General features: G+C 35.6%; 4 protein-coding genes across 12 annotated transcripts; 2 read left to right on the top strand and 2 right to left on the bottom strand.

Annotated features, from left to right (window-relative positions):
* Nucleotides 1–1783: 1783 nt before the first annotated feature.
* On the bottom strand, nucleotides 1784–8636 carry LOC141592422 (uncharacterized). 5 transcript variants are annotated; one of them, XM_074413093.1, is made up of 8 exons: nucleotides 6914–8537; nucleotides 6545–6640; nucleotides 3530–3575; nucleotides 3398–3448; nucleotides 3222–3284; nucleotides 2650–2712; nucleotides 2481–2548; nucleotides 1784–2309 (listed from the first exon to the last, which is right to left on the bottom strand). In XM_074413093.1, exons 1-2 carry the CDS (start codon nucleotides 8400–8402, stop codon nucleotides 6618–6620), a joined length of 1512 nt encoding a protein of 503 aa, XP_074269194.1. In that variant the 5' UTR covers nucleotides 8403–8537; the 3' UTR covers nucleotides 1784–2309; nucleotides 2481–2548; nucleotides 2650–2712; nucleotides 3222–3284; nucleotides 3398–3448; nucleotides 3530–3575; nucleotides 6545–6617. The 5 variants fall into 5 exon arrangements, 4 of the variants coding, with proteins under 4 accessions (XP_074269194.1, XP_074269191.1, XP_074269192.1 ...); XR_012521153.1 differs by lacking the exon at nucleotides 6545–6640 and having other exon boundaries at nucleotides 2650–2773; nucleotides 8443–8543; XM_074413090.1 differs by having other exon boundaries at nucleotides 3222–3282; nucleotides 6545–8537.
* A 14486-nt stretch (nucleotides 8637–23122) lies between these two features.
* On the top strand, nucleotides 23123–43670 carry LOC141592420 (tRNA nucleotidyltransferase cca2-like). Of its 4 annotated transcripts, none has more exons than XM_074413087.1 (16): nucleotides 23123–23372; nucleotides 24113–24243; nucleotides 25067–25184; nucleotides 26220–26272; nucleotides 26381–26430; nucleotides 26573–26671; nucleotides 26836–26945; nucleotides 27034–27161; nucleotides 27913–27979; nucleotides 28579–28659; nucleotides 28968–29036; nucleotides 29151–29295; nucleotides 29601–29762; nucleotides 30011–30102; nucleotides 43268–43393; nucleotides 43489–43670. In XM_074413087.1, exons 1-16 carry the CDS (start codon nucleotides 23217–23219, stop codon nucleotides 43498–43500), a joined length of 1599 nt encoding a protein of 532 aa, XP_074269188.1. In that variant the 5' UTR covers nucleotides 23123–23216; the 3' UTR covers nucleotides 43501–43670. The 4 variants fall into 4 exon arrangements, with proteins under 4 accessions (XP_074269188.1, XP_074269187.1, XP_074269189.1 ...); XM_074413086.1 differs by lacking the exons at nucleotides 43268–43393; nucleotides 43489–43670 and adding exons at nucleotides 30599–30724; nucleotides 30853–31029 and having other exon boundaries at nucleotides 26836–26949; nucleotides 27038–27161; XM_074413088.1 differs by lacking the exons at nucleotides 43268–43393; nucleotides 43489–43670 and adding exons at nucleotides 30599–30724; nucleotides 30853–31029 and having other exon boundaries at nucleotides 23124–23372; nucleotides 28971–29036.
* An 887-nt stretch (nucleotides 43671–44557) lies between these two features.
* On the top strand, nucleotides 44558–52304 carry LOC141592419 (tRNA nucleotidyltransferase cca2). Of its 2 annotated transcripts, none has more exons than XM_074413082.1 (15): nucleotides 44558–44916; nucleotides 45594–45721; nucleotides 46371–46488; nucleotides 47388–47440; nucleotides 47545–47594; nucleotides 47733–47831; nucleotides 48017–48126; nucleotides 48215–48342; nucleotides 48987–49053; nucleotides 50165–50242; nucleotides 50567–50635; nucleotides 50749–50893; nucleotides 51089–51250; nucleotides 51460–51554; nucleotides 51776–52304. In XM_074413082.1, the coding sequence occupies exons 1-15, from the start codon at nucleotides 44587–44589 to the stop codon at nucleotides 51878–51880; spliced, it is 1737 nt and encodes a 578-aa protein (XP_074269183.1). In that variant the 5' UTR covers nucleotides 44558–44586; the 3' UTR covers nucleotides 51881–52304. The 2 variants fall into 2 exon arrangements, with proteins under 2 accessions (XP_074269183.1, XP_074269184.1); XM_074413083.1 differs by having other exon boundaries at nucleotides 44559–44916; nucleotides 50570–50635.
* Nucleotides 52305–52501: 197 nt separating this feature from the next.
* On the bottom strand, nucleotides 52502–57611 carry LOC141592421 (receptor homology region, transmembrane domain- and RING domain-containing protein 2-like). Its single transcript, XM_074413089.1, has 4 exons — nucleotides 57021–57611; nucleotides 56135–56365; nucleotides 55132–55530; nucleotides 52502–53437 (listed from the first exon to the last, which is right to left on the bottom strand). The coding sequence occupies exons 1-4, from the start codon at nucleotides 57154–57156 to the stop codon at nucleotides 52863–52865; spliced, it is 1341 nt and encodes a 446-aa protein (XP_074269190.1). The 5' UTR covers nucleotides 57157–57611; the 3' UTR covers nucleotides 52502–52862.
* Nucleotides 57612–72089: the final 14478 nt, after the last annotated feature.

Below are 72089 nucleotides of genomic sequence, written 5' to 3'. Positions count from 1 at the left end.
ACTTGTCCTGCTCCCTTTACCTCCTTACCCCCTTCCGCTTTTTCTCCCTCATTCCTCTCCTTTTCCCCTTCATTCGTATCGTTCCCTCTCTTTTTTTTTCTTTAATGTTGCCGCCTCTTCATCCTCCTTCCTCTTATCACCCTCCTTGCTCCCTTTCTTATTCGCCTCCCCTCTTCTATTTCCGTGTCTCCCCATCTCCTCTTGTACTACTCCTCTTATTTTTCCTCGTACTACTCCTCCATGTCTACCACAACCTTTCTCCTCTCCCTCCCTTCCTCTTTTCCTTTCATCTTATCGTTCACATCCTTACATTTCCCTCTCCCAACACTCTTTCTCTTGATCTCTTTCTCCACCTCCACCCATTTCTCCTTTCCCCAATCCGTATTCTCCTTCTTCCTCTTCTCCTCCTACTATCTGTCCTTCTTCCCGCTTCCTCCTTCTCTTCCCCCGTTCCTCACCCCCTTCCCCTCGGTCTCTTCTTCCCCCTCTTTTTTCTCTTTAACGTTGCCGTCTCCTCCTCCTCCTCCTCCTCCCTTTTCTCATCCTCATTGTCTCCTTTCCTATTCCTCTCCCCCCCTTCTATTTCCATGTCTCCATGCCTCCTCATCAGTCTCTCTATGCTTATTCTAAGAAAATGACATCGCGATTACAATTGTCTTTAGTAACTGATACACTAATGAAGAGAAAATTCGATCAGTTCAATAAATTCTTTTTTCTAAGTGAAGTTTTCTAATAATTTTTTTAGTTTTTCATTATAATCACTTCTCATTCCACTACTACTAGGTCTACTACTCCTCATCCTCCCTTTTCTCCTCTTACCCCCTCTCTCTCTCTCTCTCTCTATCTCTCTCTCTCTCTCTCCCTCTCTCCCTCTCTCGTCCTCCTCTTTTCTCTCTCCACTTTCTCTCCGATGTCCTCGCGTCCTCAACCACTTCTCCCCATCTCTCCCCTCCACTTCCTCCCATAATACTTCTCCTCCACTTTGTCCTCGAACTATTCATCCTTATCTTTCTCTTCCTCGTTCTCCCTCCCATCTCTTATTTCCCTTTCCTCTTATAACTCGGATCCTTTTTCTTGCACATACCTCCACCTCTTTCCCCTCATTCTCTTATTTCCCTTTCCTCTTATAACTCGGATCCTTTCTCTTGTACATACCTCCACCTCTTTCCCCTCATTCTCGTTCTCATGCTCCATATCTTTCCCTTTGGTAACGCATGGTGTGTTCAAACATTACCACACGTCAAAAATACTATCCTACAACTGGTTGTATAAGAGGTATGTACAACCGCGTCAAAGTTATCGAGCTCTCACACAAAATTGTTGAGTTATTTTACAAGTTATTGAGCTATTTTACGAAGTTATTGAGCTTAATAATTATTTTGTTAAGCTCAACAACTTTGTATCATAACTCGATAATTTTGTTAATAGAGCTCGACAACTTTGTAACAAAGTTCCACAATACTGAATAAGTTGTATATACAACCGGTTGTATAATACATTAACTCTCAATTTAACTGATATTTCTAAATCACAAAATCTCATTTGTGACCAACACTATCCGTCACTTTGGAGTGACGGATACCATTTTACCTCACAAAGTATCCACTTTTTCTCTCTCTGCAACACTGTTCATGTGGTCCTCTTTCTCCACTAACCCATATTGTTACCATTTTATCTCACAAAATATCCGCCACAAATGGTAACCCGTCACAAGGGAGACCAATTGTTTCTAAATATCAGAAGAAAGAAATACCATCTTACAATTCAAAATGTAACGTTCTTTTAAGAAAAATAGAAAAACCTTGTAAATTTGATTTTCTTACAACCTAATACAATAAGTCAAATGGCACTCCCTCAAAAAAATTACTACTTCGGAGTAATATATAGTTCAACACAAATTCTCACTTTAGACGGACACTATCCGTCTAAAGTTGTAGACACACTATTCGTCTCAACTTGTAGACGGGTCAAATCTCACACTACTTTCATAATAAGACAAACAACAAGTGGGATGTCATCACTTGGTCTTATTATGTAAGGAGTGACATATTTGACCCGTCTACACATTAGACGGATATACCGGTCTAAAGTGAGACTAATTCAAAGGCACCATATCCAAAACTTAACAATAGCATCTTTAAATCTATTTGATGCATTATAGTCAATTGGTCCACAACAGTTGGTCATCAAGTGACTCCATTTGGAGTAGGCAGTGGTATTGGCAGCTAGTATTGCGGATGATATGATTCAACTTCCTGACCCTCTCCCTCTAAAGCCGTATGCGCCTATGCGGGAATTACTTTTTTTCCCTGCATAATAAAATTTCCTCAAATATAAATATAAATGATAAATTCACACATCATCACAACATATACCAGCAAACGATCAAATATGAAACAAGATTTGAGATTCAGCTGACACCGGGGAAAAAAAAAGTAATCTGAATCGTTATACTACGGCTACTACATATGGAGCAATACCTTTTGTGGGCGCTTTCGTGCTTCTTATGAGCTACTCCCCAGCGATACGAGTTTTCAGCTTGTTCATCCTGCTTAAGATCAGAGCGACATAATGTTTAGTATGATGAGTGTCTATCAACAAATTTATGATACATATAAATGCTATTAGATATGCAGAATTTGAACTGACCTTTTGGGTCCAATTATTACGGCTACAACGATCTTGCTCTGCTTGATAACTCTCGTGCGTAGGCTAGTGACGTGAATGAACAATTAAACCAGGTAACATAGTATGGACGCAGCTATAAAGATCTCTGAAAATTCAAGTCAAAGAGACCACTCAAAGCTCTGAATTTGAAGAGTGAATGCACACATTACAGGAGCAACCCCAATATTACTGTTATACTGTATGTAATTTCTTGAGTGTCTGGTCATATATTAGGATGAAATCAATGTGAATTGTGGCCATGGGTGTCGAAACACACTATTAATCTGTAGATTCAAACTACTGGTTAACATGATCCAATCCTAAAATCCCCGGCCGTCATTAAAAATTGTTCACACATCCAGAACAAGATGAATATATCATCAGAGCACAAAGGTTACAGTTGTATTCACGAATCCCAAAGACATTCAATCTCCATGGCTCTCCATTTATAATTGACCAAAACTCGATGCCAATTCACAAACAAATCAGAACCTAATCTACACAAAAGCATTAAAACCTAATAAAAACTCAATAAAAATCTACACTTCTGTTACCTGTCGATAAGGAGGCCGAGATTCAGCAAATTCTAAACTCTCATTTCCTCCATACTTCCCTCTCTACATATAATCAAACAACAAACTTTATGAGTTAGACGAAATTAAACTCTCGTTATTTTCTGGTACTACTTATGATTTGAGCTTCGGAAATTGAATTGATGGCATGGAATTACATGGACTCCAGGTTGTACATTTGTTACACCTTTACTGCACTCGCCACGATCCTGCATAAAAGAGAGTCAGAATTCATTACAAACAGAAAGCAGTCGTCAACTGAAATGTGGAGCTTCATGTGATGTGCATACCCAGTAGCTTCATGAACAAGGATGCATGGGAAGAGACCTCAGGGTCCTGCGGGAACATAAACCAAGTTATGTCAGATTAATCAGTCTCCTAAGTGACTGATTCACATATAGGAATTGTGAAACATATTTTACATTTTTCTTAATGTACTCCGTATTAATTAGCACATAGTGGATAATAGAAGCGAGCTCACTAATAACACTATGAGTAACGGTCTGTTTCAAAAATGTGCAGTGTAGAGATGGCAGCAGAATATTTCCCACGCTAAAAACAAAATTGCTCTTAACCAATGACCCAAACACAATCCTACTCGACCTGCCGACCCCAACAAAAAAATGGTGCAAATCACAATTGATTCACCCTAAATAACTATTATAAAACTAAAAACCTTTAGAATAGTGACCCGAATAATGACCCAGTTCAACTTGTGATTTTCGACCAAAAAATAACTTGAACTGAACTTGAGCATAATGACCCTGCCATCTCTAGGCACAGCTTTTAAAAAAGTGGATGTCTCACTGAAGCAAATAGACTAAGTGACCTTCACTACATTCTGGGGGAAACCAAATTAGAGAAAGGAAAGAGGGATGAAGGAGAGATACAGATGCACAACCACTTCTTTACTTACTAATATAACTCACTAGAGATAGCCCCTATAAACGAATGCCTAACGGCATCATCTTAACTCATAGCATAATAATTACTCCCTCCCATCCAAACCAAAGGTTACATTTGACTTTTTGGTACTATTCATGATTGTAGAGAATCTTTGGTATTACTAGTAATGTACAAGAGAAAACATAGTCATGCGAGATCTTGTTTGATTCATCGTCATGAATGCTATAAGAATATCAAGTTTTTATAATTTTTAATAATGTGTAACTAAAGATATTCACGTTGCAAAACGCGCCTCGGCAAGCGTAATAAAGTCAAATGTAACCTTTGGTTTGGATGGGAGGAAGTATAAAGATAACATGAGTGAGGACAGTGAAATAACCAAGTTTGGATAAAATCTAAAGCTCTGCCAATATCTCATTGACGGAGCAAGAGATAGTCTTGAGTTGGAAGCACACGATTGTCAATGCCATGAGCCCATATAATTTAGTGATTTCTTATACAAAAATAACATCCAAGAATAAGCAACCAGGTCTAAGGCGGTTGTCCAGGAAACTAATGTTTGATGACAAGTGGCCTAATACAGATGCCTCACCACAAGCATCAAACAAGCAGTTAAGCAATTTTGCGGCCGATAAGGTACTACTACATAAACACAGGTTGTTTTCTTTAAGAACACAAATGCCATATACAACAAGAAGAAACACTCCGTCCAATAACAATTTTTAGCCAAAAGCAATGTAAATAATGTTTCAACGATTTTAAAAGTCACGGAGCTAGAATCACACGGCAGACATACACGATTGACTGACCCAATGTGAGGGGCTTGACATTATCCCAATCAACTGTAGTAAAGAAGTAAACTTGGGACCTCGTTAAGAAAACATGTTTTGTATGTCTAGTTATTTCTATACACCTCTTTGCTCATTTTGCCCTAGAGCTGGTCCGTAAATAAGGAAAAATATTAACTAAAGATATACAGGAAGGCGAGAACATAGTTTTTATGCGAACTTCAAAAAACAACATGCCATCTTTAACTAACCGCATCGGCTAGCATTTCAGCAGTAGTCATGGACTCATGGCAGTGAGCCAGAAATTTATTATATGTGTCAAATACTCAGCTGACCTTCCGTCTTCGCAATTTATTATGCCTAAGGGCTTGCCTGGAATCCATGGAATTATTAAGGGGGTAAGTTTTATTGGGCGATCATTACTGGAGAAATTAATTAGTGGGGTAATGAGTTCCTTGATGATATGTTTGGCATAAGAGTAATGATTACTGAGTAGATCTTTTACTCCCTTAATCATTACCCGGGGGGAGGGTGGGTAATGTATTACCCCTTCACAAGGGTAATAATTTCAGGAGGTGAATAATTACCTACATACCAAACATGGGAAATACACCTCACATATTACTCCCCTATTCATTCCCCTCCTATTACCCTCAATCCAAGCAAGCCCTAAGTAGTGAAGTGATAGGGGAACAAATGAGCATTACCATATCTTTATTTCAGAAAAGGATAATGTTTTACGAGAAAGTATATAAACACCTTACGCTTATAACGAAGCAACAATGTTCTAAATTACAATATAGAACATCCGAAATCCGATAAAATGCACGTTAAACAATGAATTAAAAAAACAAAGAGCTAAAACGTCTATTCACCTAATTATGTTTCAAAAATTGACATGCTTCTGAACCTTAGGCGGAAACCCCTAAATACCACAAAATCGTCGAAAGAAATAAAAACAGTAAAAAGAGCGACATACACTGATAGGGGAATCCTCAACTGCAATCGGATTTCAAAAAACTCGAAAACACTCTCATTATGTGTATTTTTATAATTATAAAGACCGAAAGAGAAGGAGAATGAAAGAGGAAGAGGTGAGCAGGAAAGAGAAGGAGAGTGAAAGATTAGGGTAGCAGTAGAGAAACGAAGAAGAACAAAGAATAAGTAAGAAATGAGGAGAGAGGGAGGTAAAGTTAAGAATACTGTTCATCACGCGAGGAGCACGGAAGTTACTAGCCTATTGTTCACATATAGAAGATTTCTCACATTTAAAGAGGTTTTAGATTTCCTTTCAGGACAATGACAGGCACAAGCAGCAAAGAAGTGAAAACAATCTCGACTATCATCCTTTTAAGTACAAATGGAAGTTAACTAAAATACGAGGGCAAGAAGAGAAACCTTTACACGACGACCAACACAGAACATCAATGGAACATATTAACACAGAAGAAGGAATTTCATATTAAGGACCCAAAAATGTATGCATGATGGCATGATGCAGTGAAGCATAATTTTTTTTTTGCATCTCAGGATTAAAACGATGATGTAGTAAGTATACTAAAAACCAACTCTCCTTATTGCATTTTACGAATATAGAAAAAAAATATTTACCCAGAGGACATTATTGCAGTTATGTAATATCCTGGCATCAAATTTCCAAATTAGTTATCTTCAAGTTGACAATTTAGCATCTTCTGGAGAAACTCTCTGGTTTATCATGCGATATATGGTTACGGAACAAAGAAAGAGTGTCAGCATCAGCCTGAAAGCCCTCGTTAACCATTGTATCACGGAAACATAATGCATTTCGCAAATCGTTGTTGAAAATGAATCCTCGGATAATTGTATTATAGGTGGTGCCATCAGGAGAGCATCCACTTTGCTTCATTTTGTTTAGGAGCCCTCTAGCTGTACTCAAAAGACCATTTTTACATAACCCCCTAATCATTGTATTATAAGTTATATGATCAAGTACCATACCCCTTGATAGGAGAACAGAGACAAGGTTTTCAGCATCTGTAACCCGACCAGCATCATACATGATGTCAATTAGGATAGTGTAGATGACTATATTAGGAGCAATTCCATTAGATTCCATCTCCTTAAGCAATGCTTCCGCTTCATCAAGTTGTGCCGTTTTACATAGCCCGTCAAATAAGGCACCGTAAGTGCAAACATTTGGTTTTATTCCATAAGTTTGCATGTCGTTGAACAACTGACGTGCCATTGGGATCCAATTAGATCTACACAATCCATCTATCACGGTGCTAAAGGCCACGACATCGGGGGCAATCCCTTGCTCAATCATTTCTTGCATCACATCAAGGGCTTTGTCAATTCTTTTCAGTTTAACATATCCATTGATCAGAGTACTATAAGTCACAACGTCAGGTTGGCAGTGAGTTTGTACCATTAAATCAAAAACCTCTCTTGCCTTGTCCATTTGGCCACACAAGCAATACCCAACCAATAAAGCATTATAAGTATGTACATTAGGAGCCACACCTTGATCAGTCATTATTTGCATAAGGGCTTGTGCTTCATCGACCATTGCGTCCTTACATTGGATGTGAATCAACATGTTATAAGTAAAAACATCAGGTGCAACGTTCCTCTCAATCATCCCAACCAACATTTCCTTAGCCTCCACCTTACGACCTAGATTGAACATTCCTCGAATCAATGTGTTATAGGTGAACACATTTGGGTAGATGCCCTCGGTTTTCATGGCTTCAAAGAGGTTCACGGCCTCGGTTATGAGTTTATCTTTGCAGAGACCATGGATAATGGTATTGTACATTATAAGGTCAGGCTTACAACCCGAGGGAGTAGAATTCATTCGGTGGAGGAAATGGAGAGCATGGGCAGTGTCCCCGTTCCCGCAAAGACCTTTCACAATGGTACAATAGGTAACTATATCTGGCTGAATGCCTAGCTTAACGACAGCTACGTCCAACAACTCAACAGCTTGTGGAAGTTGGTGATTGTGCACAAGGCCGTTAATTAAGGTGTTAAACAAAACTAAATCAGATTCAAAGGGATACCCAAGCTTAACGGACTTAGCAAGGAGAGAATACCCGAAATCAACACGGCCTAAGTGGCAGTAACAATTAGCAAGAATCCTAATAGAACACAAATCGGGTCGGGTACCAGATAAGTCAAGTTTCCTAAAGAGGGAAATGACAGTAGAGTGAGGATGCAGTCGTTTGAGTTTGAGCATTGCCGCTAGTAAACGATTAAAATCGATAATCGACGGTCGATGCACGGGAGATATCATTTGGTGAAATAGATTAATGGGGAATTCGAGATTAGTAAACCCTAATCGACATTGTTCTCTAACATAATCGAGAAACACTCGAGAATCATCAATGGCAGTAGCCTTAAAAGTCGCAGAATTGCAGAAATGACGAGAATTAAATTGAAAATGAAGTTGAAATGGAAACCCTAATTTAGAAAAAGGGGAAGACATATTTTGCAGAAAAGGAAGAAAGAGAAGAAGAATTGAATACCAGAAAAGTAGAAGCTCAGCAATTCGAAACCCTAATCGTAGAAATGGCGACGGATTTGCAGAATTGAAGTGAAAGTGATTGTGATTTGATTGTGATTGTATGACATATACAATCTGGGCAATGGAGTAATAAAGATTCACTCATTTTCGTCCCAAATTTTCATTTAAGACGGACATTATCGTTACAAGCTGAAACGGATACTGCTCATTTCCCTCACTTGTCTTATTGTGAAAGGGGCATTATCCGTAGGAGAGTTCACCGGTCCAAAACCGGACCGGATAACCACATATCCCAAGACCGCGGACCGGACCGGTTAGAAGGGGACCCGGACCGGAACCCTTTAGGTCCGATTTTTTCCGGGTTTGGATTGGACCGGTACTAATTTATAAGGCAAATTCAGTTTTATTTTTTAATGTGGACCGGACCGGACCGGAGACCGGTCACCATATTTTTTGGGACCCGGAGACCGGACCGGTATGTATCCGGTCCGGACCGGCCGGTTCGGGCCGGTCCGCTTTGCCAGTCCGGACCACTTTTTGTTCACCCCTAATTATCCGTCTTCAACTTGTGACGGATAGTCCCCGTCACAAACAAATTGCTCTGCTTTTCAATTACCCACAAAAAAATAAAACAATATTTTCTTATCTCGGTCATTTGATTATATTTGATTAAAAAATAAAACAAGATTTTTAACAATATATTTTCCGTATGTGTCATTTGTTTATCTTTGACTAACCAACTCATCACAAATATATAAGCCGTAACCAATTAAAACAAATAATTGAGACGGAGGAACTAATAAAGATTCGATCTTTTCTCACCCACCAAAAATAAAAATGGCGTAAACTAAGATTTGCAACATAGGAAGTACTTCCTTTGTCTCGGATTTGTCGGTAATTTCTTACCTTTGATAAAAAAAAAAAAAAATTAAAAAAAAAAAAAAAAACTCACAAAAAAATTATTTGTTATTAAACGTCATTTTTAACAAAAAATCGATTAACCACGTATGACGTATCATGCATGTATGGTAATATAACTGGTACATAGTTGATCGTACAATACAAAAAACAAACATTGATCATAGATTCGTAGGGATCACAACTTCATCTCAAACTAAAAAGTTGTATTATTAATCAATAAGTAATCTTAAGCTCATATTTTCAACGTAAGATTTGCAACATTGTTTAGCTCATATCTCTCCTAGAGTCATTGGTAGAACAGAATGGTCGGATGTACTACCGACGAATGCTCAAAATGCTGTACGTTTTGATATTTTAATGTTAGAGTAACATTTTCGGGTGTTTTCATCAAAAAAAAAAAAAAAAAAAAATAAGTAATCTTAAGCTAAGCAATTTGTTACATTTGTGTTCATTTCTCATCCTTTCATAGTTACATAACTTACATTGTTGCTATTATTCTGCATTACTAAGATCTTCCATTCTAAGACGACAAATTAAACACTTTCCACTATCTAACGAAACTGTTTAACTAAGCCGCGACCATGATTAAATCGGTCAATTATTTACCTTTTACCAACACGAAAAAACTTTGTTCCAATGATTTTGCGGCCTTATAATCTTCTCACCGTCTTAGACCTTAGCCATCCACCATCCATTATTTCGAGACCCGAGTTGTCCACGGCGACGCTATCGCCACCGAGGAGTAGCACATCTTTAAAACCCACTTCTCAAATTATCAAAAAAGTCCTATTTTTAGAAACACTATTTAAGTATCTTAATAGGTGATGACATTTTCAATGTTGTTGATGAAATTTGAAAGTTCCAAAGGGCAAGTTGCCATCCATGAATTCAACACCAAATCGTTACGAAAATATATTGCTACCGTTGTCGATTTCGATCCACTCTTTATTTATTTAGCTCATATGTTGTCAAACAGAAAATCATGCGTGCGATTTTCTTTTTTCGAGAATTTGTGATTTTCTTCTTACATGGTATCAGAGCGAGCAAGCTGAGACTGACGACAACAGTCTCAATATATTTTCGAAATGATTTGGTGCTGAATTCATGAATGATAACTTGGCCTTTACAATTTCCAAGCCTCACCATCAACATTGATAATTCCATCACCTAAAAAGATTATTTATTTTGTAGTATGGTCTAGTCGATCAAGTCATTTCTCTTAGACGACGAACTTAATATTCGTCGTCTTAGAGTGAAAGATCTTATTAACGTAGACTAATAGAAGAAATTGAAGAATTCGACATGCATGAACATATTATTGCTTAATATTTACTAGTTTTTTGAGTTTGAAATACTAAGTATAATAGGTGATGATTTATATAGGCAGCATATGCATAGCACAAATAATAGATTAAGGTTAAGAACGTCTTTTATTTATAATTGGACCGTTTTACAGTATGACATCGTCTTACGCATTAATGACTGTATGCATAGTGTGTCTGAGTGTCAAGTCTAATATTTATTGTTGACTTAGTAACTACTCATTGACTAATGCAAAAATGTGACAAAAAGGGTAGTTGCTTACATTTTGCTTCTGACTGATTAGCTGCATTGCAACTAATCTTATGCATTATTTTGCTATAATTACTGCTACAAAACAATGTTTGCGATGTAAAGTATGTGGTTAGCCTATCATGTAAGTGTGGCCTTACATGACACCCTAAGTATAAGTGAACCCTAACAAACCAATATAAATTTAAATTTGATTTAATTTGATTTGATTCATTTTTCAATTTGAATGTAGATGGGCTCTAGAATAAGCGGATTTCTATAAAGTACCGAACGGAGCTGTTATAACACCAACAAAATTGTTGATTTTATGGCTTAGGTTGGACATTCCGAGCTATATCAGAAAGTTTCTGAACTCAATTATTCAAGTAAAAAAAAAAAAAAAAAACTTTAAGAAAACTTAAAAAAAAAAAAAAAAAAAAAAAAAAACACACATATAAACTCAGTTACATTTATGTTGGTTGTATCATGCTAATATACAACTGGTTATAGGATAGTATTTGTGCCCATAGTACAAGTAGTGAACCCTAACAAATCAATAAGGTTCTAGTTTGAACTCTTTTTCAATTTGAATTTAGATGTGCTTTGGTATGAGTCGATTTAAATTAACGATATGGGCTTTTACGAGGCTAATAAAGTCGTTGATTTTATGGCCCATGTCGATCACACCCAACCTCGCTTTCTCAATAGGTGGTTTGAAAGTGGATGCTGTTAGATTCGTATACGGGTATGGGCCGCACCATTGAGGAGGAGATAATGAGTGGCCACTTCATAAGTCCAAAGAGGTTTCATCCCAAAATCAATTGTCAATGGGTGGAGTAATTCTTAACCTTATAAAGTGGATTACATTTATCTCTTTCTCCAATGTGGGACACCTAACATGTGATTATTTACACGCCCTCTCACATGTAAGGCGACCTCTTTTTCAATCGATCGACAGTAACGCCATATTTTTCGAACTTTTGTTTCGTCGGCTGGGATCGTTGTCGCTTTTTCGAACCCGCCAAATAGGGGCCCAGTTTCACCTTTCGTTGGATGGAAACGTCATCGCTTTTTCATCACCCGACTTCGCGTCACAGCCGAGGACTAAACCTTGGGCTCTACCACTCTCATGTCATATTATCAAATGAATCTTATATTATTCAAAATATTTAACTTTAAGCTACATGACTATGTTAAACAAATTAGGGTTGAATAAGCTTAGGTATGGGTCGGGAAAATTAAAAGGATCGAATGAGAGCATTTTGTCTGGACCAAACCCGAACCGGCCAAATTCTTTTAGATCCGCTCTATGGTCCTCCTTTTTTGAAATTTTGGACTTTATTTCGCTTCAAGACTAGTAAGTTTAGATCCGGGCCGAATGAAGCGGATTTAGTATTTTTATATTAATCATTAAAACTTTGTAAAAGAATCTAATATTTTAAGCTCAAATAATAAACTATGTTGGGTTTGTGCCTTGATTCTATTAGTTGCCGCTTCAAACGACTATGCCGGGTCATGCTTATCATACCGTCTCCTCACATATCAATAAAACTCTCTCCCTTCTACCCTATGGAGGTAGCTAACACACCGTTAGTCAACCACGTAAATCTGTGCGTTTGTCTTTTATTGTTCTTTATTTGTTCTTTCTTGCTTCTATTATACTTCAACAAACTCAATAACAACGATTAATAGTTAATTTTACTTCAAATAACTAGTTTATTTGATTTGATTGTATAAAGCAAAATTTAATCATCATATACGTACTAAAGAGCAACAAATTTTAGTTTTTGTTCATTTTGGCCTGAGACTAGACTCGACCGAAAAATCGGATTTGGTCTGGTTGAGGACCAAATGTCGTTTCAGGTCGAGTCCTTGGTCTACAATTTATTTATTTTGGTCTTAGCTTCAATAAGTCCTTGTCCACAGATTTATTTTTTTTGGTCTTAGCTTCAATCCGGCTTGATTTGGTCTGATATTTGACCTATACTCGATCCTACAACAAATAACATAAATCTTAATATATATACAATATCCCATAACCATTGTCCACTAAACTCGAACCGATTATTTTCATAATTGACTAGCGTCCAAATAACCAATAATTATACACTCGAGTCTAAAATGACTCGATCAAACGACCTAAATTGCATTTTTTTATAACGAAAGAAAACTAGGTCAATTGAAATTGAGCCAACATCCTCGCGGACGAGAGCGGTAAACGAAAATCAAAGATTCCAAATTACCTAAAGTAATATAAGAAAACAAGGGAAAACAGAGGCACAAAAAAGAGGACTCTCGAAGTCTCAAAGAGTTGTGCACTAGAAACCCAAACAACATGAAAACAAAAACTCGGTCACCAAGAAAGAAAGAAAAAAGGCTAAAAAAAATGCAATAAAGAAGATGGCCAAAGGAAATCAAAACACCATTTTAACACACATCTTTCCGATTCAAATGAATCAGATCTCCATTTTAAGCTAAAACCTAAAACGGACGAACACCTCACTGGTAAATAAGCCATTAATAGAGGAAGGTTTCTACCATGGCGGCAGAGCAAAGATAAAATTACAAAAATACCCCTGTCCAGCTACTGCCTCAAATAGCAAAACACCCAAAACTCTAGAAAACGACCTAAATCCCAAAAAAACGTCACTACCTGGATAATTGAATTTTGTTAAATTCTGAAAATAAACCTCGGAACAAGTTTTCTATTTAGATTCTTGTTTCTTTTAAACCTTCAAGACTAAAGATTAACGACTAAAAATAACTCTTCGGTGTTAAAATGAAGAGTTAAAATCAGTCAAATCTTAAATAAAGAAGTAAACCCTCGAGTGTACGTGATAACCTGCAAACCACGTATATGCCAAGTAAGACACCTGAGAGTGGCAGACTCGAAGTCTATTAGGCATGGACTCAGGCCAAGAATGCTTCACAAGATTTTGCTCTTGGGAAGGCTTGAACCTGGGTCTCTTGAGAATTTCACCCAAATTTTAACCACTAAACTACACCCTTGCGGGCTGTTTTTTTTTTTTTAATTTAAGAGAATTCTGTCTCTCTCTAAAAACTTTAGAGAGAGGAACCCCCTTTTTGTTAGTTGTTCTACCTAAATTGCATTCCGGCGCCACCGTGTGACGCTCAATTTTGGCGTCACCCTCTCACATGCATCCCTTATTATTGGGGTTTTCACTTATTTTATGGGATTTATCCATTATTTTGGGGGTTTACATTTATTGCTTGTGAGAGGGTGACGCCGAGATTAGGCGCCACCGGATGGCGCTAACTCATTTTCCGATTGCATATTTGTGTTCACCAAAAATAAAAATTATTTGCACACTCTATAATACAGCTTACTAGTATTGGTGCCTGGCTTTGCCCGGGCTAGCTATGCTTACCATTATTTTTTTTTCATTAAATAAAATTACTTAAAGTTGCATAACCCATAAATTTATCATTAATATATTTGTCTATAATATATCCTAAAATTATGATGAAATAAATGTTGAGACAAATTCATTACTCTCGCTATTAATATTTTATTCTTATTAATGAAACAATAGTAATAACATTTTACTACTTGCCCGTAATCATTGTTACTTTCATTACTCCCGCTGTAATTATTGTTACTTTCACTACTGCCGCATTAATATTGATTATTTCACTACTCCCTGATAAGGCTAAAGTCGTATCACCTTAATCAAAGTAAACCTAAACTACTACTAACAAAATAGCTAGCGGTAAGTCAGGGTCGAATCCACAGGGAGGCGGTGATTATCTAGTTTGTTTATATTTAATTCCGTCTTAAGGTAACCAATTTTGGGGGTTTGATTGTTTGTATGCTAATCGACTAATTGCAAGTAAATAAAAGATGAATAACAATAATATTAAAAGGTCTAGGGATCGGGTTCACTAGGTCGTCGTCAAAGGGTAGAATTTAATTCATTGATTGAGCAATGTGTATTGTTGAAAGTCATATGATCGGTCGATTCAATATTTCTTTTAGATCTAATTTAACATGCGGTCGCTATCATTAAATTATCTCTATTCAATTATCGTGGCCTATACTAGTCTTAACCCGGTCGGTGATAATCCTAGTTTATGCAAGACTAATTAATCAATTCTGATCAGTAATTAACTAATTGGAAGTAATACGACAATCAAACAACAATTAAGAGCAATTTAACAATCAATTCATAATAATCCCTTTTCTAACAACCTAGATCCCCTTTCACCCTAGATAAGAGATTTAGCTACGCATAATAGAAAGAAAAACAACAATAACATTAATAAGAAACATGATTGCAAGCATAAAAGATGAACAATGAAATAAATGACTAATAATAAAGGAAAGATTAAGAACAATACCGTAAATAGCTAGATCCGGAAGTAAGAACAATAAATAAACTAAACTAAATATTTTAGAGAGTTTTCTAAGGTAGCTATATTAAACCTACTGAAAATAAAGCATAAAATAACTTAGGGTACGAGTTTTGGTATTTATAGCAATACATAACCGACTTAAGGAAAGTTGCGGGAATTATAAAACTGGAAGGTTCCTCGATCGAGTCGAGAGTGACTCGATCGAGGCACCAAAGTTCAAGAACACCCAACTCTCGACATTGCGAAATTTAGTTGATTAGGTTGGTTCCTCGATCGAGTCGCGAGTGACTCGATCGAGCATGAAGTTCCTCGATCGAGCCAAGGTTGACTCGATCGAGGCACCAATTTCCTGCTTCGCGCACTGAACTTCAAACGGCCGCCATTTCTTCGTTACTTGTCAGAAACAAGCGATTTTCACGCCGTTGGAAAGCTAAGAGGATAAGCTTTCACCTCCAATTGGAATCACTTGAAAATACATTGTAGAACTCGAGATATGGCTCTTCAAAGTAGGCACTTATAATAAGAAGCTCTTTTCTTCGTGTTTTCTTCTTAAATTCTCTTCCTTCATTCTTATTGATTCTCGTGCCATGCTTCGTGTATCCCTTCATGCCCACTCCGCGATGCTCATTTCATTTCTTTGCTCCTCAAATGCATCATTCCTGCATTAAACATCAAAAGGCGGAAGTATCGACATTCTAACTTAAAAGGCATCTAAATGCTATAAACTAGCACGAAAACCGTATCAAAAGCAATTAAGGGGAGGCATAAATATGTATATAATTATGACTCATCAAACTCCCCCAAACCATCTTTTTGCTTGTCCTCAAGCAAAGCAACACACAATACAAAAGACAATCATACAAATGGCGAATAAACGACTCAGAGCTAATGTTTAATGCACATACAAATCCCAAGCTATCCATATTTGTAACAAAGCAATGACTAAAGTGTACCAATAAAACAAATTCAAAGGTACGGGAAATAGAAAACATAGCTCAAGTCTCAAGTCACCATACTATAGACAAATGCCAAATACCTTTCGATCTTGCAAGACAAATTAGTTGGATTCTCGCGGATGTCACTCATGCACTCATAAGTATATAGGGTGAGTTATATGTGAAGATAGAAAGAAGTAGAAACACTCACTCAACTTATGAAACATGCATGCAATCTAATGTGATAGAGATTTCCCCAACTAATATGCAATCATCATATGTAGACAAAAGTACATGTATCAAGGACAATAAGGGTGGCAAATGGGTTAAAGGGATAGAAATGGTTTGTGCCTAAGCACGTTATGGATATGTGGAGCTAAGACGGTAGTCGCAGCGCTAACCAAAACAAAAACCAAATCTTTGATAATAAATGAACCCAACTTAGAGAAATGATCTCAACTTTACAACATATGAGAGCTAATCAATTACTCTCCAACTATGCATTAGACTCTAACAACCATCTTTTTGATCCTTGACAAAACCAAATGAAGCAATCTCTTTTCTTTTCTTTTCTCTTTTTTTCTTTTTTTTTTTCTTTTTTTTTTTCCGCTTCATATTTTTCTTTTCCAACACAAGGATACAACACAATTGCTAAAAGTATTTTGCTATACCCACAGGACAACAATAAGTCCCAAGCCAACCATAATAGCAAAATAATTATGATAAACAAGCAACTGCGACTGTCCCGAAAAGGTAGGCAAATTCTGGATTGTAGCTCAAAAGATGTAATTAATATTGGCTACAAGGGTTCAAACGGGGCTAACAAAAGGTAATGTAAGGCTTATTTGAACGATAAGAATCGCCTATCCACATGTACTTAGTCAAATGAAAGCAATAAAAGTATCAAGAAATCAATGTCACACTTATGCAGTTTGATATTACACATTCCACAAGGAGAAACCACACTCAAGCCTAATTGACAATGAGACCAGTTTATTGATGTTCCTGGCCTAGGAAGCTCTATAGACCTCAGAATTTAAGTAGTTTACCAACGTAATTGTGTCAAATCTAATCAATATAAGGCATGTCAATACGATTAAGACTTGAATTATGAGCTTTGTTTTCATGGCTAACGAGTCAAAACAATGTACATGGACAACTATATGGGATTCTAATGCAAAAACAATGCAATTTAACATCATTGTTATTCAATTCACCAAGACTCGACTTAAAACAAAGGAAAAACATGTTTTTGTATTTAATAAAATTTTTAATTTTTATGGATTTTTATATAAATGCACACAACATAAATAAAAGACCCTCCCCCAAACCTAAATGTCACAGTGTCCTCATTGTGACGCCTACAGCATAGAAATCACACAAAAATCCAGCAACCTAAAGGACACAACTAACAAAAAGAATGGGAAATAACTAGATAATACAATAAAAGAAGGTACAAGGGAAGAGAATACCGGGTAAGAGCTTATGATTCCCCCAAACCAGCTGCAAAACAGGGGTAAATAATCATCCTCGCAAATCCTATCATCATGTGGCTACGTTATTGACCAAAAAGACGAGGTGACTCGATCGAGCCCCATGACACTCGATCGAGGAACCTTCCTGTCGAGCAGATTTCCTGCATTTAAAATAAATGCGCACACAAGTCATAATCAATACAAGTTAAAGCTCGTCACAGTAAATCAAAAAGTAGCGCATGTGCTACACACAAACATAAGTAGCACCAATAAATAGTCCAAGCAAAGAATAAAAACAATGAAAAATGTCCTGGCTCATCAAACTCGAAATCTAATGTAAAATAAGAGCAATGTTCATCGTTCTTCAGGTCATCTTCTTGAGGAAAGAGATAAGGCACTTCGTCATGTCAGAAGCTTCATCAAAAACTCTAATCGACTCCTTTTTAAAATCTCGGCTTCCAAAGCATCCAATTCAGCTTCTATTTCAACACTCTCAACTTGTTTGTAAACCATCTCGGGAAGAGGATCATCTCCATAAATCGCTTCTCTATCTCATCCACTTCCTTGCTCCATGGATATGACGCAGAAATAGGGGCGTCATATGGATTCCTATCAAAACATAAAGCAAGACAATCATCAAAAGTAGGATCAAGAGCATTAATCATATGACAAGAAGCTTTTAAATCAGGAGGACGTTTTAAAGTATTATCAAGAACAAATCTAATAGTGTCATCCCCAACTCTTAGTGTCAGACTACCATCCCTAACATCTATGAGTGCTCCTGCAGTGTGAAGGAATGGTCTACCAAGAATGATGGGTACTTGAGAGTCCTCAGCCATATCCATAACAATAAAGTCAACTGGAATGAAATACTTCCCTACTCTAACGGGCACATCCTCTAAGACACCCATAGGTTTCTTTAAAGATCTTTCGGCCATTTGTAAGGTCATATTAGTAATACGGAGTTGACCCATATTTAACTTTTTGCAAATTGAATACGGCATGACACTAACACTAGCCCCTAAATCACAAAGGGCTCTATCAATAGCTATACTACCAATATGACAAGGAATAGAAAAACTCCCTGGATCCTTAAGCTTTGGTGGTGAGGTAGCTTGTAATGCGGTCGCGCACTCCGAGTAAATGCTTGTCTCCACTTCATCAAAAGACCGCTTCTTTGATAAGATTTCTCTTAAAAATTTAGCATACGCCGACACTTGAGTTACCAATTCAAGTAAATGGCACTTTGTCACTTGAAGATTCTTTACTACCTCCATAAACCTTCCAAATGTTTATCCACTTGGATTTTTGTTGTCGATGAGGAAAAGGTAGTGCAATAGTTATGGGCTCGGCTGGCTTGACCTTAGAAACAACTTTTGAAACACCGCCATCTGTCGAAGAGGTGCCTCGATCGAGTCGAGAGGTGACTCGATCGAGCACGCTGGTTCCTCGATCGAGCCGGGGCTGACTCGATCGAGGAACCTCTGCAGGTTCAGCTCCTTCGTTTTTTTTGCTTTTCGTCAAATCTCGTGTTTCATCTTTGCAAGTTTCTTTTTCATCGTCACTTAGCTCCAAATTTCCCAACCCCTTAGGATGCATGTATGGAGCTTCATCATCTTTAATGGGCATGTCCGGACCGTTATAAGAAGTACCGCTCCTTAAAGAAATTGCATTAACTTGCTCATGAGCTTGTTTACCTTGAGGAGGAAGACCGGACTGTTTTGATGGATTTTGAGCCGCCATTTGAGCAACTTGAGTATCCAACATCTTATTATGAGCCATAAGTTCGGAGATTTGAGCCGTTTGCTTTTGCTGCATCATCAAAATTTGTCGCAATAGAGCTTTTAACTCCGATACTTCATTACTTGGAACTTGAGGAGGAGGTTGAAATTGTTGAAAACCTCCTTGATTTGGCCTTTGATAACCTCCTTGTGGCTGATTACCACGATTTGGAGGAATAATATAGGTACCTTGTTGAGGAGCTTGAAACAAATTAGAATATGGTGTACCTTGCTTGAAAGATTGGAAGGCCTGAACTTGCTCAATAGTACTCATACATTTGGCCGCAGTGTGGCCATCTATCCCACATCTCTCGCAGGACACTTCTTGTTGAACCATATGAACCATCTCTTGCTTACCCAAAGACTGAGTAGTCTTCAATTCAGCTATTTGAGCCAAGTATGGCTTCCAATCGTGCCGCAACCGCACTATCTGAGCCACTTCCTCTCTTACTTCCTCTGGGGTTACCATACTCAGCTTTGTGAGTAGCTATCTGATCAATCAACTTCCAAGCATTACCATCATTGGTGTTATCTTGGAATCTCCCATTGATAGCAGAATCAAGTAAAGCTCTATGATCATCATACAACCCGTTGTAAAACTGGTTGCAAAGGAACCAAATCTCAAAACCATGGTGAGGGACGGACCGCACTAGTCTTTTGAACCGTATCCATGCTTCATTAAAATCCTCAGTAGGACCTTGCTTAAAACTTGTAATCTGACTTCTCAATGCATTAGTTTTCTGTGGTGGAAAATACCTCTTGTAGAATGCAAGAGCTAGAGAAGTCCAGTTGGTAATTGCGTCGGTCTCCATGTCTAAGTCCCTTAACCACTCAGCTGCATCATCTCTCAAAGAGAAAGGGAAGAGAGTTTGCTTGACCTGATCTTGAGACACCCCAGCTGTCAAAGGAATAGAACAGCAATAAGTAACGAATTTCTCCATATGCTTTGCGGGGTCCTCTCCTGATTTTCCTCCAAATAAATTCCTTTCTATCAAGCTTATGTAAGAAGGCTTGATCTCAAAAGTTCCCTTATCAGCGGTAGGAAGCTTGAAGCCTTTAGGAATAGAATCAACCGTGGGTTCGGAGTGACTTGCTAATGTAGGCATCTTTGGTGTTGTAGAAGTCACACTACGAGAAATAAGTGTGTCCTCTTCTAAGGACGAGTCTTTCGAAAGTATACCGCTCGTAGTCAAGTGTACTCAAGTCTTCCACTTGACTTACTTCTCTTTGAAATTTTTGTCTGTAGCGAAAAGTCTTTCCGGCTCGGGATCAAACGGTAGGATCTCTAACTGTTAGACCTGGGCATACACGAAAACAACAAGAAAAGATAAAATCGTCTCAAGGAACAAGTTCCTGAAACAAAAGACAAAAATAAACGAGAAACAAACAGAACAATTGTTGCCTCCCGGCAACGCGCGCCAAATTTGATAAGGCTAAAGTCGTATCACCTTAATCAAAGTAAACCTAAACTACTACTAACAAAATAGCTAGCGGTAAGTCAGGGTCGAATCCACAGGGAGGCGGTGATTATCTAGTTTGTTTATATTTAATTCCGTCTTAAGGTAACCAATTTTGGGGGTTTGATTGTTTGTATGCTAATCGACTAATTGCAAGTAAATAAAAGATGAATAACAATAATATTAAAAGGTCTAGGGATCGGGTTCACTAGGTCGTCGTCAAAGGGTAGAATTTAATTCATTGATTGAGCAATGTGTATTGTTGAAAGTCATATGATCGGTCGATTCAATATTTCTTTTAGATCTAATTTAACATGCGGTCGCTATCATTAAATTATCTCTATTCAATTATCGTGGCCTATACTAGTCTTAACCCGGTCGGTGATAATCCTAGTTTATGCAAGACTAATTAATCAATTCTGATCAGTAATTAACTAATTGGAAGTAATACGACAATCAAACAACAATTAAGAGCAATTTAACAATCAATTCATAATAATCCCTTTTCTAACAACCTAGATCCCCTTTCACCCTAGATAAGAGATTTAGCTACGCATAATAGAAAGAAAAACAACAATAACATTAATAAGAAACATGATTGCAAGCATAAAAGATGAACAATGAAATAAATGACTAATAATAAAGGAAAGATTAAGAACAATACCGTAAATAGCTAGATCCGGAAGTAAGAACAATAAATAAACTAAACTAAATATTTTAGAGAGTTTTCTAAGGTAGCTATATTAAACCTACTGAAAATAAAGCATAAAATAACTTAGGGTACGAGTTTTGGTATTTATAGCAATACATAACCGACTTAAGGAAAGTTGCGGGAATTATAAAACTGGAAGGTTCCTCGATCGAGTCGAGAGTGACTCGATCGAGGCACCAAAGTTCAAGAACACCCAACTCTCGACATTGCGAAATTTAGTTGATTAGGTTGGTTCCTCGATCGAGTCGCGAGTGACTCGATCGAGCATGAAGTTCCTCGATCGAGCCAAGGTTGACTCGATCGAGGCACCAATTTCCTGCTTCGCGCACTGAACTTCAAACGGCCGCCATTTCTTCGTTTTGTCGAAACAAGCGATTTTCACGCCGTTGGAAAGCTAAGAGGATAAGCTTTCACCTCCAATTGGAATCACTTGAAAATACATTGTAGAACTCGAGATATGGCTCTTCAAAGTAGGCACTTATAATAAGAAGCTCTTTTCTTCGTGTTTTCTTCTTAAATTCTCTTCCTTCATTCTTATTGATTCTCGTGCCATGCTTCGTGTATCCCTTCATGCCCACTCCGCGATGCTCATTTCATTTCTTTGCTCCTCAAATGCATCATTCCTGCATTAAACATCAAAAGGCGGAAGTATCGACATTCTAACTTAAAAGGCATCTAAATGCTATAAACTAGCACGAAAACCGTATCAAAAGCAATTAAGGGGAGGCATAAATATGTATATAATTATGACTCATCACTCCCGTTGTTGTTTCTACCACTTTCACTAATCTCGCTGATAATATTATTTTTTTACTATTTAAATGAGTGATTACTATCATATAACTAAATCCAATGTTACTACAATTCTTTTCTTTGCTACGAAATTACTTTTACTATTTAGGCATGTAATTTTAAGAGATTTATATATTTATATAAATATATTATATATATTCATTAAATCAAATCAAAAGAATTATGCAATATTTTATATTGTGGAATCTAACTTGAATTATTTATAACTACTTATATTATATTTTTGTATGTTAAATAATTAACATCTCTATACACCTAATAAACTATAAAGTTTAATAAAATTGCATAGATTTTAAATTTAATATATAATTTTATGATGATAATAATTAATACCATAAGTGTGCATGTTTATACTAATTAATTATTTTATTTTAAGGAAATTGACAATCTTCTGGTCTTCTATAAATATTTAGGAAAATTACCAAACATCTTATTTCTTTTAGTCTTCTTGAAATTGACCATCTAAATTAATTATTTTATGTTAAGGAAATTGACCATCTTAATTAATTAATTTTTTTATTTTAAGGAAATTGACCATGTTTTAGTCTCTTCCATATATTTAGGAAAATTACTAAACTTCTATATAATTAATTTATATAACTTTCTTTAATTAAATTGGAGTTCCTTGATTTCTGGATCCACCCCCGCGCAAATCTGCCCCTGCTGAGTCCTACACTTCTAAAATCCCCAATTTCCCGCGTAAACCCTTCTGAAACCCTAATCAATTTCTATTCTTTTCACTGCAATTCAACCACCATGGAAACACCTGAACCCTTAATTATTCAAGCCAATGAACTATTTGAATTAACAGAGAACGAATCGTTTCTTTTTAATCTTCTTGAAGATGTTCTTCGTGATTCTAAGCTCAACGAGACCGAGCTTCGTGTTGCGGGTGGTTGGGTCCGAGATAAGGTAAAAGATTTCATCTTTTTCGTTTTTTTTTTTTTTTTCTGTGTAATTATGTTTTATCGGTGGATTATGGTTTATCAAATTGTAATTTTGATTAGGGTTTTTGTGATTGCATTGTGGTGAAATTGGGTGGTAGTTTAATTTTCAATTTTTGCAGTTGAATTGTGATTTACGAAGTCGGGTTTTGCTAGAATTTTGTAATGATGTTGTGTTTTCGGAATTTGTGTGTTTTGTACTCCATCTGTTACCGGTCAATTGTTGTCCTTTTGTTTTGGCACAAAGACCACAAAGACCAAGGAAAGAGGAGGAGGCTAATTATAAGATGACAAGTGGTTCAAATTGAGCGTGAATCATCAAATTGCTCATCAAATGCAATCCTAAAATAGAAAGGATAAAAATTGACAGACACCCAAAAATAGAATAGGATAACAAATGACCGGGGACGGAGGGAGTATTAATTTAGTGATGATGTGGTTATAGACTTATAGCATATGGTGATGCTATTGAAATTCATTAATTATGTTTATTTGGTTCGAATAATTTTCGATAGGACACTGTGATTGTGTAGAATTTGATTGGTAATGTATGATTGTATATGTCCATATTAAGTTTACCTTTTATTAATTCGATATACCGATAACAATAATTTGAGCTATATGCTATAACCACAATATCATGTAAGCACCATTTTTACGACAGTTTATACATGTACTGATATTCCATTTGCTTCACTTTCTATGCAGCTTTTAGGCGAAGATTGTAACGACATTGATATTGCAATAAACAACATGCTTGGTGAAGAATTCTGTGAAAAAATAAAGGAGTACCTGTTAAAGAAGGGTATAGACGTTAAGAAAGCTGTTGTCATTCCAAGGTATGTGGATGCGGATTACTAGCCTGTTCAACTTTTAGGATTGTTGTCGTCTTCTGGTGTATTTTAAGTTTTCGCAAGCTGACATTAGGTATATCAATGTTACTGGTTCTTACACCAGGGACTTTCCATGACCAAGGCATAATATTTTGATTCCTTGTCAAATGTTTCCTTGAATGGCATGCGATATTTTATGGGTTTGGGACTTGAAATGGATATTGTATTTGTCAATAATAACTGGCGCCAGCTTGTGGAGGCTTTTGTTAATGGTGCGTAACTCGTGCATCACCTGTGATTTCACTGGCGGCTATTGCGCAGTTGTGCTGTTCATCTGATTATGTGGTTACTGATACTTCCTCTCCATACTTTCTACTCATTGATTGTAAACAACATAATATGACTCTAATTCAAGCACATATATATTGTTTGGGTTTAAATACTATATTATTCTCGCATTTCGTAAAATTCTGTTTCTCTGAACACAAATCACTTGTATCAAGTTTTGGAAATCAACTAGTAAATGAATGAACCTTGATCATTTTTCATCTTCCAATAGAATGAGAATATTGTGGCTAAGGTTGAACAAATATCAATGATGCTTAAGATAGAAGCTTGTCCAATAAGCAATCGACTTTTATGTCCTAGAATCTTTTGCTTCATTATTCTCAGGTGTCTGGATAGACGTGTGTAGTGTGCAATTTTTTTGTTTAGTAGTCGCACAATCTAAAGACTTTTCTTTCTGTAGCTACCATCAAAAGAACACTGTGCCTTAATTTTTTATCAACTGTGTGTATCCTTATAACTATAATGTGTATTTTCTTTTCAGCAATTCCGCTAAATCGAAACACTTGGAAACTGCAAAGATGCGCCTGTTTGGCCAGTGGATTGATTTTGTGAATTTAAGGACTGAAGAGTACGGTACAGTAAACAGTATTCCTACCATGGTAACTCCATATTTCGTTTATTTGCAAACCTTGTTTTACCCCCTTGTTGACATACAAAGGATGATTTGTTAACATACTCTAAATAAAGCGTGTGACCTACCGTTGGAAAGCTAAGATCACAAGCTTTCACCTCCACTTGGCCTTGCGTCGATACAAGGTCTAGAACTCGAGATATATCCATTTGAAGTTGACCCTTGTGAAACCGAGTTTTCAATTCTTCATTTTGGCTCTTGTTTGTGCATGCCAAGGCTTCAATTCTTCCTTTTGCTTGCTTCTCTTGGCTTTGCACTTATTCCCTTGGCTTACCTTTTGTTGTCCTTCTTCGCCTTGGTTGACCGTGGCTCGGGTTTGACTTCTAATTCGGTTTCTACATAACGGTTTCTTCACCTCAACTTATCATCATGAAATACTTGAACTACCCTTGAGATGCAAATGCCAAAAACAAGTTCAATTGACCCAAATTACAACCAAAGTGAATTGGCCGGGAAATATAACGATTAGCACTCAAAACCGGCTTCACAACACATTTATTCAACTAAAATTATTTAATTAAGCCGACACTATTTGACTCTATCAGTAAGTGACAGTTGTATAGTTACCCTGGAAGTTTTTGTTTATAGGGGTAAATGTCACACTGACGGTGTGGCACTTTCTTAAAAGACTTACTGTTGGTCACCAGAACAAACCTTTGCACTTAACGGGAATGAATACGGAGTACTACGATTTCTTTTAAGATTCAAGGAATGTATATGGAATGGGGTAGTAATGGGAACTCGGTAAAGATCTTTAACCTTTGGCCTTTGCTGCTCCACCCACCTAGGATATTTGATAGACGACATCTGTCTTACTCACATTAATGACATTGTAATGATAGATTGTATGTGTAGATTATTTAGCTAATAATGGTAACTAAAAAGAATAAAACAAGAAATATCATATCTACTACTCCAAGTGGCGAATTTGGGGAATGCGTGATTTGTCTGGCCATGGCATCAATTGGAGATGCATCTCATTTGATTTTGGTTTGACTTACAGAGTTTTGGTTCTCCGGAAAAGGATGCTGAACGAAGGGATTTGACTATTAACAGGTGGCTTAAACTTTCTTGAATCTTTTCTCGAGCCAAGTAATAGCTGTCTCGGTAAAATAAAAGTTTTTTAGTAAAACAGTCATGTTTACGTTATTGTTCTTGTGACAGCATGTTCTACAATATTCACACCGGTTTTGTGGAAAATTTTACTCGAAGGGGTTAGTTTGAACTATTCTTCTGTAGTCTTACTCTCTGCCTCTCTGGATAGAACCAGAGGTTCATGATTTCTTTTATTTATTTTACTAACACTCTGTCTTTCTGTGATTAATTTTCTTTCTATTATATTGTATTTGGTGACAGGTATAACCGATTTAAAGTTAGGAAAGATAGTTACTCCTTTGCCTCCAAAACAGACTTTTTTGGATGATCCTTTGCGTGTTCTTCGAGCAATTCGTTTTGGTGAGTATCTGTGATTTGAATCATTTGATGGCTTTGTCCACCTGTTTATACTAAACTTGTGTCGCACTTTAAACACCTCTGGTTCAAGCTATTTGTTTTGGTGAATATTATCTGTTTATGCGTCTCTTCTGTCTCACTTTGAGCATCCTTCCTCCAATTTCTAGGTGCAAGGTTTGATTTCACTTTTGACGAGGACCTAAAGAAAGCTGCTGCTTCTGATGAAGTGAGAGATGCTATTGCGGAAAAAATAAGCAGAGAACGAATTGGTCTTGAAGTATGTTAAAATATATGATTCTTAACGCATGCATGTCTCTCTCAGAAAGTTACTTCGGTTTTTCATGTGTTTTTCATCTATTTTTCAGGTAGATCTCATGATTGCTGGAAATCAACCTGTTAAAGCAGTAACCTATATCTGTGATTTGCAATTATTTTGGACTGTTTTCACTCTTCCGTCTAATGTTGATCCTTCAACACCAGAGGCATGTGATAGGTTAATGCTCTCAGCCATTCCTAAACTGTGCAAGTTTGTGACATCTCCATCTGCTTAGGATTCCCTATCTTTTTTTTTTTTTTTTTTTTTTTTTTTTTTTTTTTGCGTGATTATTTTGTTTTCATATGGAGTATATTTTTATGGTCCTTCTCCAGTATCTTTGTTGTCAAACTAATTTTGGGATGCTTACCATAAGTTCGTTCCAAGGTCTGTGTCTGGTGCAATGCTTACTCATGCTTAATGTTATGGGTATTTATTGTAACCCAACTGGATGACTTTTTTTTTTTTTTTTTTTTTTTGGTATTTCTACTCCTCTTCTCTATGTCTAGTGTTCCTTGAGGCTGACTCGGTTCGAAGGGGAGGATATGGGTGCATATCCAAGTCCAAGTGTCGGACACGGTTATTTATGAAACATTGATAAGTCTTTCGTCTAAATTGAAGTGTCCGTGTGTCATACCAATGTCCACCTAATCACTACTAGTGAACTGGAATTCAATTGAACAGAGAATTATCGAAACTATATTCTTTAAATGAGATCTTGTGGAACAAACTTACATATGAAAATATTAGTTATTTCTGCTGTTGATCATAGCCATTGAGTCTACTCCCTATGAAATCTCATGCGATCATCTTCAGTATAGGTAGCAATGTAGCATAGGTCATGTTTCTGAAGTCCAACTGAGCTATGATAGTTTACTGCATGAAGTATTTTTGGTTTGAATGCTCATAGCCATCGTTTTCCCTTGCTCAGGTCATGTCTTACATTCATCGATGCTGCTTGGAGCCTTGTTCAGTCACTTGAATCTCTTACCTTAAGTGTGAGTACATGGTTTCTTTATCAGTAGTATCTTTATTTCTAAGATGCAAATTTGATTACACAAATGAATTTGCAGTAGTAGGACAAGTAGGTATATTATTTTTGTTATAAAAAGAAAAAACTTATGGTGTATAGCAAAAAATGTAAATTTCACTTGGGTGGCCTACTTAAACTTTAATCTTTCTTGGGATTGAGGTGGGGGAAAAGTTAGGTATCAGGTTACTCTCACCACTCTTAGCATGGCGAGCAGAATGTCGAGATTTTCACCACAATTTCACTTCACCTAGTTTCACGTCTACGACCAATACGATGGTCTGAAAATATGGTAATATCGTAATAGTTGGTTACGTATGAATGAGCGTCTCATATCCAAAAAGGATGAAATAGGTTGGTCCTATCCTAGAGGATCAATGTAGTTTTTACCCTATAAAAAAACCTATGAATGAGTGAACCAAACATGATGAAAATAAATATTAACCTAGTTTTTCCTGAATCCAAACATACAGTTAAACTCAGTTTCTGGTCTCTGCCTTGGCTCAACATTTTAAATCTTACTCTGTTTCTCCTCCAGTAGTGATGTTCATTTCTCTGCTGTTACAGGATGACCACAGGCGATTATGTTTATATTCAGCCATGTTTCTTCCTTTGCGGAGTACGACTTACAAAGATAAGAAGAAAAAGGTGATGTTTTAGCTTTTTGTTCTGTTTACGAGGTGGTGCCATGATGGCATGTTATTTCACCATAAAGAAAAACTGTCAACTAACTTCCAGATATTAATCATTTTTTGGTCAATGTTTTACTTATGCTTCATTCTGTATTTCTGTGCTATTAATTTGCTTAAAAGTGGGAAAATTGCAAAACGTGTTCGTGTAACACGTGCCATCTGAAATTCTGAATCTAACATTATTCGTACAAGTAATTGGTTGGATGAACACAAAGTACTTACTCATGAACGTGTCATCCTCATGTATGTTTTCTTGTGGTGTAGCAGCCTGTGCCTGTGGTGGATCATATTTTTCGAAATTCTCTCAAGCTTAAAGACAAGGATCCCGAGACAGTGAGTTTGAATCTTTTTCCCTTTGATTTTGCCATGATAGCATTTTATTGTTCTGCTTTCTTTGCCAGTTCAGTGAACATTTTCATTGTATGGTCCATGTTACTGCTCATGTAGATAATAAACGTGCACCGTGTCACGGAGAAGTTCATATCAATAATCTCTCTCCTTAGATCTCAAAAAGATATGCAGCATGCCGAAGCTACCTTTGAAACGACACTTATTAATGTTCCAGAGTCTTCAAAGCTACGGATATTGACAGGTCTTGTTCTTTTTTTTCTTTCACAAATTCTTGTATGAGACGATCTAAAGTGAACCCTTATATATTTTTGGGTAGACCATTTAATGTCAACAATGAACCTTTTAGGTAGAGTAGCCATTTTTCATATTGTTGTATCCATTTTATTGTTGACATTGATTCTCTTTATTTGGTGAATGTAATTTGTCATTACTAATCATTGTACGACTTTTAGTAACGCGTATACTTCAGTTTTGAGATGGTGGTTTTAATATTAGCTTTCTCGTCTAAGATCTGGTGTTGAAACTGCGGGTGTTTCTTCTTTTCAGGGTTGCTTCTGAGGGAAATTAAAGAATTTTGGCCAATTGCATTACTTATGTCCACTCTGGTATATCCTTATGGCGACTTGCAGGAATCATCAGCCGAAGGCATCAATCTGGAGAAGTGTAGGGAATTGTTCATGTTGGTGAACGACATGATCGCAAAACAAGGTATGGTTTTTGTATTTGGTTCTCTTAACATAAGTTTCTTGCTTTACATTGGTTGCTGTTTAATCAAATGAGGTTTTTCATGAAGAATTTTGCATTGCTAGGATTTGCTACTGTAGAACTTTTTTTTTTTTTTTTTTTTTTTTTTTTTTTTTTTTTTTTTTTTTTTAAAACAGCCTTAGTTTACTCGTGCCTGTTTCGCGTAAGCTATTACTGTCACAAACTATGGTATCTGAAATTTCACACTGCAGGTCTTGAAAACATTTGGGAGACAAAGCCAATAATCAACGGAAATGAGATTATGTCAATTTTGAACCCCGAAGGAAAAAAAGTAGGAAAATGGGTAAGACTCTCTTCCCATGACAGTACAGTAGTAACTCTATTTGTCGAGTACATATTGACGCCCGATATTTGACAACAAACTACACTACTATGTGTCATAACTCATAAACCATGCTTCATGGTTTATAATGAAACTAAGTTGTTGATGACGCTTTCTACATTACTATGCGAGAAGACTTATTTTATTTCATCTTATTTCAAATTCGAATAATGAAAAGTTTTATACCATTGAAAATGGACCCTCAAAGCATGCACTGACATGAATTGCGAGGTCCCGGGTTCAACTCCTTGCAGTATGCGGTTATTGCATGGGGACCTTCGGGGTCTGTTAAAAGAGAATGCCGGCTTACCGTGTTGTCGCGTATCTCTCAGGGTTTGGCCTCTCAAAGGTGTATCGCCCTAGGCTACTAATGAGAGATGTTCCTCGTTACCAAAAAAAAGAAAATGGAAACAACACGTGATGTCTAACCCTACGTAACCTTGTTTGTATTGTTCAGGTAGAAAAGGTTATGCAATGGCAACTATCCAATCCTGCAGGAACCGTTAATGAGTGCAAAGAGTGGCTGGAGAAAACAGGCAAACAGTTGCTGGAGGAAGAGGAAACAGGCGTGAAACGAGCAAGGGTGAGTTGAGCTGACGATATTAGGGCACTATTCATTGATTCTCAAATCTCAAGTGGGATACCTAGGATTCTTTTTGACATTACATCACACCAAAGTTTCGAAATGACAGAGATAACTTTCTTGTACAGTCGTTCTCTTGAGCTTCACTGGTTCTTGGATTTCCGGTTGAAAAGCTTGTTTATTGCTGATATGCTATGGTGACATCATCATTGAATACTCGAGTAGGAAGAGCCGAAGAGCTGATATTGATATTGTACGATCATTTTTGAACCTCAACAGCAATCTTAGATGATAAATTTTCGGTATTTCAAAAGAATTAGGCTCCATCCAGTTTCGATGTATTACAGGACCCATGAGGAAACCCGTGTTGGAAGTTGCATCCAACCACTCGTACAGTCGTACTTCACAATGCGAAAGCTTATAAACAGTTTAAGTGAGCCATTTTCGCATGTTCCATTCACAAAAGACGATGGAAATAACATAAATTCCCACATCCATTCCGATCTAAGTGTACGATCGAAAATTTCGGGTTTGGTCGGTCCCGGACCAAATGTTTAGGTCTGGTCCTTGGTCCACATTATTTTTTCGGTGTTCGCTTCGGCCCGATTTGGGTCGGTCTAGGCTCACTCCTACAACAAGTAACATGAAATTTCATAGACATTATTTTAGGGTGTTGATTTTCGCAGTACACATTTTACTCAATACAGTACACTTTTGACCATTTTACCCCTCTTATTTCCTCATTCTTTCCCTGCCTTGATCAATAACCTATCTCGACTCAGCCCCTTTTGCAGTAAACTTCCCACAAAATCATTAGCCAACTAATTGAGAAATTTGCGAGATTAAGACAAACCCAAGTGAAGATATCAACCAAAGATTGTATAAAAACAACAGAAAATGAAAGAGGAAGAACACAAATTATACAAATCAGATAACGTTGTCATGATAATTAACCCAACAACAAAAATGTACCGAATTCTTGATCTGATTAGCTAATTGAAATTTTTAAGGGAGACGGAACCACTGGGGTTAAGAAAATGTATTCAAAAATGGACAAATTAGTCGTTTTATGATAGGTTGTTGTTGGGCAATTGGATATGCAGCATATTCAATTTATTGCATATTGGTTTTTGATTTCACAATGATTTGTTGATGTAATTTTAACGCATACTGCTAATTAAGGGGTATTCGCCAGAGGGGTAGGGGAAGGGCAGCCAGCCAGTGGAAATTGGACGGTGATCCGGTGGTGGGAGTGTACGGTGGTGGTGGTTGGATATTGAACATGTAGTACATTTTTTCACAGCAATTTTTTTCCAAGGGTAAATAATGGAAAGAAGTAGACAAAATGTACTATAATGAGTAAAAAACGTACTGCGAAAATAAATTGCGTTATTTTATAACCACAAAACTCGAACCAATTATTTGCAAATTGATTGACAACTAAATAACCTAACAACACAATCGAGTCTAAAATGACTTGATTAACTCAACCTAAATTGTATACAATGTGTACAATGAAATAACCTGACCCAAACCGACTTATCTGTATCAAAATTTTAACCAAGTGGGCGGACCTAAATCATAAGAGTACTCCGTACGAAGTACTATAGGTCTATAGGGCATAAGCTAGGTAGCACGAACACTATAGTGGTGGAGTGTCAGACACTTAGACGCCAGGCAGACGGCCGGCGGCACTGCGGCAGGTGGTGGTTGTCTTTATCGTTCTATTGTGTTTGTGTTCTTTATGAGTTTATGTTTATTGTTGTTTTGCCTGTTTCTGTTTGTGTGGTTCACTGGTTTGTGTTTATCGTTTTTTCCATTTTTTTTTTTTATTTTTTTTTTTTCGCACGTGAGGGCACGTGCCCTCACTTCCCCCCCAAATCCGCCCCTGGATTTGGGGGAAGAAAATTGAGTGACTTACTAAGAATTTGCGGAACGATTGAGCGTTGCAGGTGATGCGAGGTGGAGGAATTGTGGAGCAGTGGAGGACGTTCAGTGGTTCAGGTGTACACGTCTAGTTGTTTTATTTTACTGCATTACTTTTCCGGAAAATTCACTTAACTAGTTTGACGTTTTTAAGATCGGTACATATACTCTCGTGGTTTCAATTTTGTGCACATTACTACTTTTAAACCCGTTCAAATTACACGGATTGGTTTTTTAAAATCTTGTATCAAAGTTGGTAGATAGTACGGCAGTTGCTATTTAATTGAACCCATATTTAATAATTTCAATTCATCTTTTGCAATTAGTAAAGAAACAAATTTTGAAGACTTGACTCCATCGACATGTTTTATACTTCCTCCATCCACTTCAAAGGTAACATGGACCCACTTTTCCTCTCACAAAAAGTGGGTCCATGTTACCTTTGGAATGGATGGGAGGAAGTATAAAAAATGGGCCTGTATGTGTCTATTAGACCTGTCAAATTTTGACTTGACTCAATAGACCTGTTTTATGTAGGCATCCCCGTAAATGTTGACATATAACTCAATTGAACAAACCCGATATGACTTCTTAATTTAGTGTTGAAACCTGATCAAATTGGGTCGAATCGTTCAATCAAATGTTTCAACTCGAGAAAATATACTAATATGTTGATAAAATTAAATTTACCTTTGACATCAATGGATGCATCATTAAAGTTCAATATATACTTGTTAATTTTGTGTCGGTATTGTGATATTTTCCCCTATTGATAAATGAGAAAAATAAAAGGAGAAGAAAACTTTGTTCACTTGTATTTGACTTTAAACTGAGTTGTATTTTTCTTGATCTATATTCTGACCCGACCTAAGACTCGACCCACTCAATCTGTTTGATAGGTATTGTTATGCTATCGTTAGAACCTAGGCTCGACCCGCTCAATCTATTTGGTATGGGGTGCAAACCTGATGCACCAAGTTGTAATACAAAAATATACTTATATTTATTGTTAAACTTATAGGCTTGGAACGGGCTGGGATTTAGGCGGACCCATGTCGGGCATGTTTGATAGGTATAACTAGAGTTGGCATTGGGCCGTCTTTGGCGGCTCGCGTCTTGGCCTATCGTGCCTTCCCAAAAAATGGCCGCCGAGACACGGATATTGGTTGGCCGTGTCGTGCCGTTCTCGACCCACTCACCCAAATCCCGCCGCGGCCCGCTCCCGGCACGCCCGCCTGATTTCGTGCTCGGGCCGTGCACGGCCCATGGGCTAATCGTGCTTAGCACGTGGGCCGGCCCAATAACCTTAGTATATTTTTTCTAAATACTCTTTTATTTATATAAATAATGAATATTAACGATTTAAATATATATTTTATTAAATATTAATGTACTTGATGTCTTGAACTCTTGATTAGTTGATTACTTGTATTTTTAATGTACTAGATTTAATTAAATAATTAAAAAATGGAATTTAATTAAATAATTAAGAAACGGACCAAATTAGGGGTGATGTTTATAATTTACTCATTTACGATACTAAATTTCGAATGGGACAACTAATTTGAAATTAAATTTTGAGAAAAAAAAGAATAATAAAAGCGAAATAGAAATAGTCATTATTAGCATAAACGTTGGGCCATTATTATTTCTTTGCAGAAATGGCCCATAGTCAAAGTCATCAGAATAAAGCTATTACAAATTGTTTAATAAGACCGTCTCTTAACATAAGACCAATCCATTAAACAAATAAGCCCAATACCTATGAAAACAAAAAGTCCCGCCATTAACTGCTCATCAGTCAACACACCCTTGTTCGTTCTATTCATCTTTGCAGCCAAAATTACACCACCACCGCCTCTAAACCATCCTCGGAAATCATTTTTTGATAATTTGGTATCATCTGCATCAACAGTCTTCACGCATCTCCTCCCCATAGATATTCATCTTTTAAGTCATGATTTTGAACTTTAAAAATTAAGTTGTCAAACTACTTTGTTTTAGCTCTCACTTTGTCTATCTTCCTGATCAATTTCATAAATGCCCAAACGGCCAACACCATCAAAATCTCACCTCATATAAGTACAAATCTAAATATACCCTATCGAGCATCATATCTATCTCACATCTCTTTATCGAGGTTCATACATGAATCAAGTGTAGATTTTATTAAAGGATTTTAGAAAAAAGAAGCGTAAATTGATCTCAGACGATAATCCAAAGTTTCCAATTAATGCTTCGCATTATTTTATGTCAATGTTGCATTAACACTTTTTTTTCCCAACCGTTTATTTTTCTATGCAATCACTTTTTGTGTCCTTTTTAATTCTAATTCTAATAATTATGAATCCTAAAAATTTATTTATGGTATTTTTCTGTAATTTTAACATTTTTTTCAGAAATTATTTCGGTGAAACTTTACTCGTATACTCTTTCTTGGTGTCCATTTATTTTAATTTTTAAAAATATTGCTGTTAATTTGGTTATTAAAAATATTGATACTATTCTGATACTTATACTATATATAATAATTTTATAGGAAAATACATCTATATTTTTATCCCTTTTAAAACATTTTTCATTTCTCGACTTAAGTAAGGCTTCTCCTTTCTTTTTTTTCTTCTTTTTTTAAAATTTAATTAGTTATAAATATTATTTGATTTTTTTTTTTGTTGAATATCAAATTATTTAAATTTAATTCTTTGAAATATTTGTTTAATTATAATGATTTGAAATTGATTTTTTATATTTAATATTTGTATGTCTATTAAACGTAAGTCGTATAATTGTAATTGAACAAATGGATGAAATCATGTATTGAAGGCTGTCTAATTAAATTGTATGCAGAACGTGCACCCTGAAATTTAGGAATGAAAAAATTTGTTTTGACTAATTGACTTACAATACAATTCAGCACTGTAGTTGTTCTTTTAATAAAGAAAATACATTTATACCCCTCCTCTACTTTTCTATTAGATGGACGTCATTATAATTTATAAGGCCATTATAGGCATATAGCTCATTGAAGGACCTAATTGGCTAATTTGTTTGTTTATTTAAAACACTCCATCACCTCCCCATCGACAACCGACTAACCACCCGGGTATGGCCCTCCTTCTTAATCTATCCTTTTCGACTTCATTATTCAGTCATCATCTCGTCACTACCTTATCACTACTTGTTTATTTATTATTCTCTCTGTCCCGATCATTTGTTTATCGATTTCATATATGAGTGTTTCATTTATTTATTTATCTTTCTATATTAAGAATGGACCGTCTGTTTAGCTTCCCCAACAACTCCTCCCTAACAACTCCTCCAAGCCTATTTCATCACCATAAAAATGGCTGCATCCGTACTTATTTTAATGAAATCGCTTGTAAATTCATTAGCGTGATTGAAAGATTACAAGATTTGAATTGTTCATCGTCTAGGTAAATGATAGAAATATTACAAATAGTTTTAATAAATGTCTTGAACTTTCTGAATGAATTATCTTCATACACTTTGCTAAGTCCTAACGGAATTCTAAAAAGAAATAGCAAACTTGCGTTGCCTTCTACAGGTCTACTGACCCAACAACCACTCAAGAGGGATCAAATGCTTTGATCAGTCATAGGAATGACACGATCCTTGGAGAACCTGACGTAAGAAGCATTGCAGTAATCAAGACTATCCAACATCGCGGAATCAAGACATAAACCTTGATATATATATATATATATATATATATATATATATATATATATATATATATATATATATATATATATATGCGAATGGATAGGGGTTCACACATTATTTATAAGTAATTACAAACTCCCAAGATAGATGGAGTTCAAACATTTATAATACGTACAAGCCACAGTTGCAAAGAATCATATCTCATATCTACATTGTAAAAACGTACTACAGTATTAGTATTATATATAGTTCCGGAAAAAGAAAAAAAGAAAACAATTGATTCTTCTATGGACTTTTCTATCTCACCTACTAGATGACACGAGCTGACCTTATCTTCCTCTGCTCGTAATCAAGGTCATCGGTAGGCAACTCAAAACGACATACCGGGCAAGTGTTCCTAATCCCGAGCCAAGGGATGATACAATCCCCATGGTAGAGATGGGAACAAGGCAACTTCTTTCCCTCCTCTCGAAATTGGCAAAGTGTTTTAGCCTTCAGACTGAATAGGCCGTCTGAAATGAGAATTTGTGAAGATACAAGCCATGACTGACTTCCCTGCCCACCAAGGATACTTCATTTATTAATCTAGTCCATTCAACTAAGGAATAACTCATTTGCTCTCAACAAAACATTAAAAATGGGCACAACGCCACTCGGAAATATATTGTGTTCACTCGTATTTAGGCTTGACATAGATAAACCAATCAATCAATACTCATACAAAACGAGTGGCACAAGTGTTTTTACCCTTGGCGTTATCATTCCCCAAAGTAAAAAATTTGGATTGCATCATACATACGAAAAACAAGAGCAGGTAATAAATTCGCAATAATATCAAAGCTAAATTAAGCAGTCAGAAAAGTAAATATAACAGAATCATAACAGAGAAAAATATAGCACCCTGAACAAGAGTTGATGAAACTAGTTGTGGAGGTCCATGATGCTCTTAACTTTGGGAGCGTAAAGAGAGTAAACAACGGCTTGACGCTTGGCTATTTCAAGCTGGGAACGAGCATCAGCAACGGCAGAAGAGATAGCTGAAGGGTCATCTAGGGTTTTGTTTAGACGAAAAGCATCCACGGTTCTACGCTTGACATACTCCCTGATGTTGTAGTCCAGGGAATTTGCGAAAGTTGTTCTTAGAAGTGATCGGTAAAGGGTGATTACTTGGCGTGTGGCGAAGCCATGGTTTTGGAAATCACGGCAAAAGCGCCAACAATATAGCGACAAACTCGTTAATGCTAAAAATTGATCATTGTCATTTAGTAAACATAGCATCAAAAATTACGAATACTAACGGAAAATCTAAAACCACCAGATGAAGATTTCATGTTTTGAAAAAGAATCAATCTAAAATGAAGCATAACATATACGGAGTATTAAGTTTCTTTGAAATTGGTAAAACAAGATGAAATTAGGGTTCTAAAATGATAAATTTTGAAATTAGGGTTTATAAAATTGGGGGTAGGAGTTGAACTAACAAATAATTAAAATTCACAGCAGAAATAGACCATAAGGAATTAAAAGAAAACAATTGATAGATGGAAAATAGCAATCTAGGTTAGAAAATTGGGGATTTGGGCAGTGACGGATCCAGGATTTGAGTGAAGGGGGGGCACAATAAGAAAAAAAAATTGCGGCAACATTTATACATTAAATTCAAATATCGTCAATACATAGTAAATTCTAAGCTACACTAACACTTATACATTAAATTGCGGACAACATTTATACATTAAATTCAAAAAAATTTTGAGGTTCTAATAACAATGGAGAAGAGGTCGATGTGGTTTTTTGTGACTTCCGACTCCACAAGTATTGTAAGCTATTAAGAAGCCATGGTTTCCCTATATTTAGTGATGTGTACTCTGGCTTTCAGTGATTCAGATACTGATATATAGGCATTAGGACTACTCACCAAGTAACACAAATCATTAATCATTCCAGCGCACTTTTACCTCACTTGTGCAGTTGTGGGGATCCTGGAAACTTCTTCGGAGATTGCCCATTCCAAGACTACTCCCGAGCCCTGAGTCATAACAAGGACACTTACAGCTAGTGATGGAGTTGGGTAATAAGCTTGGAATAGAAATTGCACTTTGCAATATGGGGGTGCTATTAATCCCTTAAACTCATCCACCAGTATAAACTTCTTCGGAATAGAAATTGCACTTTACAAGAAGTAGCCTGATAAACGTTTGGCCTTTCTTAGGAGGATGTAGTCATGTATCTCAACTCATCCACCAGTATTGCCCCATAAATCAGACTATGTGCACTAATAAGAAGCCATGGTTTCCCTATATTTAGTTGAATTTGGGGAACAAATTAATCGAATTAATCAAAACTAATAACTAATAGGAACAAATTTGGGATTTAGGGTTTGGGGAACAAATTAATCAAAACTAATAAGAACAAATTAATTGAATTTGGGGAACAAATTAATCGAATTAATCGAATTTGGACAACTGAAATTCATAGGACATCTTATACTGGTGTCCATTGTTACAGTTTTTATCACTTGTTCCTTTCAAAAAGAGTCTTATACTTTGACCACTTATTCCTATTGGATTGGGAGATACTAATTGCATAGTTGATTGTGAGCGAGTCTGCAATAGTCTCATCAAACTGACAATATCACTCTCTTGTCTGCCTACAACCACCAAAACTCTCTAACAACTTAGTTCATCTAAACTTTACTTTAGAAAATAGTGTTTGCTAAAAGTAGACCGCCAAAACCAGTAAACATTGGCAGAAAATAGCCTGCTTGATCATCCCAGGTGAAAAAGAAAATTCAAGTCAGTGACACATTTGCTACCATAAACCGAAGAAATGTTGAAGACATGGACAACTTAAACTAGATTACTAAGGAAAGCAACACACACGTCTCAGCAGAGTAAAAAGAAAAAATCGTTTATAATCTGTAGATTTCCTCTAACAATGAACCATTGTATACTAAAATCAAAGAGCTTACTCTATCCTACATTTACTAACCTATGACTAACAACAAACATAAGGTAGACCTTATAGATCCACGTGATTTTATAATAAATGGATGAAAAAATTGCCATTTACTAATTAAAAGAAGAAGAGAAGATATGTCATTTACTAATTCTAATACTATTCCATCGTCTCTTCTATAAATCTTTTAGAATATTGTCATTATTTTTGACAAAAGACACACACAAAAGCGAAAAAACTAGCAAAGACTAAAGCTTTATGTTCGATATCCCTTACTAAATAAAAATACTAGCAAATGAACAAAGAGTAAGAAGAAGAGGCAATGATAATGCCACGAAAGAAGTGACATTATAATCGACCCAATCGACAACATTATCGAAATCTCTATCTACTCATAAACTCCAACATATTATTAGGTATTGCAAACATCACTTCAATATCACATCCAATTTACGCATTCAAAATAACTCATCAGCTTCAAAACAATTAATGTTGATCAAACCCATTATTTTTTCAGATGAGAAAATCAAATCCGTCAGTTCATCCGAATGTTCTGCATATTACTCCATCCGTTCCAATTATTTTTTCACCTTTGATTAAAAAATCCATCAACAAATAACTAAAAGGTAAACAAATGACCGAGACGGAGGGAGTAATTATTAGCAATCGACCAAACATAGCAACCCAATGTAATTCTCTTGTAAGACGGCCTTATAGAAAAAAAGTATAAAACTGATATTACAACAATCTTCAGGAGTGTATCCTAAAAAAAAGTGCAATGAAGTTGCGAAATCGGAGACAAAGAACCAAACATCTGGTATGCATACTTCCATTAACGCATTGAACACTAGAGAAATGCAATCAACAAATACCATTAATTAAGTTAAAAGTTGGAGATATATCTAAGAAACCCAAATCATATTAATGAGTAAATAATGGTTCAAGATTAGGGCATAAAATCATGAAATTTGTAAAAATGATTGATACCCAAATGTTTAAACAGTCATAAACATGAAAGAGTTAATTTGGTGAATCAAAAAAAAAACAAAAAGAGGAAGATGATTAATTAGGGAAAAAGGGAGAAGGAAAACAAACAATAAAACGAGAAAGTGGAACAAAGAGCTACCGCAGCTAGGACGACGGCGGAGGATGTTGGTGGAGGACCAGAGCTAGCAGAGGACGATGACGGAGGACGATTGATGGAGGAGCATGCAAGGGATTGGGTGCTTAAATTGATTTGGGGATAAATTTGGGGATTGTATTATGTCGAGTTAGGGTTTCGGTGTTTTATTTTTCCATTGCGATGGATTGATTAATATTGCGACGGACTAAGGGATTTAATCACCCTATTCAATCACAAATTCTCATTATAAACGGACACTATCCGTCTATACGTATAGACGGATACCATTTTCCCTCATAAAATACTCATTTGCCATAAAGTGGAAAGCACATGGGGGTGCCCCACCTTGTCCCCCTACCCATTTTATTAGAGGTCTTTACCCGTCTATTCGCCCCACTCGTCTATACCAAAACCTATTGCTGTTTAATTGGGTGGAGAGTTAATTAAAGTGGTCCATTGCAAAATCCGTCGCACAGGATTAGAGCACCCACATTGAAGAGGATGGACCATCCTCTTAGATGAGAGAGAGTGCTAAGAGGATGTCCTCTTCAATGTAGACATTCTTCAAAGATCCTCTTTGAAGAGGAAGAGGATGACATCCTCTATAAATAGAGGATGTTCTTGTCTTGGCCCTTGTGCCAAATAAGAGATAAAATTATACTTAAATGGTGAAAGAGGAGAGGAAGGTAGCATCCTCTTTGATATGGACACAAAAAGAGAAAGAGGAAGGAGATAGTGGAAAGTGGGGTAAATGAAAGAGAGTATGATGTGTCAAAAATATAGAATGAAAGAGAAAAAATAAGAGGATGAAACCATACTCTTCAGAGCATGTACAATAGAGAGGAGATTATGATCCTCTTATTTTTTCTTTCTCCCACTCTTTTTTGGACACCTCACTTTCTCTATCATCCACTTCCATCCTCACTATTTTCATCCTCTTCTTATTTATTTTGCCTCTGATAGAGAGGATCCTCTTTTTTATCCTCTAACATTTTAATTGCATTTCAACTTATATTAAAATAAAAAAATAAAAAGCAAATACTAAATTTGGACAAATATAATTGGATAGTTGGCACAAGGGCCAATGTTCCACTTCCTCTAAAACTAGAGGAAGTGGAGAACATCCTCCTTCTAAGAGGATCCTTTATGCATACTCCACAATAGAGAGGACCTCCTCTTAGATGAGAGAGAGGGCTAAGAGCATGTACAATAGAAAGGAGGTTTTTATCCTCTTATTTTTATTTTCCCCATCTATTTTTTTTGACACCTCAATTACTTTTTATCCATCCCATTTTTCAACATTTACATCCTCTTCCTCTATTCTTCTCCTATATTTTTCTACAATAGAGAGGAAGTCTCATTCTTCCTCTTAAATTAACCATTATACATAAACCTTCAATATTAAGAAAAAATATAAGAAATTGGATATCATTAATTGGTTGAAGGGCACAAGGGCCAATGTACTCCTTCCTCTAAAACTAGAGGAAGTCCTCTTCATCCTCTTGCTAAGAGGACACTCTATACTTGTTCTACAATAGAGAGGACCTCCTCTTAGATGAGAGAGAAGGCTAAGAGGAGGGTAAATCCTCTCTATTGTACATGCTCTAAGAGGAAGGTAAATCCTCTCTATTGTACATGCTCTCAATGTACATGCTCTTAGCGCCTATTAGAATTTTGGCCCACGAACTATAGTTTATCGCATAATCCATCGCAAATAAATTAGTCCATCGCAAAATCAGTAATTAGCGACGGATTATTGTTCCATCGCAAAAATTCTGTAGCTATGACTTAATCTTTTTGTAGTGTCTTGGAATGGGCAATCTCCGAAGAAGTTTCCAGGATCCCCACAACTGCACAAGTGAGGTAAAAGTGCGCTGGAATGATTAATGATTTGTGTTACTTGGTGAGTAGTCCTAATGCCTATATATCAGTATCTGAATCACTGAAAGCCAGAGTACACATCACTAAATATAGGGAAACCATGGCTTCTTAATAGCTTACAATACTTGTGGAGTCGGAAGTCACAAAAAACCACATCGACCTCTTCTCCATTGTTATTAGAACCTCAAAATTTTTTTGAATTTAATGTATAAATGTTGTCCGCAATTTAATGTATAAGTGTTAGTGTAGCTTAGAATTTACTATGTATTGACGATCTTTGAATTTAATGTATAAATGTTGCCGCAAATTTTTTTTCTTATTGTGCCCCCCTTCACTCAAATCCTGGATCCGCCACTGTATAAGACGATCTAAAGTGAACCCTTATATATTTTTGGGTAGACCATTTAATGTCAACAATGAACCTTTTAGGTAGAGTAGCCATTTTTCATATTGTTGTATCCATTTTATTGTTGACATTGATTCTCTTTATTTGGTGAATGTAATTTGTCATTACTAATCATTGTACGACTTTTAGTAACGCGTATACTTCAGTTTTGAGATGGTGGTTTTAATATTAGCTTTTCTCGTCTAAGATCTGGTGTTGAAACTGTGGGTGTCTTCTTTTCAGGGTTGCTTCTGAGGGAAATTAAAGAATTTTGGCCAATTGCATTACTTATGTCCACTCTGGTATATCCTTATGGCGACTTGCAGGAATCATCAACCGAAGGCATCAATCTGGAGAAGAGTAGGGAATTGTTCATGTTGGTGACCGACATGATCGCAAAACAAGGTATGGTTTTTGTATTTGGTTCTCTCGGGGTTTGGTCTCTAAAAATGTATCTCTCGGGGTTTGGTCTCTAAAAATGTATCGCCCTAGGCTACTAATGAGAGATGTTCCTCGTTACAAAAAAAAAGGAAATGGAAACAACACGTGATGTCTAACCCTACGTAAACTTGTTTGTATTGTTCAGGTAGAAAAGGTTATGCAATGGCAGCTATCCAATCCTGCAGGAACCGTTAATGAGTGCAAAGAGTGGCTGGAGAAAACAGGCAAAGAGTTGCTGGAGGAAGAGGAAACAGGCGTGAAACGAGCAAGGGTGAGCTGACGGTATTAGGGCACTATACCTAGGATTCTTTTTGACATTACATAACACCAAAGTTTCAAAATGACTCAGATAACTTTCCTGTACAGTCGTTCTCTTGAGCTTCACTGGTTCTTGGATTTCCGGTTGAAAAGCTTGTTTATTGCTGATATGCTATGGTGATCTTCATTGAATACTTGAGTAGGAAGAGCCGAAGAGCTAATATTGATATTGTACGATCATTTTTTAACCTAAACAGCAGTCTTGATGATAAATTTTCGGTATTTCAAAAGAATTTGGCTCCATCCAGTTTCGATGTATTACAGGACCCGTTAGGAAACCCGTGTTGGAAGTTGCATCCAACCACTTGTACAGTCGTACTTCACAATGCGAAAGCGTATAAACAGTTTCCATTTTCGCATGCTCCATTCACAAAAGACCATGGAAATAACATAAATTCCCACATCCATTCCGATCTAAGTGTACGATCGAAAATTTCGGGTTTGGTCGGTCCAGGACCAAATGTTTAGGTCTGGTCCTTGGTCCACATTATTTTTTCGGTGTTCGCTTCGGCTCGATTTGGGTCGGTCTAGGCTCACTCCTACAACAAGTAACATGAATTTTCATAGACATTATTTTATAACCACAAAACTCGAACCAATTATTTGCAAATTGATTGACAACTAAATAACCTTTAACAACACAATCGAGTCTAAAATGACTTGATTAGCTCAACCTAAATTGTATACCATGTGTACTATGAAAAAACCTGACCCAAACCGACTTATCTATATCAAAATTTTAACCAAGTGGGCGAACCTAAGTACTATAGGTCTATAGGGCATAAGCTAGATGGCACGAACACTCCTTTTAACCGGCCGTCCCGTGTCGTGTCGATACCTATAAATGAGGAATGAGATGCCGAAAGACTGAAAGAGATTGATTAGAAGATCAATTTAGATGGTACTCCATAAATGAGAATGATTTATAGTCAAAATTAAATTATACATTTGATTATTTAAATCTAATATCAAATATATAAAAATAAAAAACAATTATACGTTATTTATTACTATAAAATATATATTTTTTAAAATTTAAATAACATCTCCAGTATCCTACATAAATTTCATGGAATATCGTGTCACGTGTCCGTGTCCGTATCCATTACTAAAAACAAGAACATAAAAGAATTTACTCAAAAATGGATGAGAGGAACCATGAGAATCGCGCTAAGCATTCATCGACTAATAATTAACCCAAAACCTTCAATTTTTTCACCTTTTAATCTTCATCCTCTTACACTTAAAAAATCCCCAATTTCCCGCGTAAACCCTACTAAAACCCTAATCAATTTTTCTTCTTTTCACTGCAAATCAACCACCATGGAAACACCTGAACCCTTAATTATTCAGGTCAATGAACAAATTGAATTAACAGAGAAAGAGTCCTTGATTTTTAATCGTCTTAAAGATGTTCTTCGTGGTTCTAATCTCGATACCCAGCTTCGTGTTGCTGGTGGTTGGGTCCGAGATAAGGTAAATATTTTATCTTTTTCGATAATTTGTTTGTGTAATTATGTTTTATCGGTGGATTATGGTTTATAAAGTTGTAATTTTGATTAGGGTTTTTGTGATTGTATTGTGATAAGTGAAATTGGGTGTTATTTGCAATTTTTGCAGTTGAATTGTGTTTTGTGAAGTCGGGTTTTGCTAGAATTTTGTAATGCTGTTGTGTTTTCGGAATTTGGGTGTTTTGTATGAATTTTGTGATGATATTGTGGTTATAGCATATGATGATGCTACTGAAATTCATTAATTATGTTTCTTTGGTTCGAATAATTTTCGACATGACACCGTGATTGTGTTGAATTTGATTGGTATTGTATGATTGTATCAATTTGTTCATCAAAAGCATTCCCAAATAGAAAGGTAAACAATTGACAGTGACACCCAAAAATGGAAAAGGTAAACAAATGACCGGGACAGAGGGAGTATATGTTTTGGGTTTAGAATACTTGGGTAGTGTTGTGATTAAATGGTTCCTTCTGATTGACTGGGTTGATATAGAAGGTAGATTAGGTTTTTGCCTGTCATTAAGTCAATATCCAGGTAACCGTAATTTGTGCTATATAAAATGGGAAGATACATGTAAGCACATCTGTATGACAGTTGTTACGTGTACTGATCTTCCATTTATTTCATTTTGTATGCAGCTCTTAGGCAAAGATTGTAACGACATTGATATTGCAATAGACAATATGCTTGGTAAAGAACTCTGTGAAATAATAAAGGAGTACCTGTCAAAGACGGGTGAAGAAGTTAAGGTGGGTGTCATTCAAAGGTATGTGGATGTGGATTACTGGCTTGTTCATGTTTTAGGGTTGTTGTCGTCTTCTAATGTTTTTAGGTTTTTGCGAGCTGACTTACATATATGATGCATGAGCTAATGCGCAGTTGTGCTGTTCATCTGATTATGTTGTTACTCAGTTCCTCTCCATACCTTCGACTAATTAATTGTGAACAGCAAAGTATGATCTAATTCAAGCAAATTTGTATGGTTTGTTTTTAAATACTGTATTATTCTCGCATTTCATAAAGTTCTATGTCTCTGAACACAAATCAGTTATATCATGTTTTGGGAATCACGTAGTAAATGAATGACTTCATGCTTTCTCAGAAGCAAACCCATAGTTATTCTTATAGGAAGGACATACTCCAAACAAAAGAACATCTGTTATAGCCTTATAGGTCCAGGTAATTGAACTTTGGTCATTTTCATCTTCCAAATAGAATGAGTATCTTGCGGCTAAGGTTGAACAAATATCAATGATGCTTAAGATATAAGCTTGTCAAATAAGTAATCGGTTTTTCTGTCCTAGAATCTTTTGCTTCTTTTTTCCCAGGTATTTGGGCTTATAGGTCCATGCCTTAATTTTTTTATCAACTGTGTTTATCCGTTTAAACTATAATAATGCGTATTTTGTTTTCAGCAATCCCGATCAATCGAAACACTTGGAAACTGCAACGATGCGCCTGTTTGACCAGTGGATTGATTTTGTTAATTTAAGGGCGGAAGACTACTGTGAAGATAGCCGTATACCTACCATGGTAACTCCATAATTCGTTTATGTGCTAACCTTTGTTTTGTTTTACCCCCTTGAGATAACAAAAGGATGATTTTTAACATACTCTAAATAATTGTAAGTGCATTTACTTATACCATATTGTGGGCTAGACTTGTGGATATCTACCGAAACCATGTCGTGCCTTTATCTTTTTGATCAAGTGTTCGTGTATGGTAGCTTTGGTTGCTTACGTACTAATGAACTAGTGTATTGGTAAGGGTGGAAACATTTATATCTAACTTGGTTTGCATTTGCAAGGGTTTAAACTTTAAATCCATCTTATGCTAGGTAAGTGGCTGTTGTATAGCTACCCCAGAAGTTTTTGTTTATAGAGGTAAATTTCACACTGACGTGTGGGACTTTTTTAAAAGACTTACTGTTGGTCATCAAAACAAACTTTTGCACTTTACGGAATGAATACAAGTACTAGAATTTCTATTAAGGTTCAAGGAATGTGTATGGAACGGGGGAGTGATGGGAACTCAACTTGGTAAAGATCTTTCACCTTTGGACTTTGTTGATCTGCCCCACTTAAGATATTTGATAGATGAAATCTGTCTTACGCACATTAATGACATTGTAATGATAGATTATATGTGTGGATTATTTAGCTAATAATGGTAATTATAAAAAACAAAATAAAATGGAACATATGACATCTACTAGTAAAGTGGCGAATTTGGGGAATGGGTGATCATGTGTTGCTATGGCATCAAATCAGCCCCCTCTTACCTCCCAAATATGAAATACCCATGCTGGCATAACTTTCACATCCATTCTCATCCCACCACCTACTCAGCTTTCCATAGGTGTGTGATTTTGTCTTCACCACATATGTAGCTATTGGAGATGCAGCTCATTTGATTTTGGTTTGAGTTACAGAGGTTTGGTACTCCGAAGGAGGATGCTTATCGAAGGGATTTGACTATTAACAGGTGGCTTAAACTTTCTTGAATCTTTTCTCCAGCTATTAATAGCTCTAGTAAAATAAAAGTTATTGTATAAAACAGTCGTGTTTACGTTTTTGTTCTTGTGACAGCATGTTCTACAATATTAACACTGGTTCTGTGGAAGATTTTACTGGAAGGGGTTAGTTTGAACTTTCTTATGTAGTCTTACTCTCTGCCTCTCTGGATAGAACCAGAGGGTTCATGATTTTTTTTATTTTACTAACACTCTGTCTGTCTGTGATTAATTTTCTTTCTATTATATTATATTTGGTGACAGGTATAACCGATTTAAAGTTAGGAAAGATAGTTACTCCTTTGCCTCCAAAAGAGACTTTTTTGGATGATCCTTTGCGTGTTCTTCGATCAATTCGTTTTGGTGAGTATCTGTGATTTGAATCATTTGATGGCTTTGTCCACCTGTTTATACTAAACTCGTGTCGTGCTTTGAACACCTCTGGTTCAAGCTATTTGTTTTGGTGAATATCTGTGATTTGATGGCTTTGTCTATCTGTTTATGCGTCTCTTCTGTCTCACTTTGAACATCTCTCCTCCAATTTCTAGGTGCAAGGTTTAATTTTACACTAGATGAGGACCTAAAGAAAGCTGCTGCTTCTGATGAAGTGAGAGAGGCTATTGCGAAAAAAATAAGCAGAGAACGAATTGGTCATGAAGTATGTTAAAATATATGCTTCTTAACGCATGCCCGTCTCTCTCAGAAAGTTACTTCAGTTTTTCATGTGTTTTTCATCTATTTTTCAGGTAGATCTCATGATTGCTGGAAATCAACCTGTTAAAGCAGTAACCTATATCTGTGATTTGCAATTATTTTGGACTGTTTTCACTCTTCCGTCTAATGTTGATCCTTCAACACCTGAGGCATGTGATAGGTTAATGCTCTCAGCCATTCCTTAAACTGTGCAAGTTTGTGACATCTCCATCTGCTTAGGATTCCCTATCTTTCTTTCTTTCTTTTTTTTTTTTTTTTGCTTGTTTGTTTTCATATGGAGTAAATTTTTCTGGTCCTCCTCGAGTATTTTTGTTGTCAAACTAATTTTCGGATGCTTAACACAAGTTCGTTCCAAGGTCTGTGTCTGGTCACTGGTGCAATGCTTACTCATGCGTAATGTTATGGATACTATTTATAGTAACCGCAACTGGATGACTTTTTTTTTTGGTATTTCTACTCCTCTTCTCTTTGTCTAGTGTTCCTTGAGACTGTCTCGGTTCGAAGGGGTGGATACGGGTGCATATCCAAGTGTTGGACACGGTTATTTTATGAAAAATTTGAGAAGTCTTTGGTCTAAATTGAAGTGTCCGAGTGTCATACAATGTCCACTAATCACTACTAGCAAAGTAGAATTCAACTGAACAGAGAATTATCGAAACTATATTCCTTAAATGAGATCTTGTGGAACAAACCTACATATGAAAATATTAGTTATTTCTGCTGTTGAACTTTGCAGCTATGATAGGTTACTGCTTGAAGTATTTTTGGTTTGAATGTTCATAGCCATCGTTTTCCCTTGTTCAGGTCGTGTCTTATGTTCATCGATGCTGCTTGGAGCCTTGTTCAGTCACTTGAATCTCTTACCTTAAGTGTGAGTTTGCATATTTTTATACCTTCTATTTTCCTTTTTCTAATTGGGTAAATATTGACTTTCTATAGATTATCCTTGCGTGAGGACTTTTTAAGGCTGTAGATGATGCTAGTAGTTATTAGGTGGGTTTGAAGTGCATCTAATCTAATCTAGTTAATAAATTCTAGATATAGTGCATATAATTATTGTGAGCTAAGCAAAGATTGGTATGAATCTGAAACTTTATATGGTAGCTTATGTTTGTAATTCTGGAGCTTGATTTGATAATGCAAATTATTTTCATACTGAAGTTATAATGTAGAAGCTGTCAAACACAAGAGTGGGGAATGAGGAACCTCTTTCAGTCGCATTTGTGGTAGGTTTACCATTGGGGAGTACATGATTTCTTTATCAGTCGTATCTTTATTTCTAAGATGCTAAGTTTATTAGAAATGGATCTGCAGTAGTAGGACAAGTAGGTAAATTATTTTTTACTATCAAAGGAAAAACTTGTGTATAGCAAAAATGTAATTTTAACTTGGGTGGCCTAGTTTAAACTTTAATCTTTCTTTGGATTGAGGTGGGAGGAAGTTAGGTATCAGGGTAATGTCACCACTCTTAGCTGGGCAAGCAGAATGTTGATATTTTCATCACAATTTCACTTCACCTAGTTTCACGTCCACTGCCAATACGATGGTCTGAAAAAATGGTAATACCGTAATAATAGGTTACCTATGAATGAGCGTCTCATATCCAAAAAGGATGAAATAGATTGGTCATATCCTAAAGGATCAATGTAGTTTTCTTACCCTATAAAAAAGCAATTAGTCTCATTGTAGACGGGTATATCCGTCTAAAGATGTAGACGGGTCAAATATGTCCCCACTTTCATAATAAGACAACCCCCACCATCCCACTTGTTTGTCTTATTATGAAAGTGGTGACATATTTGACCCGTCTACAACTTTAGACGGATAGTGTCGTCTAAAGTGAGAATGTGATAAAAAAGACCTATGAATGAGTGAACCAAACATACAGTTAAACTCAGTTTCTGGTCTCTGCCTTGGCTCAATATTTTATATCTTACTTTGTTTCTCCTCCAGTAATGATGGTCATTTCTCTGCTGTTACAGGATGACCAGAGACGATTATGTTTATATTCAGCCATGTTTCTTCCTTTGCGGAGTATGACTTACAAAGATAAGAAAAAGGTGACGTTTTTAGCTATTTGTTCTTTTTACCGAGGTGGTGCCATGATGGCATGTCATTTCACCGTGAAGAAACACTCTGTCAACTAACTTCCAGATATTTAATCCTTTTCTTTTTCGTCTTTGTTTTTCTTATGCTTCAATCTGTGCTATTAATTTGCTTTAAAATGGGAAAATTGCAACACGTGACGTGTAACACATGCCATCTGAAATTCTGAATCTAATATTATTCGTACACAAGTAATTGGTTGGATGAACTCGAAGTACTTACTCGTGAACGTGTCATCCTCATGTATGGTACTCAACCCGTCTTTTCTTGTGGTGTAGCAGCCTGTGCCTGTGGTGGATCATATTTTTCTAAATTCTCTCAAGCTTAAAGTCAAGGATTCTAAGACAGTGAGTTTGAATCTTTTTCTCTTGATTTTGCCATGATAGCATTTTATTGTTTTGCTTTCTTTGCCAGTTCAGTGAACATTTTCATTATATGGTCCATGTTACTGCTCTTGTAGGTAACAAGCGTGCACCATGCCGCAGAAAAGTTCATATCAATAATCTCTCTTTTTACATCTCAAAAAGATATGCAGCATGCCAAAGCTACTCTTGAAGAAATACTTATTGATGTTCCCGAGGCTTCAAAACTACGGATATGGACAGGTCTTGTTTTTCTTCATTCACAATTTCTTGTATGAGACGGACATTATAATTTTTCATAATGTTGTAACCATTTTATTGTTAAGTAATCATTTTACGACTTTTAGTGACCCTTATACTTCAATTTTGAGATGTTTTTATATTAGCTTTTCTTGTCTAAGATCTCGTGTTGAAATTGTGATTGTTACTTCTTTTCAGGCTTGCTTCTGAGGGAAATTAAAGAATTTTGGCCAGTTGCATTACTTATGTCTACTCTGGTATATCCTTATGGCGACTTGCAGGAATCATCAACCGAAGGCATCAATCTGGAGAAGTGTAGGGAATTGTTCAATTTGGTGAACGACAGTATCACAGAACAAGGTATGGTTTTTGTATTTGGTTCTCATGATATATGTTTCTTGGTTTACTTCGGTTGCTGTTTAGTCAAATGACGATTTTCATGAAGAATTTAGCTTTCTCACTGTAGAGCTCTTGTTTTTTAATGCTATAAACAGCCTTAGTTTACGTATGCCTGTTTTGCTTAAGCTACAACCGTTACAAACTATGGTATCTGAAGTTTCACCCTGCAGGTCTTGAAAACATTTGGGAGACGAAGCCATTAATCAACGGAACTGAGATTATGTCGATTTTGAATATTAAAGGTGGACCAGGCGTAAAAGAATGGGTAAGCGACAAACTACACTACCAGGAGTTATAAACCATGCTTCGGGTTTATAATGAAATTAAGTTGATGACACTTTCGACATTACTATACGAGAAGCATATTTATTTTATTTCATCTTAATTCAATTTCAAAGTCGAATAATAAAAGGTTTTTGATTTCATTGAAAATGATGATACCACCCGATACTTAACCCTAATGTAAACTTTTGTTGTATTGTTCAGCAACAAAAGGTTATGCAATGGCAGCTATCCTACCCTACAGGAACTGCTGACAAGTGCGAAGAGTGGCTGAGGGAAATGAGCGTGAAACGCGCTAGGATGGACTGAGCGCATTAGTGCCCTAGTCCTTCATACTCATAGGAATAACTAGTGGAATGTCTAGGGTGCTTCTTGAGGTCACATCACACCGAGTTTCGAAATTACTGGGATCACTTTCCTCTGGTTGTGCTGCTCACTGTATCCATTGTCTCTTCCATCTATTAACAACCATGCAGGAAAAGCCTGGCTTCCTCTAAGCTCCACCGGTTCTTGGATTTCAGTCGGAAAACCTTGTTTATTGCTGATTTGCCACAGTAAACAGCAACATTGGCAGCACCATCGTTGAGTACTGAGTAGAACAGCCAAATATGATACATTATACCGTCATTTTATGTTATAAACATCGACATTTTTTCTCTGCAATTAACAGAAGTCTCAGATAAATTTTTGGGTTTTCTAAATAATTAGGCTCCTTTGGAGTAGTTTTTATAAATTAAATTCTCAAGTGTTTTTTGTTCCTTCAATTTAAAATTGGAACAAAAAACAGAACCGAAGAATTTGCTCTATCTCTGAAAACAGTAATCCGTCATATAACATGCAAACCGGTGAAATCAAGATCATACATGAGAAGACAATAACAAATTATAATGTAAAACCGGCGTAGGTGAAAGGCCCTGTGAGGAAAATTGCTTTGGAAATCGAATCCAACCACTCGTATAAACCGTATAAGTGAGCCATTCACAAAAGACAATGGAAAAACATGAATTCTCACATCCACCGCGAACTTTATGTAAACACTCAAGACCCAACTGTAGGAAAATACATGAAAATCACAAGATGAAGGGTTAAAGGAAGCTTAAGACAGCCTTAAGCAGCTATTCTACAATATACAGAGATAGTCGTCCCGGCCACTGTCAAAAAGGTAGAAGTTAGAGGTCACAGCCCACAACGATCTGCACAGAGTCAAACCATCCAGCTAACAGCAGACTGGTTTATCGATAAGTGATCTGTCGAAGCATGTTCAGAAAACGGTACCTTCATATAGCATTGGTCAATCACAACCAGGAAGCGATTGTGCAGAAGTATACGGAGAGAAACTTGTTGCAGACTCGCTATAATGCAATGCATTTGGCTGTCGTAGAGAAGACCCAAGATAACTCGATGAAGCATTACTTGGACTTGGAACATACGGTGACATGTATCGACTGTGGTAAGGTGACGTAGACGGGTAACCGATAGAATGAGGAGACATCAACTGAGAAGCTAGTGATCTTTGAGAAGACATATTTCGAAGATCCATTGAGCTTCGGCTCAAGCTCATTGAAGGGGAATGTTGATGGCGATATGGGCTCCGTAATGGACGAGGAATCTGAGGACTGCTCAAGATTGAATGATTACGGGAAAGTAGATGGGATTGCGGACTTGGTGAAGCTATTTGTATAGCAGAGGAGCGCGACATAAATGAAGAGGATGGTGAAGAAGCAATAGATGACGGGTTTGATGATAACAATGGTGTAGATTCGGAAGCTGGAGGTTCACCATTGCTAGTCCTTGCATCGCGTTTGCAAACTGGGCAAAATGTTCTCCACGAAGTCAGCCAAGAGTCAACACAAATTGCATGAAATTCTGCAGAAATCAAGTTATCAGTAGTAATCGACATATTCACGAAATCACGAGTCTATTGAACAAATTCAAGTAGCCATCATGACAATTTATCAATGTTTGCTACGGTGGCTCTTACACCCATGCCGTAAAGGGTGTTCTCTTCGAAACTCTCGTATAAACTAATGTGATTCGTGAGAACTAAAAGACAGCATGTGGAACTATTAACTGACGAGCATCCAAATGAGTTAAGAAAACTACACAGGGAGTCCGAGACTGACATAGGGTCTTTTTAGTGTGCTTTTCTTTCTCGTTCCCGAGAGAATTGATGGTTTGCTAAAGAATTTACACACAAAAAGTTGGCTTTTAAAAATGCTGGTAATTACATGCTAACAGAAAAAAAAAATCAAGCTTTCTCAAGTTCCCGGACCAACAACAATATTACCTTAATGCCTCAGACGCGCCCACCCATGGTGAGGTAAGGGGGGTAGTATATACACGACCGTTCCCCGTATAGGCCTATATCAAACACACAAAGGATATTCCAAATTACCCATAATGACTATTGTGTCATTTACTACATCAGCCAACTGCTATTGCACACAACCACAAGCACATAAAGGTTAGTGCCTCATTTGCTCTATTCCATCATATTCCCAAGTCAGAGAGAAGAACGTCTAGCGGAGATGGATATTTTTATGACCCCCTAAAATGATAAAGATTAGAGAGTAAGGATGGAATTCGGTTCTATGACTGTATCATACCCCACTCGTGTCATGCCTCGTGACTCGACCTCCTATTTGGCCCGGCAAGAAGGCCTTTCATATTGTGTCACACAGTGTCACAAGTGTAGCAAAGGTTCTACGGCCAATGTGCCAAACCTAGTGGTCAGTCACGTCTGGCCGTGCTGCCCATGGCAGCCATCTAAGCCATCACTTGTGTCCAGTTTCAGGAAAGAGAAGTTAAACATATTAGTTAAAACATTACGAAACTTTTATTTATGGTATATATGCTTCAAATATCAAATAGTTAAAAAAATAATTTGTAAATCTTTATATATTCATATAAACAGGTTGTACAGTTGAGATCATAAGTTTTCTAGTGGTCGTTTGGTAGCCCACTAAGAAACATAAGACCTTTCATGTGAATTACAAAAATGGAAGGTTGTTTAGTTTATACAAACACAAAGGGATTGGAAAATCTTGTGAATTCAAATTCCTCGGAAATGGATGAAGCTGCTTACTTAGGCCCTCTATATAAATGACTGTTCTTGCTTCTGTGTTCACCTAAACACATATTTCAATTCATGTGAAACAGAAAATCATAGGAAATACTAATTCCTAGTCATCGAGAATCCCTCTTGAGAGACAAACACAGTCTAGGTCGTGTCTATAGGCCGAGACGATGGGCCGGCCCTCTTGGGCCTTGGCTATCAAGTCGCCTCGTGCATCGGCCATTTTTTTTTAAAAAAAAAAACATGACCAAGCCTGAGCCGCGGCCCAATGTGCCAGCTATCGTGTTTGGTCCATGTGCCTCATACTTAGCCGTGGCAGCCTGTGCCTCACTGCCCAAGTTCCCCCCATATTAAAGAGCTGTATGCTGATTACTAACATCAAGCTGACTGCCACGTATCCCCAACTGCCAAAGCAACTCGACTAGACCAAACAATGACATCCAAGGGTAAATATGACAAAGCATATCTTAAAGGTAAAACTTACTATGACGGCACGGTAAAAGCCGAAGCCTATCCCCAACAATGTAATCTTCAAGACATATGGCACATGTTGATGATGTACAATATTCCTCAGTTACAGTTGTGAATACCAAGCTAGGCATAGCTTTGACCAAACGACCACTCATTCCATGATATTCTCGAACGCGGGTTTGAGGTCTCTCTCGTCTTACACGGTGACGCCTAACAAAGAAACAAGTAGCCAGCACTGCAGACATCGCTAGTAGAGATATGAAGGAAATTGCCATTATCGACCATGCAGAACTGTCATAACTATGGATTATCCACACTTTGACATCACGCCCCGCAAAAGTCTTTAAGGTTTCTCCAGTTGGTTTAGAAACAAATATGGCATGGATCTTTATGCCAGCGGAATTTCCTGCCACTGAAATAAAAAGTTGCTTTCATAATTTCGCTCAGCAGCTGAATTATTTATGCAAACAAGGTATAAATAAAAGACAATGGCTACACAGCTGGTCGAACTTGCATTTTTTTACATCATTTTAGCAGTAAAATATCTAAAATAACAATCAAATTTAAAGTCCAAACGAACACATTACACCATTTGGGAAAATTAAGGAGAGGAATCTCCAATAGAAAGTACGAAACGGCTCCATTAGGAAGAGTGTTAATTTGCTGAGAATTCATGCCTATCTAAACAAACCAATTGTACGCAAATTATAAAACAAGCTTCCTAATCTCCTTGATTTATTCCCCTAATTCCATTGGAACTCGAAAACAAAGGGTTTTGCACAATTGGAAAAAACTCCGACAACATAGCACAAGGCTGATGTACAATGTATAATTTCAGGCTCAGAAAACGCAATAGAAAGCGACAGCTAATTCCAAACAATCAAGCAACTATTTGCATACTGAAGCAAGATCAAAATCTGCAATCATCAATAATAATAATTGTAAAGTAACAACAACAGAAAAACATGCATCTAGAAGATACTAAGTATTTCATTAAGAGATTAACAGAACATTACTTGCAACCAAAGAGCCACCGACTTCATTATCATAGACAATGGCGGCTTTAAACCCTGCCATCTGCGCCTTCCTAATTTTCTGCTCAAAGCTACACCCACCTCTAATTATTAACGCGAACATAGAAGTATGATTACCACCATGATCAAACTTGTTTGTCAATGGAGAACATGCATCAAGAGGGTCAGCTATTAACAGTTTCCCTGATACACCACCACTTTTCACAGGCGGTGCTGTAATCAACCAAACATACATAATTATCAGTACTTACCCAAATAACATAACTTCAAAATCAAGCTCAAATTACACAATATCAGTTGGTCTCCCTTAAGACGGCTATGCTAATTCGACTCTTCTAATCCCCCCATGTACCCATGTCCAACACTCACACTCATACAAGGGTATGACACTTCGACACCTCATTTTGAGCCCAAGTACGCATATTTTTCATAAAAACGGTCGAGTCAGACACTTGGACACGCACCCATGTCTGATACTTCTAAAGTGTGAGCAACATAGTAAGACAGGTCATATTCGTCGAGTATAAAACGGGTCAAATACTACCTCAAATAGGTGGATGGGACACAAGTTTGTCATTCCCAAGGCATTCTATTTTTTGTCTCATTCATCTATTTAACCCGTTTTAATATTTAAGACACATATGCCCGTCTTGAACAAGAATTTCCGACCAAAGTTACATTACTACACAGTTAAATTAACTTAAAACTCAACTGCAAACTACCCAATATTCAAACATAAAGGTATGAACTTATGCAGAGATTTTCAACTAAACATACTACTTCCTATACTTTATTTTCGCCTCATCATGAAATAAAGTAAACATAAACTATTAACTAGAACAGAGGGAACGGAAACTAATGAACATACCAAGGCTAGCTTCAATGTCTTCAAAAGTGTGTTGAAAATCACCACCTTCCAATACTACAAGAGCATAAGACAATCTAATCACCATGATCAAACATAATTTAAATAACAAAATTATTCTAATTACTCCAATACCCATATTAGATTTCAATCAAAAAACAACACTCAAATATTTATTTGCCTCAAAAACATGAAAAAGATCCAATTTTTATGGATTTTGAAATCAAAATTACCCAGAAAACTAAACTTTTTATTTACCCAAACAACACAAACCCTAAATTTAACCTAGAGAAGGTAAATTCCTAATTAAAAAGGAAGCAAATTAGGGTTTATGTGATGGAAACATCTGCTTCCATCTGCAAATTGGAATGCATATAGGTATTTAGTGAGAAAATTGGAATTATTAGTTGAGAAAATTGGAATAATAATTAAAGAGTTATATATATTGAGATTTGATTGATGGTAATTAATAATTGGGATAATGATTAATGAGGAAATGCCCAGAATTTGTGTTAATTGAGTTAGAGATAAAGAACACTTAATTGTTTAGTGCATATTAAATCAGCAATAAAATGACTGAAATTAAATAAAATTATGGCATTTATTGTGACAAGTGTGAGTGTCCTCCTATGTACGAAAGGATAGTTTGAGATTGAGACCGACTTTAGACTTGACAAATAAGTTAATCGAGTTCGGGCAGGTTGAGTTACTCTAGATAAGCTCGTTTCAAAATCATAAGAATTTTAGTTTGGTTGGTCGGGTGGTCCATTTTTGTATTTTTTATTTTGAAGTTATCTACATATTATAAAGTCAGGTTTTTTCTTGAATTTTGATTGGCTATTGAATATTTACATGTGGATCCCCCATATTTTCTATTCCATTTAATTACTCGCTCTCTTCAACCTAACTCCTATTCCTATATTTTATTTCTATTTTAATTACTTATGTTAAAACATAAGTTAAAATGTCACAAACTACATAAAATGTTGCAATTTACATACATTTAACGGGTCTAATATATCAAATACCTTTATTATAATTGTAATAAAATACGGTTGTATATTATCTGATATTCAAATCTAATATTTATCAAATATTTGAATCTCCAAATATGCACTATTTATATTGTCATGGTATTGAACACTTAATCACGCTCAATTATATGTGTATGCATCTAATGATAGCGCCTGCTATTATGACCCGTGCATTTTTTGCACGGGTATAAAACTAGTTTAGGATTAATAATGAGTATTGTTTAACACTTTAACACCTAAACATTTAGTTCTGAATATCGGATTGGATATGAGTCGGATTATTTGGGTTGGGTTATTCGGGTCGGATCAGTGTTGTCAAGTGTGAGAAATAAAATATCTTGTTACTCTGTATCTCCTATACATTTACGTTAGTCCGTTTTAATACCCCCTCTATCCCGGTTATGTGTTTACTTATTCCATTTTAGGGTGTCTCATCCATTTATTTACTTTTCTATTTTATGAATATTTTTGTACGAGTAATTTGGTTATACACGTCTGTTATATCCATTTGTCATAAAGTAGTAACAACCATCACAAGCGATCATATCTTTATCTCGGTATTTGTGTCAAAATTAAAGATAAATAAATAAATTACCGAGACAGAGGAATTATTCATCTTAATATATTTAAAGTTTAAGATGGATAGCTCGGTTTTGTTGAGGATTTGTATCATCCAAACATGATAGAGTTCAGAACAGAAGAGAAGTGCGTAAGATGAGTTGGGACTAAGTTTGTCCTACTCCTGAACTCAGGTGTCCTGGGCCAGTGGGCAACCTACCCTTGCCATCTAAGACATTAGGCCTATTTGACATTAAATCAATTTTTCTGATCATATAATGCCAATTATTGGGATATTCCGAATATTCCTATATTTGTGCTTACCCATTTTGTATTTTGTTTTTTCCACTATTTTACTACATCCAAATTTCTAGAGACTTTGTGATTTATATGAATAATACAAAATATATTAAAAATTATTAGTACGAGGTAATTTTTAAGGTTAAGTAAGTGTAGACCTACACTAAAAAAGGAAAAAAAAAAAACAAATTGAATTAGACCGTTCGACATATAATGATCTCTAAGTGATTTTTGTCTGAATTAGATTCTCTATCCTTACTGTAATTTTTTAGGTTTCAAACTTCAAGGTCGATTATTTAAATCCGAATTAAATGGACAGAACTTCATATTTTTCAACCCTAATGTTTGCAACTCTATAAAGTAATCGAGTATTTTAGCTTACGGGAATTAAAACTCAACATTATCTATTATCTATTATTTAAATTACATCGAAGTCCAAGCAACAATTGTTTTTTTTTTTTTTTTTAATTTAACGAAATTAAAATTCAGTTATCTTAGAGGTACCTAAATCCTAATAGTAACAAAATCTTAATATTCACTTTCAGTATCCCAATCGGAGTGGAAAATTCTAGGTTTATCTTAACCAAGACTGGAGGCCAATTTTCGGCCCACCTAATTTTCTACTTATTGAGTTTTAGGTTTGGTTTGGTCCAATCTTGAACCAATACTCACACTCGTTAAACCCAAAACATTTTTGATTCATTGTTCACACACTGTTACGTAATACCACTTTACATATAGGGCTATGTCACTATCCCAATAATAAACTCAAATAGTTTAGTTAATACATGTGAAAAAATATTTTATTTTGATACCATAAAATTTTATATTGATAACTCGCATATTTAGATATATTAGTATTCATCATATAATATCGAATTGTTAATAAAATTAAAATAGAAATTGAATTTAAATGTTTTGAGGCAATCCCAGTGGCGGATGCAGGATTTGACTAAAGGGGGGCACACCCAAAAAAAAATAAAAATTGCGGACAACTTTTATAATACATTAAAAAAATTTCATCGTCAATACATAATAATATAATCGTAAAGAAAAAATATATCAACAAACCCTAAACGGCTAAACCAAATACCAACAAGCCCAAGTGCATTATTTTAGAGGGAATATCCATTTTCGGCGGTAGAATTGGAGGTCCTGTGTAAAAAAAATTCGAGAGACCCATTCAATTTCATATATTATCGTCATGAAAATAGTAAAAAAAATTAACCAAAGAGTAACATAATCTTTATTTATAAGACAGTGGAAAATTTTACATGGAACTACTTCTAAAAGTGTATAATTCTATAGATATAAAAATATATATGCTTAACAAACAATATTAGTATGCAATTGGTGTGTTGGACAATCATTGAATATACTAGCCTAACGTCCCAGGTTCGAACCCTTGTAGCATCATTTTGAAATTCAATTAATTAAATCTAACTTTGAACATACAAAAAAAATAAGCCAAACCTAACCATAGTGAGATTCGAACACAAGACCATCAAGGAAGTTTATAAGCTTCTTACCAGCAGACCAAGAACAACATCATCCTAAAGTAGGCGCTCTAAATATGTAAACATAGATTTTCAGTTTTTTTTTTTTTTTTTTTTTTTTTTTTTTTTTTCGTCACGTCCCCTTCCCCACACCAAATCCGCCGCTGCCGCAATCCTATGATATGATGGCCCCGTAAAAAAGTTGCTCTATTAGTCCATTTGTCCCCAACCCACAGCTAATTTATTTGGGCCGCTTATAATATGGATCTTACAACAATTTGGGCTGCAAGTGCTAAGCTTTGTGTGAGCACATATGGGCCTATGATCTTGTACATAGCCCACCCAGGATGATTGATCCTCTAGCACTAGTTTTGTTTTCTTGTCTCATAAAAACGAAAAAACATAGGGTATCATTTTTCCATTAAATTGGCAATGTTCTATGAAGATTTAAAGGTTAGCGAAAGAGGGAATACATTATTTTTTCACCCGAGTAAAATGTGGTTAACTATATTTTGCCGGTGGCATTATAACCAGGGCGTCTTAAAGTAATTGGAGGCCTGGTGCACCACACAAAAATGAGACCCTAAATATAAATGTATAAGTATAGTACAGGTCGAGGTTTGTATTGAATTTTATTAGTAAAGCTGATAAATTCGGTGGCCAAAACTGAAGGCCGGTTCCGCCGCCCGTGGTTGCCCGGGGGATTAGACGCCCCTGATTATAACTACAGATTTGTAAAAACTAGAGAGTCAATATTATTCCTGTATTTTAGTAAACGTGTCTCATTTATGTATATATAAGTATAACCAGTGTCGCGTGGCTCGTATCATTGTTTTATCTAAATTTTGTAACAATGAAATTACTTATAACTTTGTTCTACAACTGTTCACGGATCACCCTGACCCTTGAGCCCGGTTCATCGGATTCACAAAATAAACATGTATGGAAAAGACATTTTAAGAAACTACAAAGGCTCGCCCCACTAACCTTTCCCAAACCCACATATCTGTTTGTCCGTGGGCTAAAAAATAACATGAACTCGGGCATTCGGCTTGTCTCCAGCCCAAGCTCGCATTTAATCACCTCTACTCCGTGTCATTGATCAAAGGATTTATGTAGCCGCATGCTAGAAAGAATGAGGATAGCTGATCAGTAGGTTGTCAAAAAAAACAGTTAGTCTTGCTGAAGACGGGTCGGAGCAAGTGACGGGTAATGTCACTCACAAAACGGATAGGGGGGACAAGGTGGGGGCATCCCTATGTGCTTCCTTCTCTCCTCTATTTGGATCATTTGTGAGAGGAAATGGTATCCGTCATTCCGGAGTGACGGATATGTGCTGTCTTCAATGAGATTTTGTGTAAAAAAAAAAGGGTGCAATCACAACTGTTTGCGAGGAACATCATATAGACATATAGTACTAATGAACAGAAATTATAACGTGGTCGTTTTAACATCATGCACAATTTTGAAGCAATCAAATACAAAAACTTGGTGTAAAAATTATACGACCCGCCATTCACTAGTACTACAAGTAACCATCCAATCTATTTAAAGTTATGTCTCAAAAATGAAAATAGTGTATCGTTTTGCATCGGAATTTTCTAAAACTAATACTCATCCGGGTACTTAAGCTATTGTAGAACCGTTTTATGTTTACAATTAGAGGTGACAATTGGCTCGTTCGGGTCGAGTCGGGTCACGCCGCTCGGGTCATATCGGGTCACAATTACATCTGTTTCGCGTTCAGGTCGCTTATGGGTCGAGTTAGTCGGTTCAATTCTTAACTCGGACTCGGATCGGGTCATGATTGGGTCGGGTTTTGCTTGGGTCGGGTCATTACCACACTCATTTTAGGGTGAGGTCATTATGGGTCAGATAATTATAACAATTTGTCGGGTCTAATGGGAAATTACTTGGTTTGGGTTGGGGTTTACTTGGTTGGGCTCATCAATTTATTATCCCGCCAAGTAAATGTTGGGTTATCTTTCTAATCAGGTCAACTTTCGGGCTGGGTCAGGTCAGTTGTCGGATCAAAGCAAGTACCAGGTTGATTCGGGTTATGGTTCCTCTCGGGTCGAGTTGCACTAAGTTCGGTTTCGGTCGTTCTTAATCGATATCTGTCGGTTACGGATCATCATCGTGTCGGATCGATTTCGGTTTCCAACATGTTATGTTTCTGATCCTGTGATTCGAGTCGCGTCACTCGAGTTGGGTTAGATTTGCGAACTCTACTTACAACCGTGTTAAATAAGAATTTGCAATTTTGTTAGACAACATAATAAGCACAAAGAACCAATTAATTTGCACCCAAAAAAAAAAAAAAATTAAATTAATACGACAATCATGAATCATCATTGCATAGAAACTCACTAAGCTCTCAATGCCCATAATAGTGGAGAACAAAACTTATTAAGATTGATGATTAAAATTAAACATGCTAGACTTGAGTCTTGACTTTGATGATTATGAGAAACCAAAATTAAATTTAGAGCCACTTTTATGCTTGAAACATGGGATCTTTGATCTTGTATTGGGGTTACACTTTATGACAAATGCTGGACGTAGGACATTATTGTACCATGACTTAAGTTTCAAGATTGTTCATTTCTAATCAATTAATCATTACCTTTACATATGTTCTCTATATAATCATGTTTTTGGCAAAAATTACCAAAGTAGTGTTTATGTATTTAAGATCCAAAATTATCAAAGTAGTGTTTATGTATTTAAGATTTTTTCATGAGTGATGTTCTTGGAAATACGATTACTCTCTTCATCTCAGTTATTTATTTATATATCTCAGTTATTTGTTTATATTAGCTTAACTTTTGCTGGAAAAACCAACATAGAAGAGGGATGAGATACTTGATAGTAGTTATTGATACTTCGTATTAGATAACAAGGGAGACAAAATGCATGTATATAGCCAATTTATATATATATATTAAAAACATTTTTAAATGAAAACAAAAGGTAAACAAAAGATTGAAACACCCGATGCAAAATAGGCAGACCAATGATCGATCAAGAATAAAGCATTAGTCACTAATACCGTCGTTTGACAATGCACATCTTTCAATGGATAGTATTCCATACGACATAACAAAAAAAAAGTGAACTTTATTCGAACATTTAACAATCCTTTTTAATTACATTTTTTTAATAAGAAGAGTTCAATTTAAAGACTTACATGGCATAAGATTTCACACAAGTTCACAAGAAAACAGAAAACAACAAAACAAGTAAAAATAAGGTCAGTGTCCTTATCTAAAGCGGAATAGACCTATATAAAAACACCTTATATGATAATACAAGGTTCATGTCTTTGTGACCACAATGACACCCAAAGTTCAAGCAAGATGAAAGGATCTCTCTTAATTCTAGGGTATCTAGTATCTACTATCTAAAGGTACTACAACAACTATAAATCGTGATTCTAGCTATATGTTATGAGCAACAATTACTATTGGTTTTAGAGATAAAACAGCTCAACAATTGTTGATATTCCCATGCAACGTTGACCAATTAAACCTACAAAAACATGAGAAAAGATATGAGCAACAATTACTATTGGTACACATATGGAGTAGTATAGAAGTGTATGTAATAGTGCATGATTTTGGGGTTTGCTCATCAACAAGGTGGTCCAATTTGCATTAAAAACTCACATGGTGTTTCACCCAACTCTATATCTCCTATGTTCCCTAAGTATATTATAGACTACTATCTCTTAGGTTGGATACTTAGCTTAAGTCTACCAATAATAAGGCCCCTACACAACCACTAACTTGTCATTATTTTATTTTATTTTAGATAGGTCGGATAGAGTGGAAAATGACACGGTCCAGGCACAACCTGCGGCTTATGGCGTATTATGTCGTGTCTGGTTGTGTGCGGCATGCCCAAACAATTCCTCCACTCCAACCTCTTTTCTTTGTATTTTGAGCTTTCCAAAGCATGTCGTGCCTAGGTGAATTGTGTCGTGTCTGGGTTAGGCACAACCTTCTTTCTCAAACTTTGGTGGTCCAGGTATGGTCCACCGTCCATGGCGTGTCAGGTCATGCTGCACCGTGTCAATCTTGTGTCATGCTAAAATGGGTCATGTATGAACCGTGCTTGGGCATGCCAGCCCAATAGCATCTCTATGACTATCTACAAAATTATTAACGTTTTTTTTATTATTATTATTACGAGGGGGTTGAATCCCCCCAGGCCCATGCATTCCCGCATCACCACATGGACCATGTAAGCCACCCCCTTCGGGAGCTGCAGTGGCCAAGTGATCATCATCCCAGCTGGTAGTCGAACCCGAGACCTCTCAACTCCTGCATTTCTGCAAGCTTCAAGGTTTAACCCGGCTACCACTAAACTAACACCACTTGGTTTATTAACGGTTTTTCTAACTTGTGTCTCCTAAAATCTATGTCAAAGACACTTACAGATAACTAGATTTTTGGATTAAGCAAAATATACAAGCAACAAATTATCTGCAATTGACTTATTATATGAACTCTTTCGATCTCATGACTTGTGGAAGCAAGTATATGAGGAGAGAAATGTGACCAACTTGATAAACAACGAGAGTTGAGGTTGACACATAGAAGAATACATGATTAGCCACCTATTTTACTCACGTAATTTGTACCTAAATTATTCGATAATCACATCTTAGAGATGTCTTAACTACCTCCTTTCCACATCTCATCCTTCACAAAACTATGTTTACGTTTTGAATAATATGAATGTGTCATTGTTAGGAGTTAGGACACCTATCATAGTGTGTCATACAATAACATGTCACTTAAATTCTTATCTTCCAAAAATAGTAACTTAGATTAAAAAAAATATATAAGCTAAGAGACAATAAATACAATGGTCCAATATAATGATGACGAGTTTAAAACCCAGGTCGTGAATACTACCTCTCATAACTATACCAGATAACCAGCTAAACCAGCTGATATCTAATGGCCGGATATTCAATTTCAATATTACCCTTATTGGCTTATTTGTACTATAAACACTACTTGTGAAATTGGAAAATTGAAACAAAAGAGCATTTATATTAGTATGATGATGATATATTGATATGACATTTTTCTTTAATAAAAGGACATTTTTTGGTTAATGAAATGATAAATTTTGGTGGCTATTAATTATGAAAAGTCTTCCCAGGCCTCTAATTTAAAATACGGTAATGATAAATTATGAATGGAATTAAATTATGAATTTAAGACACAATTACACGTAAATTGATGTCATTAATGTTTGATTTAAGGTTTTCATTCCTTTTTTGGAACCTTAAATACAGCCCTAAGGGCTGTATTTATCATTTCCCTTTAAAATATACTCGTGTTGTAAATCATTTATGATTTTTATTCAATGAAGAGTTTGTCAATTTTTTGGCCTAATAGAAAGTGACTTCTAGTACTTTAGGAATTTCGGAAAAAATGTTACGAACGGTAAGATTTTTCGAATAAACATTATGACAAAAGATACTCCATTCGAGAATTAATTTTTTCTACATGAGCAAAAAATCAAATTTGTGAATTTGTAAATCAATATTTTACTCGAAAAGCGAAAATTATACTATACGAGTATAATACATCAAATTAAACCGATCGAGTTCATTCAACGGCGATCAATTGCTAGTAAATATTAAAATCAAATTTATAATACGGAATAGAGTGCAATTTCAAACGTCAATTGATCAATTCCAAATTTTACACATCTCAAAATAAGTGCATAGATAATTAAATGACATTACATAACGCATTAACCTAAGTAAATAAACCATGCATCTACCCTAATTCCAACACCAATAGTTATTAAAACACCAAGGGTCGTAAAATTCAAACACAAAATATAGAATAAGACCGTCTTACAGTAATTTTATCCAGAACGTTTCTTCAAAAGATCATAAGAAACCCTTCTTAGTCCACCTCTAGGTAAAAACACCAAAGATTCAGAAACTGAAGTAGAATTATTCTTACAAGACATATTCACTAACCCAAATCTTGTACTTAAACTCCTAACATTATTATTATTATTATTATTACCACAACCATACAAGGAGTCTTTATCTTCAAAACCCACGTCGCCGTCTTTCGAACACTCAACAAGGGCAACATAAAAAGGGTCTTTTCTAGAAATGTAATGCTTTTTAGTAGTGGAAATAGGAGGAGGTAAGGGTAAATTGGTCATTTTAGGTTTTCTAGAGGAATCAACTTTCTTAAGAATCATTTGGGTTTTTGGAATTCCTGGAATTGTTTCCCATGAGAAAGGAATTCCTTTGGAGGAGGAATTATGGTGGAATGAAGTAGAGGGTGTGTTTGGTATTGAGAATTCTTGTGAAATGAATGAAAATGAAGAATTTGAAGATGATGATGATGAAGATGATGAGAATGATGGTGTTCTTTGAGAAGATGAAGAATTTTTATGATTTATGATGTTTTGTTTGTTGGTTTGTGAAAATTCTTTAATGGAACTCATTTTTTTAATTTTTTTTTTTTGGAGAATTTTACTTTGTTTTTGTTGTATAAATAGGAAAGGAGTTGAAGAATGGTCTAATTTGAAAAGTATTTAATGGAACTCATTTTTTAGGTTACTACTATGTTTTCAATAATTATTGTGTGAGACTGTCTTATATGGAGACACAGTTTTATTTTATTAAAAAGGAAAAAAAAACTTATTTACTATTAGTAAATGAATACTTAGTCTGTAAAATGGACCGTTTTAGAGAGTCACAATTATAAAATCGTCTTATTCTATAATTTGGTCTATGTTTGATGTTTGTTTCTTGATAAATAGGAAGGAGTTGAAGAGTGGTCTAATTTGAAAGATTGGGCCCAATAAAATGGAGATGAGTTATGACATTGTTTTATGTGGACTTGAGGAGGTTGGAGCTACTACTATTGTATTGATATCATGGGTTATTTCTTTTTATAGCTTGAATAAACTTATTGCATACCAATCTTAATGGAGGATGGAGGTGTGAGGAGGAATGGGCAATGGTTAAATGGATATCATATTTAATAGGGGTTTGTTAGATTATAAATGGATTGGGAGAATTTTGATTATTTTTTGTGAATTGAGGGAAGTAAGTCAAGTAACAATGAAATGAATATGAGGGTCTTCTTTCATATCTAAATTTAAAATTCGTTAAAATAAATATTTTCCACGGAGCTAATTAGTATTTGTTAGAACTATATTGCCAATCATATATTTTTTTTTGACAGCGTCAATCATATACGAAATTAGAAGTTTTGTACCTAACATTAACTAATAAATTTTGAACTTGGATTCATGGTAAGAAAAAATTTATAGCCGGCAAATTCTGCTTAAGTTTGAGTGATGACATCCCTGATTTGAGTCATTACTAACTCAAAACGGGGTTGCGCCTTTTAGGCTCTATCTGACAACGCACATCAGATAACTCATTTGGCTGAGTAATTCCTTCAACTAATTTCTTTAGCCAACAATCTACCTAGTACTTCGTATAAAAGCTAGATTCTTTAAAGGCTTCTGATTGGCCGATAAAATTCATAAAATTGACTTTGTATGGGTCCCCCCATGTTCTACCTCTCATTTAATTATCCTCTCTCCTCTATAATAAATTTCTACTCTATTCTGATTATTCAATTGTCAATTCTTAATTACTCAATTCAATAATTAGTGATAATAATTGTAAACCAGTTATCACTCTCCAACCCACTTTAAATAATTTTGTTGACTTTTAATTTCAACAAGTCAACTGTTATATAAAAAAAAATTAAAAAAAATAGTTTCATGTTAAAAAAAAATGATGTTTAAAAAAGAAGTATGGAGTATAGTAAATAAATATAAACTCCTTAAAAAATAATATCTTAATAAAAAAATACCAGGTATCTAAAAATATTATGTGTATAATTGTTTTGCGGAAAAAAATCTAATCATTCGGAATACATCGACCTATATAAAAATTAAATCACCATAATAATTATAATTATACTATTGAATCTTTTAAAAACTGTAGATTTGAAGGTTTTCGAAAAAAAATATTGATGAATCTTTTAAAATGAAAAAAATACGAGTAACAATTAATGTAGAAGTGGAGATTTTCGGAGAAAAAAGGCAAAAAAAAATATTTACGAATAATTCTCTAAAAGAAACATAAAAAAAAATACTTTAATGAATATACTAAAATATAATAAATAAGAAATATAAGAAGCATATTAGATCTGAAAAAATCTTGGAAAAAACATATTGACAAAATTTTAAAAATCGAAAAAAATATGTACTTTGAAATGGACCAAGCGAATAAAAAAACCCAGAGTATAATTTTTGGATCATAGTTACATGAATTTCTTCTACTTAGACTCTTCAATTAACTCCAACATTGACATTAAATTTATTAAATTCGAATCTAAAAAGCATTAAAGATTAAAGAATATTTATATTGATGTAAATTGTCGATAGGCAGAAAATTAGAGGAAAATTTATCTTTATTTTTTTTGTTAGGCTGAAGTCCTGATAGAGATCGGAATAAGAGGTGAAAAGTGTGAAGGTGATACTTGAGAACGGGTAGGATCACAAAAGGAGAAAAATGATGATGAACAAAGATTGGTTTAAATGAGCTTAAAAATATAAGAGGTGACTGATGAGGAGTGCGGCGGAACTTTAAGATAGGGGTAGAGAGCCACATGAAATGGGACGAGGGGGTAAAATGAGTGAGGAGGTGGCTGGGTATGGTTAATTACTTAAAACATATTTTTGGTTATTTATAATTTGTTTAGCTTTTAAGTTTTGGTAGGTTTATCCTTTTATATGTCAAAATCAGAATTTATAGGTAGGTAATACGGACTTACGGAGTACGTAGTAGTGAATAATAGAGTGTACAATAGTAGTGAATAATATGGGATATGGTAGTTTTTGTGAAGCGGTTTTGCCGATAAAACGATTTTATTGTCTAAAAAATACAAATTATTTATTAACATTAAATAAAAAGTTTTATAATAAAAATATACCATTTTACAGTATGATGTCATACTATTCTATAATTTGTGTAAGGGGCATATTTGTCATTTTGTGAAAAGTTATTTACCTGATATGGAAATAGATAACGAATGAATAATATACTTAAAATAAAAACAGATAACAAATGATTCGGCTAGAGGGAATAATAGTTTTGAACTCATATTTTAATCATATTTGCATTTAAGGGACTGAAAATGTCGGCCCAATTACAATTTAGGCAAATTAGGATTGTTGATCTAAATATTATAGGAGTATAATTTATAGATGTACCTTTATTTTAACATGTCGAGATAATATATAGTTATTTTCACTTCCGTCGGCCCTTCATATAAGATTTTTCTTTGTTCTTTATATCAGTTTAAATGTATTAAAATCATGATATATTCACTAGATACTTTTAACCAATTTAATTGATCATGAATTTAAAATTCATTTTGAAAACATATACTTTATATTTTGCTTTTATCTTTATGGCTGGCAAAAAAAAAACTTATATTTTGCTTGAATATATTCTCATCGCTGTTTGTTTTGTGATGGCAATAAACAAAGTCACGGATAATCATATTCATTTAAGTGCTCTTATATACAATGATAAATTGATAATGCATGTTATTAATTACGACCCGTGCATTTTCTGCACGGCTTTAAAACTAGTTTTTTGTATGTATGATATATCGCAGTTTAGCTAGTTGAAATATATTAAAGTTAGATAAAATAAAAAGCTACATACTCTTGGTTACCTAGTTATTATGTGCCCTAGTTCATCTTAGAGCATAAGACAATAGTAAACATACACGTTTAATTTATACTTATCATTTACCAAAACACACATCCTTTAATTTAGTAAATGTAAAGTATATTTAAATATTGAATGTTTGATTAACCAGTTGATCTCCATCTAAAATGTAAAACGAATCAAATACAACTCTATATAGGTGGATGAGACAAAAGATTGTCATCCTCTCACCATTATGCTTTTTATTTCATCTATCTATTTGACTCATTTTATTGTTTAAGACAGAAAATCCGTCTTAAACAAGAATTTGTGGTGATTAACATAGATAGGATGGCTCGAGCCATTCAACTCCTAAAATATGGGATAAAATGAACTACCAACAAGTCACACTAGTACACTTGATTGCCATTCAAACGTTTGAAAGGTTCAATTATTGGATTTTTTTGGGAAAAAGTTGCGTATAAGCTTGTGTATTAATACGACATTTGTTGCTGTCAAAAAAAAAATACTCCCTCTTATTCTGAATAAGTGTCCCATTTGGACAATGACACGAAAATTAAGGAATATAGTTAAAATAATGAAAATTATTATATATGGGTAAGAATATATGAGTTAAATAATGAATAATATTGAATATGATGGGTTATAGGTGGTTATGGTGGTAAATAAAGAAAAGAGCTAAGGGTAGGAAATTAAAAACCATGTCCAAATATGGCAAATGAGACAGCTATGTGAATAGAGGAAAATGACAAATGGGACAGTTATTTAGAATAGGAGGGAGTATATACTCCCTCCTATTTAGGGTTTTCTTCCCTTTGTTTGTGGGCACGAGTATTAAGGCATGTAATAAAATAGAGTGAAAGTGTTGAGTGGAGTTGGTGATAGGAGAGAGGGATGAATAATTAGAAGTTAAATAAGGAATTGTAGGGCCAAAACATTAAGAAAAGTAATAAAATATGGGTAAAAGAGTTGGGTGAGATTTGGTGATAGGAGAGATGAATAAAATAAGAGTAAAAGTTTCCAAAATAAGAAATGAGAAGAAAACCTGAATAATCATTTTAGGAAATAAGGAAGAAAACGATGAGTAGGAGGGAGTATGACATTTGTGAAGTCAAAACATATTATTGTAGTTAGGCACTTGGGCTATTCGTCTTGGGTGAGGTTGAATTGAATAATCAAATTTCCACACTATTCATGGCTCAAGCAAGTTCATCTCATTTTTAAGTTGTATTGGAAAAATCAATAAAAATAATTAAAATTAAGCTTATGGTGAGACCAGTCTCAGGTAACAATTTATATTTTTTTTTTTTTTTGGTGTAAATACAGGTGTTCACCGTTGACAACAATGTATAATTATCTCGTTGCGTATGCTCTCATGAAAAGGTATTCGACTGACTAAAGAATTTGCTAATTTAAACTTGCTAATTTTATGAATTGGAAAATAGGTTGTGTTTACTGTCTCAATCTACCTTCATTTGACTAACAACTATTCTTATCTTTTGTTCATTTAGCACGTTAAAATCGTCTTCAAGAGTCAAGACCTCTTATTATTCCCTACCTTAGGAAACAAAATTGGATTTTCTTTACTAGTAAATTTTACATACCAATCCCTCGTGGCCTCGTTTACTATCCATTTTATGTGCCGAATAACATAAAATCTTTAGCATAATAGTTTAAGTAATGTCAATGAAGTATTAAATCTTATAGATAATACAAAAACTCTTACTATAAAACAATTACTCCCTCCATACCAGACCAATGGTAACATTAACCGTTTTGCCACTATTCATGATCGTCGGGAATCTTCGATATTATTCTTAATCTATAAAACAAAATATAGTCATGTGAGATCTTGTTTGATTTATCATCATGAATGTTATAAGAATATCAAATTTTTATAATTTTTAATAATGCGTAACAAAAGATATTTACG

This window comes from Silene latifolia, chromosome 7, assembly GCF_048544455.1.
Source record: "Silene latifolia isolate original U9 population chromosome 7, ASM4854445v1, whole genome shotgun sequence".
Taxonomy (NCBI): Eukaryota; Viridiplantae; Streptophyta; class Magnoliopsida; order Caryophyllales; family Caryophyllaceae; genus Silene; species Silene latifolia.
The sequence above is the reverse complement of the archived record's forward strand: the minus strand, read 5'-3'. Positions and strand labels throughout refer to the sequence as shown.

Bases quoted from the DNA above. Each gene is read 5' to 3' on its own strand.
- LOC141592422 (XM_074413091.1), bottom strand. From the start codon at position 8,402: ATGTCTTCCCCTTTTTCTAAATTAGGGTTTCCATTTCAACTTCATTTT.
- LOC141592420 (XM_074413087.1), top strand. From the start codon at position 23,217: ATGGAAACACCTGAACCCTTAATTATTCAAGCCAATGAACTATTTGAA. The intron at 26,946-27,033 runs GTATGTTAAAAT...TCTATTTTTCAG, and splicing joins GAGAACGAATTGGTCTTGAA to GTAGATCTCATGATTGCTGG. The intron at 27,162-27,912 runs GTTAATGCTCTC...TCCCTTGCTCAG, and splicing joins ACACCAGAGGCATGTGATAG to GTCATGTCTTACATTCATCG.
- LOC141592419 (XM_074413082.1), top strand. From the start codon at position 44,587: ATGAGAGGAACCATGAGAATCGCGCTAAGCATTCATCGACTAATAATT. The intron at 44,917-45,593 runs GTAAATATTTTA...TTTTGTATGCAG, and splicing joins GTGGTTGGGTCCGAGATAAG to CTCTTAGGCAAAGATTGTAA. The intron at 47,595-47,732 runs GTTAGTTTGAAC...ATTTGGTGACAG, and splicing joins GGAAGATTTTACTGGAAGGG to GTATAACCGATTTAAAGTTA.
- LOC141592421 (XM_074413089.1), bottom strand. From the start codon at position 57,156: ATGGGTATTGGAGTAATTAGAATAATTTTGTTATTTAAATTATGTTTG. The intron at 56,366-57,020 runs GTATGTTCATTA...GGTTGATTACAG, and splicing joins AGACATTGAAGCTAGCCTTG to CACCGCCTGTGAAAAGTGGT. The intron at 55,531-56,134 runs GTAATGTTCTGT...TTTTTATTTCAG, and splicing joins CGGTGGCTCTTTGGTTGCAA to TGGCAGGAAATTCCGCTGGC.